The sequence below is a fragment of the Eschrichtius robustus genome, chromosome 3 (assembly GCF_028021215.1).
Source record: "Eschrichtius robustus isolate mEscRob2 chromosome 3, mEscRob2.pri, whole genome shotgun sequence".
NCBI classification, from domain to species: domain Eukaryota; kingdom Metazoa; phylum Chordata; class Mammalia; order Artiodactyla; family Eschrichtiidae; genus Eschrichtius; species Eschrichtius robustus.
Genome location: NC_090826.1, coordinates 177,285,054 through 177,357,142, shown reverse-complemented (window position 1 = coordinate 177,357,142; position 72,089 = coordinate 177,285,054). Strand labels below are relative to the sequence as shown.

Genomic DNA, 72,089 nt, shown 5'->3' with positions numbered 1-72,089 from the left:
ATTGCATTTTTAAGGCTGAGGGGCAGGCATGATTTGGCCCACAAACTGTATTTTGTCTACCTGGATTTAGAGTGTATCTCTTAAACTGAAACAACTTCTAATGATTCTAATGTGAGCGTGTTTATAAATGAATGAGTCCTAAAAATATTGCAAAAAAGTAAACTTGTAAATAAATTTTTTCTTATTTCATTGAAATTTTACTTGTGTTCTGTTGAAATTTAACTTATGTTTTGTCATTGGAAAAGTTGGAATAACATATATTGGGGGTCAGTCTATACACAGGAATGTAGTGGTTATTCAGCCACAGAAAATAATGGAAACTGCTTATTATTGGTGATGTGATTTTAATATACAGGGATTATTTGTGAATTACCTTGACCACTATTTTAAATGTATATGATTTTATTTTATTTACTTTTGCAGTGACTTCTTTTGTTCAGATTGTCACGTTTCCTTTGTAATAACTTGAGTCTCTATTACAACTTGTCACAATTAAACTTTGTTCCACCATATCTGTTTGCTCTAGTTATTTCATCTATTCAGATGCAAGCACCTAACTTTTTTTCTGAGTATATTAAGGCCAATTACACATGTTATCACATCATGTGGCTCATAACTCACTTAGTGTCTCTAAGTGATAAGGATTTAAAATAGTTAATATAATTATCACATCCAAAAAAAAAAAGCAGAAACTGACAAAAAAACCCCACAATATCTTCAAATATCCTGCATGTTTCAATTTGTCTTGATTTTCTCAAAAATATATTTTTGCCTTTGGTTTCTTCAATTCAGTATACCAATGAGATCCACACATTATATGCTGTATAATTTTGAGCAGAGTTGATTTCCTGTCTTCTAAGATCGCTACCGCTGCCCCACTTGGACTCAGCTGTACGGAATATCTTCTTAAATGAGAGGATGGAGTAAGAATGTGGTAAGACTGCTTGGCCTCAACCTTCAGGAGTTCTCACTCAATCATAGGCAAGAGAATAAGAACACATGCACTTATCACATAGCAAAGCAGGAACTGCGAATGTTAGAAAAAGATGGTGATCAGAAAAAATACCTCCACTTCCGGTTCACTGAAACAAGTCCCATCTTCTTTATCTGGTAAGTTTTATTATAAAAATGTGGAATGTGAAATTTCCACACGTAGAGAAACATTGAATCAACTACTAAGAGAATTTTTCAGCACTTTTTGCAATACACGAGGTGTGGAAGCAAGTTAAATTTTCAGGGAACAATATGAATCTTTATAATAGCTTTGAGAGTTGAACTAGGTATACTTCAGGGGGTTGTGATAGTCCAGGTGGCTAAATTGGAATTTCTTTGGTAAATATTTATTGTCATGAGCCAGGTACCAGCAATGGGGAAATTGATGAACAATTATATATATCTATATATCTATACCTAAATTATATGTATATATACCTAAAATTATATATATACACCTAAAAGCTAAAGGTGTCAGATTTCAGAAAGCAATAAAAGACATAATAAATATGTCTTTAAATAAATGGAAAACCAGGTAGTGTTTTTCACTAGTTTGCAGGAGCAGATCTCTGATTTCAACCATGCTGGGCAAAACAGTTTAAAAATCAGTGATACTGCATTTACTTCTGGGGAAGATGGAGCAACGTAGACCAGATGTACTCTACTGTCAGAAACAACAACAACAAAAAGACAAAATATATCAAACAATGAATTGAACAATGCTTTTGAGACATCAAAGGGCAGGGAAGGATGTGATGTGATCTCAGAGACATGGGAAGTGCATGAGGTGAGCCTTCCCTTTGCACTGCTTTTTTTTTTTTTTTTTTTTTTTTTTTGGCTGCATTGGATCTTCGTTGCTGCGTGCAGGCTTTCTCTAGTTGCGGTGCGTGGGCATCTCATTGCAGTGCCTTCTCTTGCTGTGGAGCACCAGCTCTAGGCGATCGGGCTTCAGTAGTTGCAGCACGTGGGCTCAGTAGTTGTGGCGTACGGGCTTAGTTGCTCCGCGGCATGTGAGATCTTCCCGGACCAGGGATCTAACCCGTGTCCCCTGCTTTGACAGGCGGTTCTTAACCACAGTGCCACCAAGGAAGTCCCAGGCTCACTGCTTTGAGAGAAGCTCCAGGACTCCCAGTTGGGAGAGGGGAGCCAAAGGACTCTCTGAGTTGAGGAGATTAAACTGAGAAACCAAGAAATTAAACTGAGAAACCGCCAGAGCTTACAGGACAGCGTGCTGGGGAGAGGCTGCACAGAGACAGAGCTCCAGAGAACAGCAGAGGGTCCCCCTCAGGTATGCAGTTAAGTGCTGATCACTGCATATTATAAAGCTTGGCACAAGCTGTCTTTTTCCTTTTGCCATCAGGGTGTCAGGAAAATAATAACTGATAACTCCCTATAATTTGTTTTGTTTTTCTTTGGATTTTAAGGACATTAAACAGTTTTTTTTTAATGCTTATTAGCCATACACACACATTTTTCTTACTTAGTTGGACGTGATATATGTATGAATACATATTTATGTTTATATATGTGTGTACCTCGCCACTTATATATGTTGGACTTTTCCCCACTGGCTTTCTCTTTTCCTCATTTTTTTTGTATCTTTGGATAAGCAGATGTTGTTAATTTTAATGTATCCAATCAATAAATTTTTAAAATAATAACTCTTGTAACCTGAATTTCCAAACAATGAAATCATGGAGGAATTCTCTACACTTTCTTCTGGAAACTTTATTATTTTACCTAAATTTAAATCTACAATTCGACTGAAATTTACTTTTGCATATGGTGTGAGGTCAGGTTGAGTGTTAATTTTTCCACAAACATATCCATCTGACACATTTATTTAAAAGTCATTATTTTCTCATCTCTTCAGTGACACTTTTGTCATAACTCTAGTGTCCAGGTAGGTATAGGTCTGTTTCTGGAATTTATTGTGCTGTTGGCCAGTTTCATGAATTATTTGATTCCAAGTTGAGCTTCAGTTCTTTCTAGGGCATATCCACTTACAGTTTATTTTATTTATTTTTTGGCTGGGGGGGACCCTCTTCAGATCTTTAGATTCTCAAATAAAATTGAGCACAGTTCACCAGATTTTCATATTTAAAGATGGATTATTATTGTGTGGGCACTATTTTTACATACACACCTTTCCAAACATCAGCACCCCATAGATTATATTCAGCCCCCAAATCTTGGTAAACTATTATTACTGATGACCTTTTGGATCAGAATGTGTCATTTTTCCTTTGACCAAAAGTGAATAAATCAAAATGGGTTGGGGCAATGAAAAATATACACTCATACCTAAAATGAAAGATTAACCAAAACTCCTACTAAGACATCCCATCAGATGACAAGAGACATGATCAATGCATGGTTCTTACAGATTCAAAAGCAGTTCACACACAGATAAAAAGTAATATTTCCAGCAACAAATAGAAGCCATCTTGCTAATGACCTTAATACATTCCCGAATAAGCCTGATTTCAGTTCATGAAAGACAAGCTGTGAATGCTGAAGGCTTCATTAACGTTTTGTCAATTTCTTAGGCTTCAAGCAACTTCACTTTAGCTGTTATGTGTCTAAAAAGCAGAGGTAACTGATTTTATACTAAGTTAAAGTTTGGTACATTTCAAAACCCCTCTCATTTCTACATATGTGATTGATATAAGGGTTTATATACTGAAAATGACATTTAATCTAATTTCTTGAGCTTCTGTGAAACTGTCTTAATCATTTTAAAAAATATACCTTTCAGGATGATGGTACTTTCGAAAGTTGGATAAATTTGACTTTGGCTTAGAGTAATGATTATTCATGTCCTTTTGTCATTGAATAATTGTACTTTGCTAAAATACTTGCACACATTAAACATATACAATTAGAGGTCAGTTATATGAAATCAGTAGGGAAATTATTGTTTTGATTTCTATTACCAAGGTAATAACTTTAACCCAGTGGAACACCTGAGTGCCTATTATATACAAGGTCCTATGTAAGTACCTGGAAATATTGTTTACTGATCACTTATGATGGTAACCGTAGAACACCCATTAGATCACCAAATCCATGGTTTTCAACATTTTTCATCTTTCAGTTGCTCTTTTCTTTTACTGGGTGGCTGAGGAGGCTTCACATCCAGTTATATCCTCTCTCAGGCAAGGCAACGTTGCCACATATGTCAATGGAGCAGAGCCCCCCAGCCTATACAGGACTATCACAGGAGCAACAAATCAATTGTTTGGGGGCAAAAGTGATAACAGAGGCTAGACAAATATTGACCTAAGTTATACAGTAACAAATCATTTGACTAAATTCTTGTGGCATTTCACGTTATCACACATGACTTTAAAGGAAGACATTGGATAATAGGACTTTAATAGTATACATTTAACAGTATCTTTGGAAGAAATAAAAAGGAATAGAGTCCAGAAAATTGAAGTGTTGAAGAAAACTTTCACAGAACTAAGATAGTTTTAAGTGTGACTGAGAAAACTTTAAGCAATAGAATCCCAATTAAATGTAACTACTGTTTATATTGCATTAGATAATATCAAAATAAGGCTGGCACTAAGTAAATTATTTCATTTCAATAAAATGACTCAGGGCAAAGATCAGATGAGTGGTATGTCTTTAAGTACAAAGAGAAAGGTGTAAGGGTGATAAAGCAAATAATTATTGCTGATATGAAAATTATTTCATTAAGTAAACTATGGGGAGGACTACTGGAATATAGAACAGACTAGAAGCCAATAGAATAGAAACAGACTACTACATTATCAAGAACATTGTCCTAATAAAAAATTTAATAAACAAACAAAAAACTTTGAGCCTGGACAAAATGTCCTGTGATCAAGACTTGACATTACCCTTGTTACCGTAATACAAACCCCTGACAGCTAAAATTAAAGAGACTGGCAACGCCAATGTTGTTGAGGAAGTGATGTCACCATAAATCTCATATAGGATTGGCTGGAATGTAAATTGCTACAACCACTTTGAAAAAAAGTACAATTAACTTCCTATCTAAGAAAATCAAAAAATAAAACAGAAAAAAATACCTATTTCATGATTAGAAATTGTATTCCTAGATATTTATCCAAGGGGAATGAAAACATATTCACAGAAGACTTGTATAAGAATATGCATAGCAGTTAATTCATAATCACCAAAAATGGAAAAGAAGGAAAATCAGGCAGAAGTCCATTAACAGAAGAATGGAAAAACAAATTACATATATTCAGATAATGGAGTGTTACTCAGCAACAAAAGGAAACACACTACTGATGCATGCAATGGCTTGAATGAAGCTTAAAAGCATTATGCTGAGTTTAGAAAGTTGTAGAAAAAGACTGCTGGATGATTACTTATGGTAATTTATGTAAAATTCTAGAACACATAAAATTTGTCTATGGTGGAGAAAATCTGAACATTAGTTGCCTCTGAAGTATGGGGCAGGGATTGACTAAGAAAAAAACAGAAGGAAACCTTCTCGAGTGACGGTAATATTCTATAATTTGACAGGAGTTTGAGTTATACAGATAAACGCACCGGTCAAAACTCGGCAAATGAACAATTAATGTTTTGCATTTTATTGTACGTAAAATTTATGATAAAAAATATGAACAATTTTTGAGCTCAAGTTAATGATGCACATGCTAAGGTATTTAGGGGGAAATATGTTGATACTCATAATTTACTTTTATATGCATTAAAATATGATTAATTAATGGATGTAGGATGGATGATAGTTGGTGAGTATATGATAATACATGAACAGTGAAATGTTAATAATAGAATATAGATAGTGGATATGCAGAAGTTCACTGGAAAATTATTTCAAATTTACTCTCAGTAAGAAATTTTTCACAATAAAATGTTTAAAAATATCCTCTTTGAGCTCTCAAACTTCTATGAGTAGAATAGGGATGAGAAATCTACACAGCCCCTAAAATAGGGTCAAGTCTCTTCCTATATGGCTAAGAATTATTAGAAGAAGAAAGTTCACAGACAATGGAGTTTACCTTTTCCTTATCGCATACTTGTGTATTGACTATTATTGATTATGAGAAGGATGGGTAACTTCTTTTTGTAAGTTCATGGATCTCTGGATCGAAAGACGTCACATACAAATCTAATGTAAAAACCGGTGCTTATCACGTAGACATCCTAGATTTTGAGCTCATTAAGATGAATATATTCTAATTTTGTATTAAATTCCATAAGGAGAGCTGAATATATTCTGGGTTGAAAGAAGAGTTCATCAAATATTTGTTACCAATAAGGTAGATTGTGGAAGACATCACAAGTAGTCACCAACACCAACGTCTGCTTCTCTACAGGACATACGAAGTACAGGATATTAATTGTGCTTTGCTGCCCCTTCAGTAGGTTCTAAATGTGAGCAGAACTGTAAATGTGTGCTACCTTAGGACTGTGGCACTCAAAAGTTCTATGTGGGATTCTCTGGTCTCTCTTTTATTCTACTTAATTATGAAAAAATAGGTATAAAGAAATAAATTCTCATATTGGGATTCTTTATCACATTGATTTTTGCATTCATGTATTAGAACTATAGTAATGCTTTTACAGTAAATTTTGAAAAATCTTGCCTCTAAATTTACTCATAATATCTAGTTCTGACCATTATGTGAAGAGATATGGTATACTGTCACATATTGTTTAATTGACAAATTTTCAAAAGGCAATTTAGCAATAGATACAGACATTTAGATAAGGCATACCAAGTAGTGCAGAAATTTCATAACTAGGTATCTATTATGAAAAATACCTCGAATAATTTTTCAAAACTAATAGAATTAGGATGATCATTTCATTATTATTTATGGCCAAAAAATGGGAACATCTAAATTTCCATTCTTGGCTGTGCATCTGAAGAACTTTAAAAATATAACGATCCTTGGGTATGCCTTCCCTCTACCATAAATGATGATTTAATTGGTCTTTACTGGACACTGGGTACTGAGATTTTAAAATGTTCCCAGAGTGACTTTACTTTGCAGCTAAGGTTGAGAACCCCTGACATAAAGGTCCATCATCAAATCAAGAAACAGCTATACTATTAGAAGATCATGAGCCTTTTAAATGTAATATGATGTATATTTGTATGTGATTTATTGCTAGACCATATTGGTAAATAAAAGGAGCTTGTGTTTCTTTCAGAACACTGTGTGTATGTATATATGGATATGTTGTATCTACATTGACATCTACACACATGTGCCAGGGAAGTCCCAGATGCTGAGTCAGCAGTGCAGAAGCCATCAGAGGGGCTAAGGGTGGAGCCAAAACAAAAGAGGATTGTAAAGTGTGCCAACAAAGCAGTTGCAGAAGTAAGATCTTCCTCTCTTATCCCACTAAGGTGCAGCTTGAAGTTTATATCCAACTGAAGTTAATTGGGGACCTTCATGACTAAAAAGCAAAAATCAAAACAAAAACAGATGATGCTTATGTAATGACATTGAGTATACTGCTGTGCTAGAACAAGTAATGCTAGCTTAGCTATCTGTACTCCACAAAACGCTTCCTCTTTTTAGAATCAGGTTCCTCTAACCTAATGACAAGGCCCTACCTTCTTAGGCTAATAGGAAGCCACAGCTGACAAGTCCCAACTTTGCACACCCGGGCTGCCAGCAACTTCCAAATTTAAAAGAGAGAAAAAGTGGGAAACAATTCAACATATTCAACAGTAGAGGGTATCCACAGTAAGTACTTCATCCTATATGTAGGCAGAGAATTAAAAATTTTGAGACAAAGAATATAAACATGCTCCATATGTTAACCTATGGGAAATATATCAAAGATATATTTATAACGTCCAAATAAACATATGTAACAATGTCCTAATTAAAGGGTTTATTTGTGTAAACAGCCTAATATTTATCAATAGAGGGTTGGTTAACTGTGGTGTGTTCAATTGATGGAATATTTTGCTATTGTTAAAATAGTAGGATTTATGATTATGAAATATGAATATACACATGAATGTGAAACATGAGTGAAAAGTTATAATAATTTCATTATAACAATGTTAAACTATAAAGGACTCTAAGTCATTTTATTGAAATATCACCTGGGAAAACATATTACTCTTAAAAGTTATAAGAAGCTATTCATAAGGTAAAATAATTAAACACTAATTTATTGAAATATTAATTTTGTCTCCATGTTTATTTGAAATATATTATATTCCATTTTCTTTTTAAAATAATATTTTGAAATATAATTTATCATAAAATTCATCCATATAATAAAATTTACCTGTTACGTACACAATTCAACAAGTTTTAGTAAGTTCACCAATTTGTGCAATCATCCCCATAATACGGTTTTAGAGAATTTCATCACACTAACATAATCCCTCATGGCCATCTGATGTTAATTCCCATCCCCACCCCAGCCTCAGACAACCACTAATCTAGTTTCTGTCTCCAAAGGTTTGCCATTTGGGGGCATTTCATGTGAATGGAATCATATAGTATGCGGTCTTTTATTTTTTGCCTTTGAAATGATACCCTGCTTGAAACACATGCACACATACACACACATTTGAATTCTTAAATCATTTCACTTAAATCTCAAAAGCTTCTACTTATCCATAAAGGCATAAAAACTGTGCTGAGTCATAGTGAATGTTCATGTAAGCCTGGGAAGATAAATTTCAAATCATATTTTCAATATTTCAAATTAAATTTGCAGTACTGCTATTTTTTTCAAACAAAATGAAGAGACAACTCTGTTCTTGCCAATTTGCAATTCTTCCTACTTCAATGGTGTGAGCATGCCTGCATGTATGTATGTATGTGTGTGTATATATGTGTGTTGTGGTCATGAATTTAATAGTATGTTCTTCAGCTCTCCTGAAAATTTAATTTATAGATAAAAACCAAAACCCAATTTTATTAGTTCATTTTAATAGTATGTTTATAAAAAGTAATTGTCACATTCAATATAGTATAGTATGGTATGGTATGGAATAGTATGTACGGTATGATATGGTATAGTATAGTATGGTATAGTATAGTATAGTGTAGTGTAGTGTAGTGTAGTGTAGTGTAGTGTAGTGTAGTATAGTATAGTAGCATAGGTGTCTCCTAAAACCAAAGCAATATGCTACATGATGTATTCTTTTCAGTGGAGTCTTCAGGTTGGTCATCTAGTACAGAATTCAGTATTTATTTAAGACAAATAACAGGGTCAATACAAGACCTTGCTACAGTCCAGCCTACTCCAATCACGTGGATGGGCAAAATTCAGTCATGGAATGTGGAACTCTGAAGGGTTTCTCCCTGGTAAAGCTAATACTACATATCTGGATACACTTGACTCACAACAGAGGAAACATAATACAAATGTGTCACAGAGATACTCCATTGCAGTGTCATTTTATAATAATATTCTGCATCCTGTTATGTAGTTTCAAAATTAATATTCTCAAGTTATTTAGAAATCCAATACTCAATAAAAAGTGCGGGACTTCGCTGGTGGTGCATTGGTTAAGAATCCGCCTGCCAATGCAGGTGACATGGGTTCAAGCCCTGGTCCAGGAAGATATCACATGTCGTGGAGCAACTGAGCCCACGTGCCACCACTACTGAAGCCCGCATGCCTAGAGCCCATGCTCTGCAACAAGAGAATCCACTGCAATGAGAAGCCCGTGCACAGCAACAAAGAGTAGCCCCTGCTCGCTGCAACTAGAGAAAGCCCACGCGCAGCAACGAAGACCCAATGCAGCCAAAAATAAATTAATTAATTTTAAAAGACGTTGTGTGATTCACTCTTAGTCTATAATCAATAGGTCCGTAAGTCCTTAGCAAGATTTCTACCATTCATGTCATGGCAAAAAATAAAACTCTTTATTTGAGATAGTGAGTATTTATCCTTCAAGTCTCAGGTCAAGTGCAAAGTCGGCTGGTATCTACCTGGCATCCCCTGGGCAGAATTAGTTGCTAATCTCTAATCAAGGATTATATATTATTTCATATGTGTTTGTCAGCCTGAGTATTAACGGTCAATATCTTCAGAATGAGGACATTGTTTCTTCATCTTTATAGTTCAATGATGACACAAGGCCTGGCACTTAGAAGTTACTCAAAAATGGACAGTTGATGCAGTTGATGCATAGGTGATAATCTGCCTCAGATTATCAGTAGCAGTAAAAGCATACACCTTTCTGAACAAAAAGCAGTATTTATGGTGCCAGTGAGAACGATGGTTACATAACCCCTCAAAGAGAGGGCAATATTAGTAAGATTTATTGTGGACATACTAGTGATAAACCTGTAAGAAATCTTTCCCAAAGCTTCTAACCACAGAGGCATTTGATTGTTTCTTACATTGGACATGTTCTTCTTTTGAAATAGGTACAACATTTGTTCCAGTTGAAGCTATTCCACTCTTGTTTCCACACACCCACTTTCTCCTTTTAACAAAGACTGAACAGAATGTATTTTCCCCAAGGACCAACTTCTGCCCTTTGAAGTGTTGTTTAACACGGATGCACTTACACTTACCTAGAGATTATTTCTAGACTTTTTTCTTTTGTGCCTTCTTCTCAGTACCTTTCTTTTCCACGAATTCACAGTGCATTTATATCATTCTATTCAATCCAATCACATTTTATACATCAAATGTCTTCATTACATTTTATTTCTAATTTCTAACTGATCCAAGTGTCACAATAGTTTTACAAAACTATGCTCATCAAATTGGACCATACTGGTGATTCAGCTGAATACACCTTCAGTGTAATAGCATGTATTCTTACACAATATAGTGTAATATAATAATTTTGCATATTACACAGTTGTACAATGTATAATTCTTGTTTTCCTCCTACCAACTTCTGTTTGAGTTGGCCACTATCTTTCATTACCACATAGTTCAGTTCGATCTCTGCACCTTCGTTTTCTCTTCATTTCTCTAAGAAGGTGTAAGTTAGGCTCCTTTCTACCAAAGAAACTTTCTTTCTTATTTTGCCAGGCTTGTAACTTAACTATTTTTTGCTGCCTTGGTTTCCTTTTAACTGTCCCCCTCCCTCTCCAGTCTCATTTCCTCCTGTCACTGATGGTTATGCAACTGATCTCCTCTCCTTCTGTTTGTTCACCCAAAGTTAATCTTATAAAATACTTAAACAAACATAACATTTTGAAAAAAAAATATTTCGTTACCAGAAATCTGCATTGCATCGATATATTCCTTTCCCTAGATTTCCTTATCGACCAGTTTTTTAATAATACATAAAAGAAATATTTTCTGGTACAACATGAAATATGTTTACTATAACATCTTCTTGAGCAAAGAATAATATTGAATATTTGGATTTATGTCGAAGAAAACAAAGGAGCTACAGAATCTTAGAAGTTGGACAAGGGTGGAACTGAAGAGTAGAAAGACAATAGATCTATCACGGACTGTAAAATGAAATGTTTTTGTAAGGGATAATCATCTTCATGGGATCATTTCTTTCAACGTCAAATGGGAATGATTTTGTGCACAGTACTGAATGTTTTTGATTGCTCTTGTTTGAGAAAAGAGAGGGGGGAATAAAAAACTTCCATTAAAAATCTTTGCAGCAAGATTATAAGAAAATAGGGGTTATTTTAACCCTGGAAGGAATCTCAGAGAACATCAAGCTCTAATTATTTAAAGTCGACTCACCAATATAGTAACATTATCTTTGTCAACTTGAATGTAAAGATATAAGAACTACTAAACTCATCAGATATCCAATATCTATTTTCAACAACGACTTCAAGAGAAATTTTCTAAAAATTGTGATTTTCGTTTTTATATCAATGTCAAAACATACATATCAAGAATTTCTCTCAAATTAATGTAATAATGCCTTCAAATTATTTATGTCACTAAGTTTATACTTTTTAGCCTTTGATGTAAGATACTCGACTCCTTCATCAAATGAATATTGAATATTTATTGAATTTCTACTGCTTGGAAGCAATTGGAAAAAATATTGTTATGATATATGTCCATAATTTAAAACTTTAAAACCAAGGGTTGTATGTAATGAAATACAGCAAACGCAGTCTTAATTTATTCAAATCTGCTTTGGGTTTATGTTATTGGGATGACATTAAATTTCATTAAGTGTTGTGATATGTTAAATACCGAGGTAGGTGTTTTCATAGTACCTCTTACATAATCTTCCCAATAATCTTATGAAGCAATATCATCAGACCCATTTAGACTAGAAAACAGAAGTTCTGTTTTTCGTATATATCCATATATAGTTAGTTAGATAAGTAAGAAGTGGATGATCTGAGTCAAAGCCAAGAGTCTTACTTCAAAGCCATGTTCTTTTCTTGCCCCATCACTAACCATTTTTATTCACCCTCATACATAAGGTATTATGCTTTAAAATATTTCCAGTTATCTTTCCAGCAAATAAGCAATTAATCAAAGCTGCAGTAACATTTCCCAGAGTGTGTACCTTTTGATTTTATGTAAGTTCTAAAATATTCTCTCCTTAAAATGAACTCTCCTGATGTTAATTTCCTCACATTTACTTAGAAAAAACAATACTGCCTCACCTAATTCACTGTGCTGTTCTCAGGATCAAATAAATGAATATATGTTGGAATGGCATTTAAGTATTCATTTCTCTTCCCTCACTTCTCTGAGCAAATTCAGAAAATAGACATAAAAGTTGAGCAGTAAGACACAGATATCTTTCTTTTATAACTGGATCGAAGACCAAAGCTTGGAACTGAAATCAACAAGTGTACCCATTCCCAAATTTGATGTTAGCGCCAACTAATGAACTGATTAGAGCTGGTAATGAACTAAAATGTATGCGCATAGAGCATTGCAGTCTGCCACACATTCTGCCAGACATAAAAAAGCAAGAGTTGGATGCGAAGAGATATGTTCTTTGGCCAGTAACCAGAAAGTACAGCATGGGCTCCAACCCAGTTTCCCAGTCACTTACAGAACAGAGGAGAAAAAACACGGACCCTTTCAGAACCAAATAACATGTTACAAGAAATCTAGGCCAGGCATTGTGGTAGAGATTACTAATTCTTGCTCAGTACCAATCCCCTTCTTCTTATACAATAATACATACATACATACGTACATAAGTAAGGCTGAGAAAATGACTGCTCTGGCAAAGCCTCTCTTTCAGCAATGGGGCGACGTGATTAGCTTTTGGGCAAAAGATCTGACTAATGTTGGGTTTTGTCTTTTTATTGAAAAGAATGAGCTTTTCTCTTCCCCCTCCCATCTGTTCACTCCAAACGTGGGCTGGAATGCAGAAGTAAGACACCTGTGATATAACGTAAAGCCTAAGGATGCAAAGGAAGAAATCTGGAAACCACAGGTTTTGAATATCGGCCCTGGATCATCTGTCCTATTTCTTATGCTCAGGGTGAAATAATTTGTCCTGTTAAAAGCAGCATATTGTGGAGGTTCTTGTTACAGCAGCCTAGCAAATAGCCTTACTAATATATATAAGAACAATGAATACTGCTCCAATATTTGAATAAGTCACATGTTCTCCCGTGAGCAGGAGACAATGAGATGGCACTTTTCCCAAAGGAAAAATGCTCTTTTATTTAGGATGGATTTTGCCTTTAAGTAACAGAAATTTTAACAATTTAACAGTGATTAAGAGGGCTAGTAAATCACATCAATGTTTCCCACCCAGTTTCTGAAGCAACGGATAGAAATAAGGACCCAGGCAGAAGGTTAACAAAATATTATCATAAGGCATGTTTTTCTTCTGTTCCTGAACATCAGAGTTAGATTGGTCCAGGGACAGGTGGCCTGTAAAACAACAGGTTTCCACAGAATAAAATCATGTCTCCCGTGGACAACTGTTTCCTAAGAAAATTATGATGGCGTGGTTGTGCACATGTCCAAATCATTATCCAAATACATCAAACATGTAATTATTTCTCCTTCCCTAGAAACCAGTGTGCTAAGAAATTGGTGGAGGCCACGAATATCATACTAGCAGATACACCTACATTTATCTAGTAACATCGGGTGTCAAGAATAATTTCCGTCTCTCCCTGTATTCCAAAACTCATTCTCTATTAACCTATCTCCATAAAACATTGAGCCTATAATCAAACAGAAATATTGTTGTTGTATACTGGGGTAGCTGATGAGTCTTCTTCAGACTCTTAGGAGGTCTTTCCGTCCATACAAACTGCTGCTATGTAGTACATTCCTCAAGGAGTATTGATGGACAAGATGGATTGTGTCTCTAAAAGACAGAAAAATACATCAAAACAGTATGCTTATTAAATCAATCCCAAGAACACTTTATACAAGTCTGAAACTTTTACTTCCAATTTTATTTCTTCTCTCAAATTATATCCACCTTTTCTTTTTCAAACATATTACATCAGTGTTTCAGCTAAGACATTAAAAGTCAGCATGAAAACAATCTGATTTTAAACAGTTAACTGTGGTGGTTTTGGACTGTGTCAACTCAGCTAACGTAGAATTCGGTTTCCCAGAACTCCTTCCCCTCTGTGATTCCAAATCAGAATTGGCCAAAAGAGAAATCTATATTTGGAGAGTGGAAGTAAAGCATCATCTATCTTCTCTTGAGGTCCTAGTGATTAGAAGCAGAGAGAGACAGATGCAGATGTAGCCAGTGGGTTGGTGCCTGCCCTCAATCTACCCCAAGGTCACAGAAAGATGCAGAAGCGCCATCAGGTTCATGGCAGTCCTCATTTCCCTGCCTTATATTTAACCCTTCGTCCTGATGACCAACAACCCCAGGCCCACCTACAGACACAGACAGCAGCCTTCCATAGACCTAATCACCTACTTGCCTTCGTGATCCCACTCTGGCAGGTGGCTATGCCTAGCTTCCCAGATTTCTCTGTAAGCCTTTCTTGTCCACATGCTTTAGCATTTAAATAAAGGCTGCTTAGTGACTTTTCTCTGATAATCCAACTCGCCATTCCAGACCACACTTCCCCTTCTTCCTCCCTTAATTGTGTAAGTTCTGATTACTATAACAAATCAATTATTCCATAGTGCTCATAAGGTTCTCCTTCTCTGAACAAACACTGAGTGATCCGGCAACCTTAGACAAGTACCAAATTGATTATGAATTCCCTACCATTATTGAATTCTGAGGGAGAAATTCATTTGAGAGACTAAATCTCTTTGAAAGTTCAATTTCAAAGGCATAAACATCTGAAAGATTTAATATCTTAAATCAAATTCTATTGCCCTTGTAATTGGAGGTCAAGGAAATTAAAGCCCAATATTCAAACTCTCCAATTACTCATTCTTATTCTCAGCTAGGGAGTTTTTTGAATAACTGGGTAGAATCAGGTTTCTTTCAGCAAATGCAAACCTGGACCCTCTTCTTGGAATACTTATGGTATTTCTGGGGTCTCAGATATTCTATAGGTTAATGCCAAGCTTCCCATAAGTCTTACTAAAAAGGAGTACATATGAGAACACAGATCATGTTGAAGTAAATGAGTGTCATTGTCACTTGGTGAGAGCATGAGCATCTCTTAAAAAAAAACTCTGTATTTTGAAATAATTATATATTCATAGAAAATTATGAAATTAGCACAGAGGGTCTCATGTGCACTTCACCTGGTTTCCCCAAGTGGTTACATCGTAACTAACATAATAAACTAATAAAAATGGGAATGGGACTTAGCACATATTTATTTATACAGAGTTGTGTAATCACCAACACAATCAAGATACACAATATTGCATCACTGCAAAAACCACCCCCCCATGCTATCCCTTTATAGTTACATCCACACACACCCCACCCCTTACCATGCTTAAATCCTGGCAAACACTAATCATTTTTCCATCTCGATAATTTTAAAAATGTTATATCAATTGAATGATATGTGACATTTTGAAATTGTTTTTTTCACTCAGCATGATGTCTTTGAGATCCATGTAAGTTTTCTGCATATCAATAGTTTGCTCCTTTTTATTAATGAGTACTATTCCATGTATGCATATACTACTTTTTAAACTGGTTTATTTAGTCCATTTGCATTTAATGTAATATTTTTTAACATCTTTATTGGACTATAATTGCTTTAAAATGGTGTGTTAGTTTCTGCTGTGGAACAAACTGAATCAGCTATACATATACATACATCCCCATATCTCCTCCCTCTTGCGTCTCCCTCCCACCCTCCCTATCCCACCCCTCTAGGTGAACACAAAGCACCGAGATGATCTCCCTGTGCTATGCCGCTGCTTCCCACTAGCTATCTATTTTACATTTGGTAGTGTATATATGTCCATGCCACTCTCTCACTTCATCCCAGCTTACCCTTCCACCTCCCTGTGTCAACTTCATTCTCAATGTCTGTGTCTTTATGACTGTCCTGCCCCTAGGTTCTTCAGAACCCTTTTTTTTTTTTTTTTTTTTTAGATTCCATATATATGTGTTAGCATACAGCATTTGTTTTACTCTTTCTGACTTACTTCACTCTGTATGACAGTCTCTAGGTCCATCCACCTAACTACAAATAATTCAATTTTGTTTCTTTTTATGGCTGAGTAATATTCCATTGTATATATGTGCCACATCTTCTTTATCCATTCCTCTGTCGATGGACACTTAAGTTGCTTCCATGTCCTGCCTATTGTAAATAGTGTTGCAGTGAACATTGTGGCATATAACCCTTTACGAATTATGGTTTTCTCAGGTATATGCCTAGTAGTGGGATTGCTGGGTCGTATGGTAGTTCTATTTTTAGTTTTTTGAGGAATCTCCATACTGTTCTCCATAGAGGCTGTATCAATTTATATTCCCACCAACAGTGCAAGAGGGTTCCCTTTTCTCCACACCCTCTTCAGCATTTATTGTTTGTAGATTTTTTGATGATGCCATTCTGACATGTGTGAGGTGATACCTCATTGTAGTTTTGATTTGCATTTCTCTAATGATAACTGATGTTGAGCATCCTCTCATGTGTTTGTTGGCAATCTGTATATCTTCTCTGGAGAAATGTCTATTTAGGTCTTCTTCCTATTTTTGGATTGGGTTGTTTGTTTATTTGATATTGAGCTGCATGAGCTACTTGTATATTTTGGAGATTAATCCTTTGTCAATTGCTTCATTTGCAAATATTTTCTCCCATTCTGAGGGTTGTCTTTTCGTCTTGTTTATAGTTTCCTTTGCTGTGCAACAGCTTTTAAGTTTCATTAGGTCCCACCTGTTTATTTTTGTTTTTATTTCCATTTCTTTAGGAGGTGGGTAAAAAAGGATCTTGCTATGATTAATGTCATGGAGTGTTCTGCCTATGTTTTCCTCTGAGAGTTTTAAAGTGTCTGGCCTTACATTTAGGTCTTTACTCCATTTTGAGTTTATTTTTGTATATGGTGTTAGGGAGTGTTCTAATTTCATTCTTCTATGTGCAGCTGTCCAGTTTTCCCAGCACCACTTATTGAAGATGCTGTCTTTTCTCCATTGTATATTCTTGCCTTCTTTATCGAAGATAAGGTGACCATATGTGTGTGGCTTTATCTCTGGGCTTTCTATCCTGTTCCATTGATCTATATTTCTGTTTTTGTGCCAGTACCATACTGTCTTGATTACTTTAGCTTTGTAGTATAGTTTGAAGTCCGGGAGTCTGATTCCTCCAGCTCCATTTTTCTTTCTCAAGATTGCTTTGGCTATTCGGGGTCTTTTGTGTTTCCACACAAATTCTGATATTTTTTGTTCTAGTTCTGTGAAAAATGGCATTGGTAGTTTGATAGGGATTGCATTGAATCTGTAGATTGCTTTGGGTAGTATAGTCATTTTCACAATGTTGATTCTTCCAATCCAAGAACATGGTATATCTCTCCATTTGTTTGTATCATCTTTAATTTCTTTCATCAGTGTCTTATAGTTTTCTGCATACAGGTCTTTTGTCTCCTTAGGTAGGTTTATTCCTAGGTATTTTATTATTTTTGTTGCAAAGGTAAATGGGAGTGTTTCCTTAATTTCTCATTCAGATTTTTCATCATTAATGTACAGGAATGCAAGAGATTTCTGTGCATTAATTTTGTATCCTGTTACTTTACCAAATTCATTGATTAGCTCAAGTATTCTGGTAGCACCGTTAGGATTCTCTATGTATAGTATCATGTCATCTGTAAACAGTGACAGCTTTACTTCTTCTTTTCCATTTTGGATTCCATTTATTTCTTTTTCTTCTCTGACTGCTGTGGCTAAAGCTTCCAAAACTATGTTGAATAATAGTGGTGCGAGTGGGCAAACTTGTCTTCCTCCTGGCCTTAGTGGAAATGTTTTCAGTTTTTCACCTTTGAGAACGATGTTGGCTGTGGGTTTGTCATACATGGCCTTTATTATGTCGAGGTAAGTTCCCTCTATGCCTACTTTCTGGAGGGTTTTTATCATAAATGGGTGCTGAATTTTGTTGAAAGCTTTTTCTGCATCTATTGAGATGATCATATGGTTTTTATCATTCAATTTGTTAATATGGTATATCACATTGATTGATTTGCGTATACTGAAGAATCCTTGCATTCCTGGGATAAACCCCACTTGATCATGGTGTATGATCCTTTTAATGTGCTGTTGGATTCTGTTTGCTAGTACTTTGTAGAGGATTTTTGCACCTATGTTCATCAGTGATGTTGGCCTATAGTTTTTTTGTGGCATCTTTGTCTGGTTTTGGTATCAGGGTGATGGTGGTCTCATAGGATGAGTTTGGGAGTTTTCCTCCCTCTGCTATATTTTGGAAAAGTTTGAGAAGGATAGGTGTTAGCTCTTCTCTAAATGTTTGATAGAATTCACCTGTGAAGCCATCTGGTCCTGGCCTTTTTTTGTTGGAATATTTTTAATCACAGTTTCAATTTCGGTGCTTGTGATTGGTTTGTTTATATTTCCGATTTATTCCTGGGGCAGACTCAGAAGGTTGTGCTTTTCTAAGAATTTGTCCATTTCTTCCAGGTTGTCCATTTTATTGGCATATAGTTGCTTCTAGTATTCTCTCATGATCCTTTGTATTTCTGCCATGTCAGTTCTTACTTCTTTTTCATTTCTAATGCTATTGATTTGAGTCTTCTCCCTTTTTTTCTTGATGAGTCTGGCTAATGGTTTATCAATTTTGTTTATCTTCTCAAAGAACCAACTTTTAGTTTTATTGATCTTTGCTATGTTTCCTTCATTTCTTTTTCATTTATTTCTGATCTAATCTTTATGATTTCTTTCCTTCTGCTAATTTTGGGGATTTTTTGTTCTTCTTTCTCTAATTGCTTTACATGTAAGGTTAGGTTGTTTATTTGAGATGTTTCTTGCTTCCTGAAGTAGGACTGTATTGCTCTAAACTTCCCTCTTAGAACTGCTTTTACCGCATCCCATAGGTTTTGGGTCATTGTGATTTCATTGTCATTTGTTTCTAGGTATTTTTTGATTTCCTCTTTGATTTCTTCAGTGATCTCTTGGATATTTAGTTGTGTATTATTTAGCCTCCATGTGTTTGTGTTTTTTACAGATTTTTTCCTGTAACTGATATCTAGTCTCATAGCATTGTGGTCGGAAAAGATACTTGATATGATTTCAATGTTCTTAATTTTACCAAGGCTTGATTTGTGACCCAAGATATGATCTATCCTGGAAAATGTTCCATGAGCCCTTGAGAAGAAAGTGTATTCTGTTGTTTTTGGATGGAGTGTCCTATAAGTATCAATTAAGTCCATCTTCTTTAATGTGTCATTTAAAGCTTATGTTTCCTTATTTATTTTCATTTTGGGTGATCTGTCCATTGGTGAAAGTGGGGTGTTAAATTCCCCTACTATGATTGTGTTACTGTCGATTACCCCTTTTATGGCTGTTATCATTTGACTTACATGTTGAGGTGCTCCTATGTTGGGTGCATAAATATTTACAATTGTTATATCTTCTTCTTGGATTGAGCCCTTGATCATTATGTAGGGTACCTCTTTGTCTCTTGTAATAGTCTTTATTTTAAAGTCTATTTTGTCTGATATGAGAATTGCTACTTCAGCTTTGTTTTGATTTCCATTTGCACGGAATATCTTTTTCCATCCCCTTTTTCAGTCTGTATGTGTCCCTAGGTCTGAAGTGGGTCTCTTCTAGACAGCATATGTACGGGTCTTGTTTTTGTATCCATTCAGCCAGTCTATGTCTTTTGGTTGGAGCATTTAATCCATTTACATTTAAGGTAATTATCAATATGTATGTTCCTATTACCACTTTCCTAATTGTCTTGGGTTTGTGTTTGTAGGTCTTTTCCTTCTCTTTTGTTTCCTGCCTAGGGAAGTTCCTTTAGCATTTGTTGTAAAGCTGGCTTGGTAGTGCTGTATTATCTTAGCTTTTGCTTGTCTGTAAAGGTTTTAATTTCTCCATCAAATCTGAATGAGATCCTTGCTGGGTAGAGTAATCTTGGTTGTAGGTTTTTCCCTTTCATCACTTTAAATATGTCCTGCCACTCCCTTCTGGCTTGCAGAGTTTCTGCTGAAAGATCAGTTGTTAAGCTTATGGGAATTCCCTTGTATGTTATTTGTTCTTTTTCCCTTTCTGCTTTTAATATTTTTTTTTATTATTAAAATTTTCATAGTTTGATTAATATGTGTCTTGGTGTGTTTCTCCTTGGATTTATCCTGTATGGGACTCTCTGTTTTTCCTGAACTTGATTGACTCTTTCCTTTCCTATATTAGGGAAGTTTCAACTATAATCTCTTCAGATATTTTCTCAGTCCCTTTCTTTGTCTCTTCTTCTTCTGGGACTCCTATAATTCGAATTTTGGTGTGTTTAATGTTGCCCCAGAAGTCTCTGAGACTGTCCTCAATTCTTTTCATTCTTTTATCTTTATTCTGCTCTGTGGTAGTTATTTCCACTATTTTATCTTTCAGGTCACTTATCCATTCTTCTGCCTCAGTTATTTTACTATGATTCCTTCTAGAGAATTTTGGACAGTCAGAACCCTAGGACAAATGGCAAGCAAAGCTATGCAGACAAAATCACACAATGAAGCATACACATACACAGTCACAAAAAGAGAAAAAGAAAAAAATATATACATATTTAAAATTTAAAAAAGGAAGAGAGCAACAAAATCAATAAACAAATCTACCACTGATAATAAGCTCTAAATAAGAAACTAAGATAAACATAAAACCAGAAACAAATTATATGAAGAAGGCAAACCCCAAGTCTACAGTTGCTCCCAGCAGTCCACCACCTCAGTTTTGGGATGATTCATTGTCTATTCAGGTATTCCAGAGATACGGGGTACATCAAGTTGATTGTGGAGATTTAATCTGCTGTTCCTGAGGCTGCTGGGAGAGATTTCCCTTTCTCTTCTTTGTTCACACAGCTCCTGGGTTTCAGCTTTGGATTTGGCCCTGCTTCTGCATGTAGGTCGCCTGAGGGCATCTGTTCCCATGCTCAGACAGGACAGGGTTAAAGTAGCAGCTGATTAGGGGGCTCTGGCTCACTCAGGCCGGGAGGAGGGAGGGGTACAGAATACAGGGCAAGCCTACGGTGGCAGAGGCCAGTGTGACGTTGCAACAGCCTGAGGCGCACCGTGTGTTCTTCCAGGGAAGTTGTCCCTGGATCACGGGACTCTGGCAGTGGCGGGCCGCACAGGCTCCCAGGAGGGCAGGTGTGGAGAGTGACCTGTGCTTCCACCCAGGCTTCTTGGTGGCTGCAGCAGCAGCCTTAGTGTTTCATTCCTGTCTCTGGTGTCCATGCTGATAGCCGTGGCTCACGCCCATCTCTGGAGCTCGTTTAGGTGGTGTTCTGAATCCCCTCTCCTCGTGCACCAGGAAACAATGGTCTCTTGCCTCTTAGGCAGGTCCAGACTTTTTCCTGGACTTCCTCCAGCTAGCAGTGGTGCACTAGCCCCCTTCAGGCTGTGTTCATGCAGCCAACACCAGTCCTCTCCCTGGGATCTGACCTCCGAAGCCCGAGCCTCAGCTCCCAGACCCTGCCCGCCCCGGCGGGTGAGCAGACAAGCCTCTCAGTCTGTTAAGTGCTCACCGGCAGTGATCCTCTGTGCAGGAATCTCTCTGCTTTGCCCTCCGCACCCCTGTTGCTGTGCTCTCCTCCGTGGCTCTGAAGCTCCCCCCTGCCACCCCCATCTCCACCAGTGAAGGGGCTTCCTAGTGTGTGGAAATTTTTCCTCCTTCACAGCTCCCTCCCCAAGGTGCAGGTTCCCTCCTTATTCTTTTGTCTCTGTTTTTTCTTTTTTCTTTTGCCCTACCCAGGTATGTGGTGAGTTTCTTGCCTTTTGGGAAGGCTGAGGTCTTCTGCCAGCATTCAGTAAGTGTTCTGTAGGAGTTGTTCCACATGTAGATGTAGTTTTGATGTATTTATGGGGAGGAAATTGATCTCCATGTCTTACTCCTCCACCATCTTGAAGGTGCCCCCTAATGTAATTTTTAAATGTGTAAACTTATGTCTGATGTTTTCTTTTTTGTTTTCTGTTTGTTTTATTTTTCATTTTTTTCTATTTTCCCTTTCTAGCTTTCATATGAATAATTTGAACTTTAACAAAAATTGAAATTGATTTATCTATACTGTTTATGAATGTATTATTTGTAATGCTATTCTTTATTCTTTGCTTTAGGTTTTACTTTATAAATACATAACTTAGCAAAGTGTACTGATGTTGACATTTTACCAGTTTGAGGTAAATGTAAAAATCTTACCTCTCTATGTCCCTTGACCTTTCCCAACTTATAATGCAATTGTCATAAACATTTCCTCTACATATATTAAAGCTACATTAGATATTGTGACATAAATCTTCTACCATATACAATTTGCTATAGATGCTTGAAAAATATATCCTATATATAGAATGCATTCTAGACTATCTTGTTCTAAGTTCAAAGTGCTTATGTTTTTCTCACTGAATGTAGAATTACTACAGCTGCTTGTCTATGCTTTCAAAATGTTACATATTTACACATTTACTGAATGCTCTCAGAAATTTTTCATCTTAGAAACAATAGGCCCAAAAAAGTTTTATAAATAATTAATAAGATATTTAAGATGAGAATCTAAATATTTTATATCACGCATGTGATGAGTTAATTCCTCTTTATATTGTTCTTTTCCATGTTTGTAATCTGTAGAAATAAAAATTTAGGTCCAAAGGGCTACTGAAAAAGAAGACTATCATAGAATTCACATTTACTGCAAATATTCACAGGACCTTCAGTGAAGCATTTTGGTAATATTTAAACATATACTAGAAATGAGACATCAATAATCCCTAAATATTTAAGCACTCTCTTGAGAATCAATACAATTTTCAAATTAACTCCTTTCCTGGCTTAATTAATGCACAGTACATATAAATGTATGAAGTCTATGTGACATCAGATTTGCATAAAGTGAAATGCATATTTTCATTATTTATATCTTCCTTCTCCATACAGGAGAGACCTGAATATTGAAAAATATTATGTAAATGTTTAAGGCATGCTAAATGACTATGTTTACATGAAAGTCCTAATAAGGTCGTGGTAAATCAAATATTATTTCCTACAGCATTATTATGTCATAATAATATTTGCTAAGTTTAAAAAAATAAAATAATTTTTTAAAGAACAGTGATATAAGCAAAGAGAGGTTTTAGCTCTGACATATAAAGTGCTTGAAAGTCACCACTCCCATCTTCACAAGAAATCTTCTGAACAAATTGAAAGTCAATGACTTTTTTTAGATTCATCAGAGAATTGAGGTCACAGGGTAAACTGCAGAAACCCAAAGACATAAAGAAAATCTTGAAAAAAGCTAGAGAAAAAGGACCTTACCTATACAGAAGCAAGGAAAACAATTACACTGAATGCCTCCTGAGAAAACATGCAAACAGGAATAGAGTGAAATGAAATTGTTGATGCATTGAAAGAAAAGTATCACCACTGTAGAATTCTTTTTTTTTTTTTCTTTTTTTGGCTGTGCTGCCATGCAGCTTGTGGGATCTTAGTTCCCCAATCAGGGATCAAACCCAGGCTCTCAGCAGTGAAGGTGCAGAATCCTAACCACTGGACTGCCACAGAATTCCCACCAATGTAGAATTCTATATTAAGCAAAATTATCCTTCAAAAGCCAAGAAGAAATAAAACTTTTTCAGATAAAAAAGTAAACAAAATATTTAATTTTTCTTATTCTTATAATAATGACTTAATTGATAACTATTTGCTCAAAATAATAATAAGAAACAATGTATTGAGTGATAATGATATATGGATAAATGATATTAATGACAACAGTATCACAGAGTTTTGAGGGAGGAATTGGGAATACTCTACTATAAGGTGCCTGCAGTACCTGGGAAGTAGTACTGCAACCGTGAAAAATTAAATTAAAGACAGGAAATATGCTAAGAAAGGGCAGAAAATGGAGTGATGAGATGCTCAACTAAAACTGGAGATGGCAGAGAAAGAGAAGAAAATAATACAGATACAGTCTCTTTGAGGGATTAAAGACAAATATGAGACATAAACTCACTCTTAAAAAGTTGTCTTTCTTGGGATTTTAGTTGTTGAACAAATGATGATTTTAATTGTCAATAATTTTATTATCACATGAGGCAAAATATATAAAAATTCAGGAAGCAGAAAAAGACTTACTGCTAAATGATTGTCACAGATAATGAGTGATGCATTTCTCAATAACTTGTACTGATCTGGAAAGCTTTAATAAAAGTCATGATTTTTAGATGCAAGTATAAAAATGAACTTGGATAGATTTTTTAAAGAAAGAAAAAATCCTCTGCAAAGTGTAAAAGAGAAAAAAAGCAGTAGAATTTTAAGGAGGTGTTCATTACAAAGTGAGTGAGAAACCATTTTGCTAAGATTACATCAAATTGTGATGGGTCTTGTAAACTCTGCCTAGCTATGCTAAGGGATTTCAGCTTCTTTGGGTAGTAAATTGTGAAATATTGATTTTGCAGGAGGGAAAATGTTAACAGCACTTCAGCGTACACGTAAAAATCAATATTTTACAATAATGACAGTAATGCTCACATATACTGGAAAGAGGAAAAAATGTAAACTGTGGGAAAATTTCAGTTCGAAGTCCCAGAGATAATAAGTGAAAAGCTTTCTAGAAGAGATGCGGGTGAAAACAGTTCACACGGAGATGAATCTGAGTGAATAGGGAATGAGGCAGAATCTTTTTCTTTCTAAAACTGTGAATGGGAGCTTAAATGTTTGAATACATGGGTTGAGTGTCAGTTTCCGAGAGACACAGGCAGGAACAATAGGAGATAAAAAAAAGAAACAAATATTAAGAATGGGTTGAAGGTGTAATGATAAAAGAAAAATTGACAATGGTTTTTAGTAGACTAAGAAAACTTAGGGGCATATCCAGAAGTAAACTATAACATTAGAAGAGGAAAGAAATAACCAGGATTTTGCTTCTAAAATGATTAGAATGATTTCATATCATGAGGAGCAGGGGGAGCTGCTTCAAGGCTTTGCTGCTGCTCACAATTCAATGATCATAATTATTTATAAAATGATATGGTCCTACCTAAGTAGCATTAAAATTAGTAAGTATGTTTAAATGTTCACAGAAAACATTATATTCTATTGTACTTACTGCTATGGTGTTGGGCTTTACTATGATCAGTCTTCTTTATTCGAGTATGGAGTATATGTGCCTGTTGAGAAAAAGTAAATTACACAAGAATTAAGGTATTATAAGGGGGTCATTCAGAGTTGTCAAGTCAGCGTGAATAAAGAATACAAATATTTACTAAGAAATTACTATTATGGGGTTCAGTTTCACAGTAATCTCATAAAGTCAACAAGAGAGAAATGTGTATGCTGGATATCCAATTTTATAATTTTCAAATAAGTATGGGTTGGATATATTTATAGCATACAAAAATAATTCTATAGAATAACACAGGGTTAAAGATTTACCAGCATTTTGGGATATGCATTGTCCAATTAATGTATATTGTATAAATTTTACAATTTAATATTTCACTGTGCAAAAGATTGGCTTAAATGGGAATGTTTACTATATCGAATTGAGCCAGATAACTTAATGATATTTTTGTAGTCCTCAAAATCAATGAGATTCTTAAGACATAATAGAGATAAATGCAATTAAACAAAATGCTTTAAGGCTGCTATTCTTAAATTTGTAACTTCTATAGCTACAAAAATTCTCTTCATTTAAAAGGCTTTCAAATAAATGTTATTTAGAGTATAACACATTTTTTTTCTAAATTCTATACCAAGCAATAAAGTAAAAGTACTAAATATGAGAATTACATGAGACTATATTAAACTAAATATATAATGTCCCAGAAAGTAATAACTTACGACTTATTCAAAATAATAAAAATGGCCGGCTTGAAAGCAAAGCTTCTGACTTTAACTACACTGCTCTTTCCATTATGACATTCCATCATGAGAATTAGCCTTGGAAAGAAAGACCAAATATTTCATCTTGAGATAAAAAAGAGAAGAATAAGGGTGAAGATACAGAAAAATGCTGACATTGGGAATAAGCAATTTCAGCTAACTTAGTTTTGTAGGCCCAAATTGTTTCAGTAAAATAGAAGTTAAGATCACCTGAAAACAGGGCTTGTAAAAAGTGAAATTTCTGCGACAACTGCTATAAATTTAATTGGGAGAGAATTGGAGGTGAAGGATAGGTATGTCGCACTGAATCCTTTGTAACTAACCTAGATTCAAACAGAAAACAAATGGTGATTCTAAATTCTACTTTTGTCTGCAAATTTGACTCCATGTGAATAAAAGGATTCCAGGGTTACAATGCATGATCAAGTGGAACTACAAAGAAATCAGTGGATTAAATGTAGGTTGAGGCTATGTGATTTGGTCTATTAAAGTGTAATAGAGTTGCTATAAAAATAAAAGAGGATATGAGAAAAGATAAGCATTGGTAGCCAGAATTAAAAATTAGAAACCTAAGATGTGGTATATGTGTGTGTGTGTGTGTGTGTGTGTGTACATATTTCAGTTATAAGGAGGAAGAACATCCTCCTGTTTGCAACAACATAGATGGACCTTGAGAAAATTTTGCTAAGTGAGATAAATCAGACAAAGACAAGTCCTTATGATATCACTATATGTGGAATCTAAAAAAACCAAACTCATAAAAACAGAGAGTAAAATGGTGGTGGTAGTGGGGTGGACGGATAGGACAGATGCCATTTAAGGGTACAAACTTGCAATGAGTAGTAAATAAGCCCTAGAGTTCTAATGCACACTCTAGTGAATACAGACAATAATACTGTATTATAATCATCTAACTTGCTAAGAGACTAGAACGTAATTATTCCAAGCACTGCAAAGAAATGATAATTATATAATGTATCTAATAGAGATGCTAATTATTGCTACAAAGCAATCATATGACAATGTATAAATATATCAAATTAACATGTTGGAACCTTATATTTACACAATGTTATGTGTCAAATATATTTCAATAAAAAAGAAAGTTATACCCAGTGTGTAACGCATGTATGTGGAAAATATTTAAGAACATTTGTAATAAAGATGTTTTCTAAGAAAGCTAGAAAAAAATAAAGGAACGGAAATTAGAAAGCTGATTTTAGGTTTAAAGTATTGAAAGTAAATAATTTCAAGTTGATAACAGTATATGATAGAATCATCTTAAAGGACGGTAAACCCAGGATATAGAATAAGATGATTGGTGTTGATAAGGCAAGAAACAGTGGGGAAAAAGAGTGAACATATTTTGAATGTTTACATTGAAGTCATCAGTATTAATAACAGGTATTTTACAAGGAACACAGTAAACTAGATTCTGGAGTCCTCAAGAAAGTTAGAAATCCCACATATTTTTTTATGTTTGGGAGAGGCAACCTGGGCAAATATGATCGCTTCCAAGGGAGGAAGGAAGAGTATCAATAGTAGCTGAATAATTACTTGGAATCAACAATGAACAGCAGAGAGAAGGCAATTACTGTTCCTAAACCCTCAGGTATGGAGGAGAAAAAGAAACAGCAGGCTCCACTGGAGAGAGTTCAAGCCAAATTTCATAAGGTATAAGAATAGAAATAACATTTCAGAAAAAGAAATCCACATCAGGATGCTCGTTGGAGATAGAACATAATTTCTACAGAATAGAAGGAAAGCAAGGAGCAATGAGGTAAACAAAAAGAAAAAAGCCCCAGGAGGAGTGGGCTCAAGTAAGTACATCTCAAATTTAAGTAACTCAAAGGAAAAACCTTGTCTAGGCTCATAAAAACGAGTGGCAAAACACAAACAAGAAATTATCCTTGCATCCATTTGTAAAACCTGACATGGTCCCTGTCAACTGCACACTCCATAAATGCTTGTTGAGTAGGTTGAACCTGGAATTTGGGTGCAACCATGGGAAAAAGATGATGATTCTTTTGAAACTCTTTTTTATTTAGGTTAATGACTGCTCATATTTTTTTTTAAATGGGGACCTAGAGAAAGTAGATGACTCCAAGTTCCACTTAAGATAATAAATGGAAGGAGCTTCAAGATGGTGGAAGAGTAAGACGTGGAGATCACCTTCCTCCCCACAAATATATCAGAAATACATCTACATGTGGAGCAACTCCTACAGAACACCTACTGAACGCTGGCAGAAGACCTCAGACCTCCCCAAAGGAAAGAAACTCCCCAAGTACCTGGGAAGGGTAAAAGAAAAAAGAAAAAACAGAGACAAAAGAATAGGGACGGGACCTGCGCCAGTGGGAGGGAGCTGTGAAGGAGGAAAGGTGTCCACACACTAGGAAGTCCCTTCACTGGTGGAGACGGGGATGGCGGGGGGAAGCTTCAGAGCCACGGAGGAGAGCGCAGCCACAGGGGTGCGGAAGGCAAAGCGGAGAGATTCCCGCACAGAGAAGCGGTGCCAACAGGCACTCACCAGCCCGAGAGGCTTGTCTGCTCACCCGCCGGGGCGGGCGGGGCTGGGAGCTGAGGCTCGGGCTTCGGTCAGATCGCAGGGAGAGGACTGGGGTTGGCGGCGTGAACACAGCCTGAAGGGGGCTAGTGCGCTACAGCTAGCCAGGAGGGAGTCCGGGAAAGAGTCTGGACCCGCCTAACAAGCAAGAAACTTTTTCTTGCCTCTCTGTTTCCTGGTGCGCGAGGAGAGGGGATTCAGAGCGCCGCATAAACGAGCTCCAGAGATGGGCGTGAGCCGCGGCTATCAGCGCGGACCCCAGAGACGGGCATGAGATGCTAAGGCTGCTGATGTCGCCACCAAGAAGCCTGTGTGCGAGCACAGGTCACTATCCACACCACCCCTCCCGGGAGCCGGTGCAGCCCGCCACGGCCAGGCTCCCGTGATCTGGGGACAACTTCCCCGGGAGAACGCATGGCGCGTCTCAGGCTGCTGCAACGTCACGACGCCTCTACGGCTGCAGGCTCGCCCCGCCTCCTCCGTACCCCTCCCTCCCCCCAGCCTGAGTGAGCCAGAGCCCCCGAAGCAGCTGCTCCTTTAACCCCGTCCTGTCTGAACGAAGAACAGACGCCCTCAGGCGACCTACACGCAGAGGCGGGTCCAAATCCAAAGCTGACCCCCGGGAGCTGTGCGAACAAAGAAGAGAAAGGGAAATCTCTCCCAGCAGCCTCAGGAGCAGCGGATTAAATCTCCACCATCAACTTGATGTGCCTGCATCTGTGGAATTCCTGAATAGACAACGAATCATCCCAAATTGAGAAGGTGGACTTTGGGAGCAATGATATATATATATATTTCCCTTTTTCTCTTTTTGTGAGTGTGTATGTGTATGCTTCTGTGTGTGATTTTGTCTGTATAGCTTTGCTTTTACTATTTGTCCTAGGGTTCTGTCTGTCCGTTTTTTGTTTTTTGTTTTTGTTTTTTTTAATATAGTTTTTAGCACTGGTTATCATTAGTGGATTTAATTTTTGGTTTGGTTGCTCTCTTCTTTCTTTCCTTCTTCTTTTTATTAATTTTTAATTTTTTAATACTTATTTTTTATTTTAATAACTATTTTATTTTATTTTATTTTACCATTTTCAGTTTTTCTTTCTTTTTTCTCCCTTTTATTTTGATTCGAGCAGATGACAGGCTCTTGGTGCTCCAGCCAGGCATCAGGGCTGTGCCTCTGAGGTGGGAGAGCCAAGTTCAGGACATTGGTCCACCAGAGACCGCCCAGCTTCATGTAATATCAAACGGCGAATATCTCCCAGAGATCTCCATCTCAACGCCAAGACCCAACTCCACTCAATGACCAGCAAGCTACAGTGCTGGACATGCTATGCCAAACAACTAGCAAGACAGGAACAAAACCCCACCCATTAGCAGAGACTAAAATCATAATAAGGTCACAGACACCCCAAAACACACCACCAGACGTGGACCTGCTCACCAGAAAGACAAGATCTAGCCTCATGCATCAGAACACAGGCACTAGTCCCCTCCACCAGGAAGCCTACACAACCCACTGAACCAACCTTACCCACTGGGGGCAGACACCAAAAACAACGGGAACTACGAACCAGCAGCCTGCAAAAAGGAGACCCAAAACACAGTAAGTTAAGCAAAATGAGAAGACAGGGAAATACACAGCAGATGAAGGAGCAAGGTAAAAACCCACCAGACTTAACAAATGAAGAGGAAATAGGCAGTCTAACTGAAAAAAAGAATTCAGAATAATGATAGTAAAGATGATCCAAAATCGTGGAAATAGAATAGAGAAAAGTCAAGAAACATTTAACAAAGACCTAGAAGAACTAAAGAGCAAACAAACAATGGTGAACAACACAATAAATGAAATTAAAAATTTTCTAGAAGAGATCAAGAGCAGAATAACAGAGGCAGAAGAACGGATAAGTGACATGGAAGATAAAATAGTGGAATTAACTACTGCAGAGCAGAATAAAGAAAAAAGAATGAAAAGAAATGAGGACAGTCACAGAGACCTCTGGGACAACATTAAACGCACCAACATTTGAATTATAGGGGGCCCAGAAGAAGAGAAAAAGAAAGGTACTGAGAAAATATCTGAAGAGATTATAGTTGAAAACTCTCCTAACATGGGAAAGGAAATAGTTAATCAAGTTCAGGAAAGGCAGAGAGTCCCATACAGGATAAATCCAAGGAGAAAAATGCCAAGACACATATTAATCAAACTATCAAAAATTAAATACAAAGAAAAATTATTAAAAGCAGAAAGGGAAAAACAACAAATAACATACAAGGGAATCCCCATAAGGTTAACAGCTGATCTTTCAGCAGGAACTCTGCAAGCCAAAAGGGATTGGCAGGACATATTTAAACTGATGAAAGGGAAAAACCTACAACCAACATTACTTTACCCAGCAAGGATCTGGTTCAGATTTGACGGAGAAATTAAAACCTTTACAGACAAGCAAAAGCTAAAAGAATTCAGCACCACCGAGTCAGCTTTACAACAAATGCTAAAAGAACTTCTCTAGGCAGGAACACAAGAGAAGGAGAAGACCTACAATAACAAACCCCAAACAATTAATAAAATGGTAATAGGAACCTACATATTGATAATTACCTTAAATGTAAATGGATTAAATGCTCCAACCAAAAGACATAGAGTGGCTGAATGGATACAAAAACAAGACCTGAATATATGCTGTCTAGAAGAGACCCACTTCAGACCTAGGGACACATACAGACTGAAAGTGAGGGGATGGAAAAAGATATTCCATGCAAATGGAAATCAAAAGAAAGCTAGAGTAGCAATTCTCATATCAGACAATATAGACTTCAAAAAAAAAAAGGCTACTACAAGAGACAAAGAAGGACACTACATAATGATCAAGGGATCAATCCAAGAAGAAGATATAACAATGGTAAATATTTATGCACCCAACATAGGAGCACCTCAATACATGAGGCAAATACTGACAGCCTTAAAAGGGGATATCGACAGTAACACAATCATAGTACGGGACTTTAACACCCCACTTTCACCAATGGACAGATCATCTAAAATGAAAATAAATAAGGAAACACAAGCTTTAAATGTTACATTAAACAAGATGAACTTAATTGATGTTTATAGGACATTCCATCCAAAAACAACAGAATAAATTTTCTTCTCAAGTGCTCATGGAACATTCTCCAGGATAGATCATATCTTGGGTCACAAATCAACCCTTGGTAAATTTACGAAAATTGAAATCGTATCAAGTATCTTTTCTGACCACAACGCTATAAGACTAGATATCAATTACAGGAAAAAATCTGGAAAAAATACAAACACATGGAGGTTAACAATACACTACTTAATAACCAAGAGATCACTAAAGATATCAAAGAGGAAATCAAAAAATACCTAGAAACCAATGACAATGAAAACACGATGACCCAAAACCTATGGGATGCAGCAAAAGCAGTTCTAAGAGGGAAGTTTATAGCAATGCAGTCCTACTTAAGAAACAAGAAACACCTCAAATAAACAACCTAACCTTACACCTAAAGCAATTACAGAAAGAAGAACAAAAAAACCCCAAAGTTAGCAGAAGGGAAGAAATCATAAAGATCAGAGCGGAAATAAATGAAAAAGAAATGAAGGAAACGATAGCAAAGATCAATAAAACTAAAAGCTGTTTCTTTGAGAAGATAAACAAAATTGATAAACCATTAGCCAGACTCAGCAAGAAAAAAAGGGAGAAGACACAGATCAATAGAATTAGAAATGAAAAAGGAGAAGTCACAACTGACACTGCAGAAATACAAAGGATCATGAGAGATTACTACAAGCCAATAAAATGGACAACCTGGAAAAAATGGACAAATTCTTAGAAATGCACAACCTTCCGAGACTGAACCAGGAAAAAATAGAAAATATGAACAGACCAGTCACAAGCACTGAAATTGAAACTGTGATTAAAAATCTTCCAACAAAAAAAAGCCCAGGACCAGATGGATTCACAGGCGATTTCTATCAAACATTTAGGGAAGAGCTAACACCTATCCTTCTCCAACTCTTCCAAAATATAGCAGAGGGAGGAACACTCCCAAACTCATTCTACGAGGCCACCATCACCTTGATACCAAAGCCAGACAGAGGTGTCACAAAGAAAGAAACCTACAGGCCAATATCACTGATGAACATAGATGCAAAAATCCTCAACAAAATACTAGCAAGGAGAATCCAACAGCACATTAAAAGGACTATACACCATGATCAAGTGGGGTTTATCCCAGGAATGCAAGGATTCTTCAATATACACAAATCAATCAATGTGATACACCATATTAACAAATTGAAGGAGAAAAGCCATATGATCATCTCAATAGATGCAGAGAAAGCTTTCGACAAAATTCAACACCCATTTATGATAAAAACCTTCCAGAAAGTAGGCATAGCGGGAACTTACCTCAACATAATAAAGGTCATATATGACAAACCCACAGCCAACATCATTCTTAATGGTGAAAACCTGAAACCATTGCCACTAAGATCAGGAACAAGACAAGTTTGCCCACTCTCACCACTATGATTCAACATAGTTTTGGAAGTGTTAGCCACAGCAATCAGAGAAGAAAAAGAAATAAAAGGAATCCAAATCGGAAAGGAAGAAGTAACGCTGTCACTGTTTGCAGATGACATGATACTATACATAGAGAATCCTAAAGATGCTACCAGAAAACCACTAGAGCTAATCAGTGAATTTGATAAAGTAGCAGGATAAAAAATTAATGCACAGAAATCTCTTGCATTCTTATACACTAATGAGGAAAAATCTGAAAGTGAAATTAAGAAAACACTCCCATTTACCATTGCAACAAAAAGAATAAAATACCTAGGAATAAGCCTACCTAAGGAGACAAAAGACCTGTATGCAGAAAACTATAAGACACTGATGAAACAAATTAAAGATGATACAAACAAATGGAGAGATATACCATGTTCTTGGATTGGAAGAATCAACAGTGTGAAAATGACTATACTACCCAAAGTTATCTACAGATTCAATGCAATCCCTATCAAACTATCACTGGCATTTTTCTCAGAACTAGAACAAAAAATTTCACAATTTTTATGGAAACAATAAAGACCCCGAATAGCCAAAGCAATCTTGAGAAAGAACAACAGAGTGGGAGGAATCAGGCTCTCTGACTTCAGACTATACTACCAAGCGACTGTAATCAAGACAGTATGGTACTGGCACAAAAACAGAGATATAGATCAATGGAACAGGATAGAAAGGCCAGAGATAAACCCATGCACGTATGGTCACCTTATCTTTGATAAAGGAGGCAAGAATATACAATGAAGAGAAGACAGCCTCTTCAATAAGTGGTGCTGGGAAAACTGGACAGCTACATGTAAAAGAATGAAATTAGAACACTTCCTAACACCATACACAAAAATAAACTCAAAATGTATTAAAGACCTAAACGTAAGGCCAGACACTATCAAACTCTTAGATGAAACATAGGCAGAACACTCCATGACATAAATCACAGCAAGATCCTTTTTGACCCACCTCCTAGAGTAATGGAAATAAAAACAAAAATAAACAAATGGAACCTCATGGAACTTAAAAGCTTTTGCACAGCAAAGGAAACCATAAAGAAAACGAAAAGACAACCCTCAGAGTGGTAGAAAATATTTGCAAATGAAGCAACTGACAAAGGATTAATCTCCAAAATTTACAAGCAGCTCATGCAGCTCAATATCAAAAAAACAAAAAAACACAATCCAAAAATGGGCAGAAGACATAGACATTTCTCCAAAGAAGATATACAGATTGCCAACAAACACATGAAAGAATGCTCAACATCATTAATCATTAGAGAAATGTAAATCAAAACTACAATGAGTTATCATCTCACACCAGTCATAATGGCCAACATCAAAAAATCTACAAACAATAAATGCTGGAGAGGGTGTGGAGAAAAGGGATCCCTTTTGGACTGTTGGTGGGAATGTAAATTGATACAGCCACTATGGGGAACAGTATGGAGGTTCCTTAAAAAACTAAAAATAGAACTACCATACGACCCAGCAAACCCACTACCTGGCATATACCCTGAGAAAAGCATAACTCAAAAAGAGTCATGCACCACAATGTTCATTTCAGCTCTATTTACAATAGCCAGGACACGGAAGCAACCTAAGTGTCCATCGACAGAGGAATAGATAAACAAGATGTGGCACATATATACAGTGGAATATTACTCAGCCATAAAAAGAAATGAAATTGAGTTATTTGTTGTGAGGTGGATGGACCTAGAGTCTGTCGTACAGAGTGAAGTAAGTCAGAAAGAGAAAAACAAATACCGTATGCTAACACGTATATATGGAATCTAAAAAAAAAAAAAAAAAAAAAAAAAAGGTCATGAAGAACCTAGGGGCAAGACGGGAATAAAGACACAGACCTACTAGAGAATGGACTTGAGGACACGGGGAGGGGGTAGGGTAAGCTGGGACGAAGGGAGAGAGTGGCATGGACATATATACACTACCAAATATAAAACAGATAGCTAGTGGGAATCAGCTGCATAGCACAGGGAGATCAGCTCAGTGCTTTGTGACCACCTAGAGGGGTGGGATAGGGAGGGTGAGAGGGAGGGAGATGCAAGCGGGAAGAGATATGAGGATATATGTATATGTATAACTGATTCACTTTGTTATAAAGCAGAAACTAACATACCATTTTAAAGCAATTATACTCCAATAAAGATGTTAAAAAAAATAATAAATGGAAAAGGTTTTAAACATTAATGAAATATGTTGCTTAAAATATTAATTGAAATCAAGAGAGTAAATATCATGTCACAGTTTTCACCATCAGACCCAATATGGAGTACTGAGTTCAGATCTGGGCAGCACATTTAAAATATGCTTTGTGTCCAGATTGATGAAGGATCTGAAAAACTTGATGTTAAAAAGAAGAAGAAAGATGAATGACAAGAACAAGAACAGAAGGAAAAGGAGAAAAGGGAGAAAGAAAAGAAGGAGCTACATTTGAAAAAACTGAGTCATTTACCCTAGAAAAATGAAAACTTTAGGAGAAAATATTGACTTCATTAACTAGGAGACTGAAATTTTTTAGGCTTTTTCTGTATCATTTCATGGGACGATCGAACAGATTGAAGATATAGTTGGAAATATAAAGGGATGTATTTTAGGTTAATTTATGGAAATATTTTCAAAACAATAAGGTGTGATAAGCAGACTACCTGAAACTTGATGAAAATAGCGTGTCCCGATAATGAAGAAAATGGAATTATCCTTATGTATGGTGGTATTTTAGAATTTAAATCACTAATAATCTCTATTCTTAATTTTTTAAAATGGCTTATTCTATACTTGTATAAACAGTGATATTTTGTGAAACAATTTTTTTTTTACTTTGTCTCACTCAACAGTTGAACCTGGATGCCTGCTTTTCATTCAAAGAGAACACCCAATGTTGAAATATTTACACATAGCCAATTTGTACCCTGAGTATTGGAAAAAATAAGCTCAAATAATTCTAAAATGCAATCAATTTATCCCTATAAATCCAAAATAAAAATTGTTTTCTTATCTAAACTGGTTTAAAACAGGGAATTACTACTTTTACTTGTCACTATTAAGTAGAGTGTGTTCATTTCCCAACATATTAAAATAATGTAGCAAAATATATAACTTTCTAAGTCCCTGAAGATCATTATCACCTCAAACTATTTAATTTTATAATGACTGTTTCCAATTCCTTTCCTGGCTTTAATCCATCTACCTTATAGTCATTCTCAAGGTCCCGTGGAAATTTTCCTCCTAGACAAACCTACCTCTGAATCTTTTCTGTAGCTTTATCATGGCGAACAATGTTAGATATTCTTGAAGAAAATAAAGAGGTTGCAAATAGTGACCATCCGTTCTTTTGGTAGAGTTTTGCTTTAGGACCTGACCCCCTTCTACTCTATTCAATTCTGATAGCATTCTCGATCAAATATCTTCCCACACTCTCCACAGGAACAAAGTAGGACCCATGAGTGAAAACTGAGGTCGCTCCGTTCATGTGGACACAGCAGATTAGGAATTGGATGATATATATGGGTGGGTATGGCTGGTATGGTGCGAAGAGAGTCTTTGTTCTTGGCACCACACTAGCCATACCGACCCCATATGCTGAAGCTCGAACTAGAAGCCGCCTGCAAGTCTGGAACATTTACTAGCGTGACTTTGATACCACGTGGAGAGAGCCTATTTGGGAATGAAACAAAAAGGGACAAAAGCAGGAACAGGGGAGCTAGAGAAATAAGATATAGTCCTGAGGACACCATTGATCTCCGAGATGCCAATGGGCATTATGTCAGGAGTGGCACTTGGACCAAACACTAGCGTGAGCCAAGAATGAAACTCTTTTAAGCCATTTGAGCTGAGTTATTGTGCCTTGTATAGGTAGTGCCTATACCTCTTTTCCCCTTAAACCTAGAATCCAGAGCAAGCCCTCTGCAATCTATTGGTTCTTTATTTCTCGTCCTCTAGGTCTCATTCTGATTGATCCTCACCTTCCCCTACCTTTCCTAGCCCAGCAGAACCCAAGATGCCTCCCATGTAAACTGTTTCCCCAAATCTTAAGGTCATGTCACTTTCTATTGACATATAATTTTACATGACAAGGCCTGAGATGAGAAGAGAAAAAAGAAAACCTGGTAAGAAAATTATATTTCCTTTTTTCTACAGTGTAGGGTAATATTTATTTTTTACTCTTTACACAGATGGTATTGATTACAAAACTAGATTTAAAACTTTCAGTATCCTTCCTCAATTTTGCATGCCGTCAGAGGATTTTTTTTTCTTGTATTACACTTTTTGTGTGGTCTTGACACTCTCCAGAAAACCTCCCTGGTGAACCCAAGTTAGGATATGGGTGACGAATATTAGACTCCCAGCACCTGACGATTCAGGTTTGTGGGCTTTTTTGTTTTGCTTTTTCCCATGCATTTCCAACCAAGTGAACTGATTATTTCTCAAAGGGAACATCAGCTTCCCACTAACTTTTGCATTTCCCACACATGCACTTCTTTCTGCAGTTTTGGGCTGGTTCCATGGTTTATTTTGTCACCATCCTTTATTTATCAACTTAACTACTCTCAGTGACTGGTGGTGTCTGCTTCATAACTGGGAAGAGTGAACAAGCAGTGGGAGAAAAGAATAAACAGCAAGCACCTCAAAGCCACCCCAACCAGCACTGAAGTGCTTCTTTTCCCTATGACTCATAAAGAAGTAGCTAATAGTGTGTCACACAGAGGTCACAGCATCCAGTGGAGACAGAATGTTCCGTCAAGATGAACTACTTTCATGATGGCAATAACATCTAATTTGAACTTGCCTGCTTTGTGTATTTTGGACTGTTTAGTACATAGATAAGTTAGCTAGTATAGTAGCGCTGTGGGTTCATAGTTGAATTGATGATTCTCATAATGGGTAACGTCTCACTTTTACCCCCGTAATGTCTACTTCTTGGCTATTATGTTTAGTAACTGATATCAAGCTATTTCATTTCATGTTGAGAGGCACGTTCATACCTGAGGAAAAAAGGGGGATGATAATGCTTTGTGTAGAAAAGCCAGGTATTTTTTTTTTCAAATATGCAATTTTAATGAAAACATTAATGAAACATTATGGGAAATGTGAACTTGGACTGGATATTGGATCATATTAAAGAATTAGTGTTATCCTGTTAGGGGTCATAATGTTATTACGGTTGTATTACTTAAAGAGTCCTTGGGACTTCCCTGGTTGTCCAGTGGTTAAGGCTCCGTGCTTCCAATGCAGGGGGCACGGGCTCAATCCCTGGTTGGGGAACTAAGATTCCACACGCTACATGGCCAAATAAATAAATAAATAAAAATAAAGAGGCCTTACCTTTTAGAGAACTTACCAAAAATTTATCAATAAAATGATATGACATCTGGGATTTGCTTCAACACAATCGGGGGGGGTAAGAGGAGCGAGCAGAATAGAGATAAAACAAGATAGTGAGTTGACTGTCAAGCTGAGTGATGGGTACAGAAGCACTGATTACACTACTCTCTCTATTTTCATATTTGTTTGAAATTTTCCATAATAAAAAGGGTTTTAAAGAGCTACTTCCCAGGACTTCCCTGGTGGTCCAGTGGTTAGGACTCTGAGCTTCCAATGCAAGGGGCGCGGGTTCAATCCCTGGTCAGGGAACTAAGATCCCACTTGATGTGCAGCGCAGCCAAAAGAATATTTAAAAAAAAAAAAAAAAAAAAGAGCTACTTCCCCTAAGACTAAATATAACACCTTACTTCTCTATGATAAAAAAGCAGTTTTTGCTTTAAATAGCAGTTTTTCTTTCCAGTACACCCAAGTGAGGACATCATTGCATATTACTCAAATTTACAACTGGTCTGAACCTAGTCATAGTAACAAGAAGTTACTGGGTGGCAGGATCAGAATCCAAAAATAATTTGACAGTTTGGAGGCTGAGCCAAATCTAATAAGAAAGATTTCACGGAGACTAATGTAAATCAAAAACTTACACGTATTCAAACAAAACAAGCTATACAGTGCGGCATGCAGAGATTCACAATAGATTGCATAAAATGGCACCAGCTCAGGATGACTCAGTAGCAGGAAAGGGCTGCCAGACTCACCTGCAAGGTTGAAGGATGCACAAAGAGTAGCCCCCATGCCCAGGTATTCTTTATTAAAGTCTCTAAAGATGACTTTTCTATTTGACAAATTAACTTGTTTTCATAAACAAGCATCCTCTGCCTCCTTTTTTTCCACCTACATTGGAAGTCATTATCTTTACTGGGTACATGATGACACATTTAAAATCTTTTCTTACAATTGCCAATTCATAAAATGATGGAATACTTATTTCTACCTATGAAAACTTCATTAATTACCCTAAATCCAATGTAAAAACACATCTTCTGGGAAGTACTATTTACTTCATATAGTTTAAATTAATTTTTTCTTCCATTTGGCTTCTGTAATTTATCATTAATTTAAATGCGATGCTAGTCATATATTTTGTACTTATTTGATCTAATATTAAACTACAGTCTCCTTGAAGGAAGGGATTCCTATGTATTCATTTTTTATGTTTGTTTGCATTTTAAGTACTAAGAATGGAACCTGGAAGGAAGTAAGCATTAATTAAATATTTATAACTTAAGTGTTGAGATACATTTTATTTTTGGAGCATCTGAACATTTTTGGATGAACTAGTACTATTTAGAAAACAGTTTTATACTTCCAAATTAGGGATTTTGTCTATATTGGCAGGAAGAATGATTTAGATAGACACACACACACACGAATATAAAAGTGAAGTTATAGGCTGTCATGCGCACCAACACACACAAAGTAAACTTGCAATTGTCCATGAATCTAAAGGAGCCATGTTTCTACCTCCTTTTATAAAACAGGTTTAAAGACAATGAAAAATTAAAAATAAAGAAAAGGTAATTCTAAATAAAAGAGAGAAAGAGGAATGAAATAAGTAGAATGTAAAATAAGGTAGGACCAGGAAACTTTAGAGTTTTTTTGTGGATGAGTTTTTATAGGATAGAGGGATAGTAACAAATGAAATTAAAATATACCAGTAAAATCAAAATTTCCTGATATCTCTATCAGTTTCTTCACATAAAATATAGCGATAACAATAACCCCTTAGGATTACTTTGGGGTGTATACATGTGTCCACAGACAATATTTATTAATATGTAGTGTTAAATAGTGACAGAAGTTATCAAATAATAACAACCCACAAAAAGACATAAAATAATTGAATTAACAAGCAGTTCCTGTTTAGCAGTGAAAGCTACACTCCCTTGATTATCTTATCTTTCCCAGTAACACATTCCTCCTGTCCTGATAGACACTGAACTTGAAGAAGACTGTAAAATATCTGTAGTTTTCTTGAAACAGTTTTGAACATCGTCATTGTGAAATAAAACATCCTAACGTAAACAAAAGTTGCCGAGGTTCCCTGAGGCATTCTGGCCTTTGTCCTTTGAATGACCCAGGTAATCTAGGGAGCTCTTAGGGAACAAAGTATGCTCCTGAATTACATTATAACTATATTTAAGTATCATGTTTATACTTGTAACATTGTAATTCTGGGCTCTTTCTAAAGGGTTTTTCCCTTTATTGCCTGTAGTTTTAAAATCACAATAATTATGCCCTTGATATTTGTAATGATGTCAAATCATATAGCTATGACTCTTTTTTTTAAAAATAGATCTTTATTGGAATATAATTGCTTCACAATACTGTGTTAATTTCTGTTGCACAACAAAGCGAATCAGCCATATTCATATATGTCCCCATATCCCCTCCCCCTAGAGCCTCCCTCCCATCCTCCCTATCCCACCCCTCTAGGTCATCGCAAAACACTGAACTGATATCCCTGTGCTACGCTGTTGCTTCCCACCAGCCAACTATTTTACATTCCGTAGTGTATATATGTTGATGCTACTCTCACTTTGCTCCAGCTTCGCCCTCCCACCCCATGTCCTCAAGTCCATTTTCTATGTCTGCCTCTTTATTCCTGCCTTGCAACTAGGTTCATCAGTACCTTTTTTTTTTTTTTTCAGATTCCATATATATGCGTTAGCTTATGGTATTTGTTTTTCTCCTTCTGACTTACTTCGCTCTGTATGATAGACTCTAGGTCCATCCACCTCACTGCAAATAACTCAATTTGTTTCTTTTTATGACTGAGTAATATTCTATTGTGTATATGTACCACATCTTCTTTATCCATTCCTCTGTCGATGGACACTTAGGTTGCTTCCATGTCCTGGCTATTGTAAACAGTACTGCAATGAACATTGTGGTACATGTCTCTTAACTTAAATACTGAGACACTTGAAATCAATATTCTCCTTTTTGTAAAAATCAATTTTAATTCTTAGTGGTTATGGATGCTGCTTAGGAACATAATATACATATATTATTTCCTGAGACTTACCTGGCCATGCATTCAACATGGCATTACATAAAATTTGATTTACATAGATACTTAAATTGATTTCCAAAACCTAATTAAGAATGATTTTGATGATGATCTTTTGAGAGGTCACTGCATTTAAAAATATTCCTTAGGGTATTACCAGACAGATATTTAAAGTTCAAGTACTCAGAAAAAATGTCATCAACGGCTTCAAGACATTAAGCTGGCCTATTTACTTTACCATAATAGCAGTGGGAGGAAAATCCAGTTATCGTCCGTTCCACTTTTCAAGTCTTGAATTTTCCTTTTAGCTCAGCATGCCAAAATGATCCTCCTTTTATTATGAAAGATTACAACAGGGTACTTCAAGAAATTAGCTTTTAACACTTACGTGGCCCAAGCTGCACCGATGCAAAGAATTTTATTATGATTGGGGAAGAACAATTTTGGCTCCCACAACCATTTATTCAATTGCTCACCACCAGATTATTATTGTGAAACTTAATTACTTGTTTCAGTGAAACACCAACAAAATACCTATATATTCTTATATAAAGCAAGTTATTTAAAAGTATGTTTTATTATAATTCATCACTTTCCTTTTCTTTTTCTTTTTTTTTTTTTTAATATTTTGGTGCATCCAAAGGAGGTACTTACAGGGGTAGGAGATAAGAAATAGTTAAGTGGCTGACTGCTGCATCTAGGATAATAATATATACTGCAGTGTTTTTATATACATATGTACATATATATACTCCAGTATATGTGTGATATGATGTAGTTCAGAGCCCTTTTATATCAGAGTCATTGATGCTTAAATGAAAATGGGTTGGAAAATCAGACTCATTATTACCCCCAAGGGTAAAGATCATCCTGCACTGGTTTGCCACCATTTGAAGTAACCAACCAGTTGGAACTGAACCACAGTGAAGATAAATACAAATTAGGACATAATTAACAGGAGCTAGAAGCTAGAGGGAAGAAGAACAAAACATATGCTTATAAACAGAGATGAAAAAATGGCAAGATAAAAAGAATTATAAAAACCCTCAAGGAGATACATGTAAAGTATCGAACTGACATAATGAAATTTAATATAAAAAAACTCTTCAGATTAACTGAGAGAATAGCCACTGTTAAGATGCTAAAGGCTTAGATAATAACAGAAGAACTATCTAAAAATACAGAGCCAAAAATGTAAAGAAAAAAATGATAATGAATAAAACAAAAAAACAAGAAAAGAACCTTGAGTGATACATACAGGAGTTCGAATATACAATATATAAAGTAATTTCAAAAAACAAAAAACAAAAAATCAGAACTTTATACATAATCTTCTAAGCCTAAAGAGAGAAAGAACAGTTTATTCACATGGGAAACAAGGTGATGACAGCACAGGCAAGATCATCTACAAGGAGAACAGTCCTGAAATTCAAGGATGCTAAGCTAAGCTCACATCCTACTGACAGGTTGTAAGAAAGATGATGATAAGATTCATGGATTCAGAGAATATATCACCCACATATATTATCTGAGGAGAAGTATCAGAAAAAAATCTAATCTAACAACCACTAGTCAGAACTGAAGATTTCAACATAGTTAAAGAAAGTAGAAAAAATGCTGCAAAAAATGAATTTTGAAATATATTTATAAGTACACACATTTCTACTCTAAAATACAGAATTCAATCAAAGAGGATAATCACAAACTCTGAGATGGGAATGTGTATCTTACATTTTAAATAAGAATATTTTTAATAAGAGCCATTTGCATGTAGAGTCTAAAATAGATCCAGAATTAAATATATTGCCCTCTCTCAGCAAAATTTAAGTATGGTACCGTCTGAGAGAGGAGTTTGAGAGTTCAAAAAAAAAGAAAAGTAGGAAAATAAAATATCCTTAAAGTTTCATTTTATTGGAGAGAGAAAATAGTACAGGAATTTAAAAATTTATCTATCCAGATGGGGGGAATTTTTATCACTCATTCATAAAATTGTAGAGAAATATGTTTAATTTTGAGACTCAGGAAAGGTAAAATTATAAATAAAGACCTGGAAAACAGTAATAGAATTAATGGATTAACAAGAGAAATAGAGGGATAAATGACATCATGATCAAAATAATATATGAGAAAAATAAAAATAAATGAATATATAAAAGGAAAACCATGAAGAAAAATAAATAACAAATAGAAAGTCAGATCATGAAAATATATTGAAGTGTTCATTTAAAATAAACAGAATAAAATCTCTTATTCACAACAATGTCCAATTACAACACAGACACTGCACATGTTAAACAAAATTGGGTATAGACATGTACTTTTAAAGAGTAAAAATTGAGAGGCAGAGAGAGAAGACAGGATGAAGGGGTACACGAAAAGATTATCAGGAAAACACAAATAAAGATAACAGTACTCTATTTTTTTATATTAATGTCAGAAAATATAAAAGAAACAAAGAAACATGCCCACCCACTTGTAAGCCTCCCAAGCTTCCTCCTCTAATCAATCACTTCGTATCTATCACTTTGCCTGTCCCTGAATCCTTTCAGCACTGAGACATAAAAAAACTGGAGCTCCTCAGAGCCCCCCACAAGACTCATCTCTGTGGTTTCAGAAGAAGTACTCTCTGGTGGCCAAGAGGTAGAACCAATTATAAAAACGTTATCTTATTTCATTAAAATGACTAGAGTGTGAACTCATCAAGAAAAATATGAAATGAAGGCAGAAGGCAAACAAGCAATGCAGCAACTTGGAACAACACTCTTAAGGGACTCGGGAATCCAAATACCAAATTAGGGACAGGAAATTGGGCGAATGTCACTAGAAAATTGTGGGGCTGGGCTAGAATTCTGTACATACTTACAGCCCTTGGGTCCCCCATACTTGTCTCAAGTCTCTAAGTGACAATGTTGTCATCTTGAAATTTTAATTCACTGACCTCGGCTCTGACATAATTGGTAAACCTATACTCTTCATTGGGTAAATGCATTTCCATAAATAAATACAGAAATGGTGAAAAAAAAAAACCCTTAATTTTGATAAATTTGTGCTAAATTAAGAGAAATATTTCTATGAGTTATATAAAATGCAAAAGTTAAACTCACATAATGATCTTATGGTTTTAAATGGGAAGCTGAAAGAGTTTGACTAAATGTATAAAATATTTTCATGTTAGAGACAATTTACTCCATCATGAATGTGAGATGTAGCATTTGAATTATATTGTGGTTAAATGCTCAGGAAGTTTTGGTTTTTCCAAGTTTGTAAATTTTGGCAATTAAGATGTTGAAGTATTTAAATATATTATGTTGACACAGTATTTATTTAAACTACACAAATACAAATATAATATCTATTTAAACTATACAAATATTGATATATACGGATGCACATATTAGTATGTAATATGTTTATATTTTATTTAAAGTATATATAAACATGAATATATAATACATAAAAATATATAACATACATATATACTCATATGAATAAATGTATATATTCCCTATTAATCAATATTATATGTAATACATTATATGCAATTTGAAAGTGAATTTTATATTCTCTTTATTCCTCTACTTTGTATTACAGAAATGCATTTTATTTACCCATAATTAATTGCCTGCCTTATATCTATAAATAAATTGTTAGATGGTAAGTAAATCTAATAATTAGGTTGCAAATGGAACAGAGTTTAAGAGCATTTACTCCATTAAATTAATAAAATATTATGCAAATTAAATGGAAAGTTTTTTAAGATATAATTTTGTATATATGTATAAAAACATCTAAGTTAAGTGTAAGAAAATTTTTATTTGCAATATTAAAGACTGAATAAAAACTTTAAATCTTAAGAACTATCCATAGTCATTTCTCCTAGACATTAAAAGTTGTAAAAGCAACACATATTGGCATTTGTTTCATAATTAGTCACTGCTAGCATAGAAAAATGCAACACAGAAAGATAAAGTTACTTTCTTATAAAAGATGGCCATTAGTGCATTTGTGTTTCTCTGTGTGAGTGTGAATGTGTATGTGTGAGTATAAAAAGAATGAAATTAGATTAAGCTTCTTACATACTCATGACTGGAAAAAAATTTAAGATTTTGCCCAAAGTGGAATAATACAAATATTGCCCTTTTGCTAGACAAAACAGTAATCCTTTACAATTTCCTGTCTTCATTATTACATAAAACATATTTAATATGAAAGTGTTTACTGTATATTAAAAGATGATAGGAAAAGAACAGTGTAAGCTAATGTAGTGTAGGTAAATTAATAAATGAAAAAGGCAGAAATTAATAAAATGAAAGATACACAAAGAACAGAGAACTGGAGAGAGAAAGATAAAGGCAGACTATTTTGAAAATACACACAGACGCTAATCTCTTATGAGAGTTTTAAAACAAAACATGAAAATGAAGAAAATTAAGAATGCAAAAGACACAGCCATAGACAGATAAAGATGAAAATAATTTTATGATAATTCTACATGTAATAAATTTGGAATGTTAGAGGGACTGTATGATTTCCCATAAAAATTATAGTTTAAAAATATGACCAGAAGACAAATTCTATTTGAATAGACCAATTTCCTTAGAAAAGACTGGAGACATTTTTAAAACGTTAACAGAATAGATGATTCCACAGCCTAATTCTATCTAACATCTAAGAATATATAAAACTATTCTAGATAGAACTATGAACATTTCACAGCTTACTTGTGATGCTAGCTATCTTATATACCCAAACTTGATGAATACAATTAAAGAAAAATGACTATAGACCAATCTCCCTCATATGAGCAAAAATTATACAATACATAAATGTAGCAAAAGATACATTATCAAAACCAAAATCATAATAGGAATTGTCATGGGGAGCTTTTTAATTGTGTTGGACTTGAATTAACAGTATTATACTCTCTCAAGGATATACTCCCTCATACAGAATATAGCAAATGCCTCGCGTTGGCAGATTATATGGAAGAGAAGATTCAAATGCCACCGACACAAGATGAGCGCTAGAGAACAGAAGGGCAACTTTTTCCCTGACTCCTACATTCTACCTGAGAGTGTGTGAGTGTTGTGTGTGTGTGTGTGTGAGTGTGAGCACTTCCAGTGAATTTGCAGGAAATAAATGGACTTCACCAAAATGTCCTTCTGGAATTGGGACCTTACTGTTGTCATCTGTTTGTTAACTTTATTCTCTCCGTATTGATCAGTTAGGATATAAAAGAATTGTATCATCTAGTGGGTTTAACAAAAAACAAATTAAAATGGCATAGATATCAAACTTTCACTTTTCAGTTGGCAAAGTTCCAAGTTTTAAAGTTCTGAATTTCATTGTAAATAGTATACTAGACGGCAAACTAAAATTTTAGTGTAGTTAAATGTCAAAAGACTATACGAGCCTTCTGAATTACTGAAAAACAGCGGCCTACATTGTTTGAGAAGTTACTTTGACGGCTTCTAAGAACCGCGCAGAGGATGCCAGGATGGATCACACAAATTCCTCACCAAAATGAAGGTTTACTCCCTACCTTCTCCTCGGCAGAAAGTCCTCATTTTTCAACACTTCAAAGGATTTGCCTCAACTGAAGAGGCCTGCATTGTCCAGTACAGTCGTCCCTCCGTATCCGCAGGGGATTGGTTGCAGAACTCCCACCCCAGCCCATACCAGAATCCACAGATACCCAAGCCCAAAGACTCTCACGTCCTTCGTGTAAAATGCCGTATTACTACCGGTCCTTCGTATCCACCGATTCCACATCCGCAGATTCAAACAACCTCGGATCCAGAGGTGGGCGGAATCTGCGGATGCAGAACCTGCAGATAGGGAAGACAACTGTAACGCCCGTTTCCAGCGATGAATCAATGTGGGGTCAAAAACGCCCAGCCTCTGTGCCCAACCTTAGGACAATTTTAGAGTGTCCTCCAAATTTTGGAACTTCCTTAGGCCTCTATTAAGTCTGTAATGCAGCTCAACTTCTGCCTGAGCTTTTTTCCCTTCCTCCGGCAGGTGTTAATTTTAACACACTCGCTAATAAATTTCCTGCATGCTTATCTCAATCTCAGCGTTGGCTGTCCTAGGAACCAAATCTGCAGGCAGTTAGTTCCAGGAGTGGCTTGACTAAACAGACTCTGGAATGGGATTTTGCTGCTGGCAGTCTACACTGCCATCACAGCCTCAGAAATCTTTAAATAGGGGTGGTGGTGTGTTCTTCATTGTGACTGCATCTCACCAACACCTCTTCTTCCACCCAACCATGATGCTCTCTCCTTTCCCTTCAATACGTTGTGACCACAAAAGCATTCCTGAATGTGAAATCCTATCTCAGGTAACCAACCTATGATGGTGCCTTTTCACTGTAAAAATGTAAATGGATTTCAAATGTAGTGAAGAGGATATTTTACATCACTCTTTTGGGGGGAAATATGTTCTGCTTCATAACTGGCCGTCATGTACACAGATGGAGATAACAGAAACCAGTTAATCTCAACCAAACGTATTTTATGGATTACTTATATACACTCAGTGCAGAAATACAGTTAGAGACTGAGAGTCAGATAAGTGTCATTAACCAATACAATATGTTCCAAAGTACTATACTGGCCCATAGAATAACAGTTTTTCTACCATGTATTTCTTTTCTTTTTTCTAATTTTATTTATTTATGGCTGCGTTGGGTCTTTGTTGCTGCGCGCGGGCTTTCTCTAATTGCGGCGAGCGGGAGCTGCTCTTCATTGCAGTGCGCAGGCTTCCCATTGCGGTGGCTTCTCTTGTTGTGGAGCATGGGCTCTAGGTGCGTGGGCTTCAGTAGTTGTGGCATGTGGGCTCAGTAGGCTTGTGGGCTCTAGAGCGCAGGCTCAGTAGTTGTGGCACACGGGCTTACTTGCTCCACGGCATGTGGGATCTTCCGGAACCAGGGATCAAACCTGTGTCCCCTGCATTGGCAGGAGGATTCTTAACCACTGCGCCACCAGGGAAGTCCCTACCATGTATTTCTTGTTCATGGGCTATTTCCAATTGTGGGAAATTTTGGTCATTATGATATAATACACATGAAAAAGGTGTGTGGTCTTGTTTTTATTGCTCATTTTTGTTAGAGATACAGCATACATATTAATAATTGAATCGATGTAAGTGCTAAAAAGGCTTAAGGTTTTTCTTATTTTTTTGACAACGGATGATTTTAGATGGCTATTCAGCATGTAAAACATTCTCTGAACCAGACAACAGTTGATTGAGTTGTTGTTCAGTGTCTCTGTAATAGTCTAAAAGGACAATCTATGGTTTCTGGGTTCCCAAAATTACTTGGTTTCCTGGCAGGGTGTTGAAACGCTTAACTAGTTTATATTATCTTTGAAAATAAACTAGTTAAAGGAGTATCAACCTTGTGCTTTCATAAATACAATACGGAGTCCTGTCTGAAAAGGAATATGAAATAGAATGTGAGTGAGGAGAAATAAATTACATTTCTTGAAAGATTATTTTATTTTGCATATTTAATTTCATAAATTCATGTAATTCATGTATTAAATTAATAAATTAAAACAATGAATTTTATATTTTTGGACCCACTTTATAAATGAAGAAACAGAGACGCAGAATGATGGCCAACAGCTTCACAAAGGTGTACCAGAATCACGTTGAGTTTTTACTAAAGCAAACAGTGCCTGGCCTCACAAATCCTTCCAATCATATCAAGAGCTATAATCTAATTGACAATCCCACTCAACCAGGTATTCAGTAGCATTTTTCATCAAACACAGCTGGTTAATAGTTCACAGAAAGTGTCTTTGTCTTAACTCAGATATCTCACATATTTTCTTGGGAAAGTTTGCCCACGTGAAACCTGTAAGCAAAAGTGTCCAATAAGGCTCTGAAAACAAAACAACAAACCTGGATGGTCTAAATTTTTGTCAAAGTAATATATAAAAACATTTCAGGGCTTCCCTGGTGGCGCAGTGGTTGAGGGTCTGCCTGCCGATGCAGGGGACACGGGTTCGAGCCCTGGTCTGGGAGGATCCCACATGCCGCAGAGCAACTAGGCCCGTGAGCCACAACTACTGAGCCTGCGCGTCTGGAGCCTGTGCTCTGCAACAAGAGAGGCCGCGATAGTGAGGGGCCCGCGCACCGCGATGAGGAGTGGCCCCCGCTTGCCGCAACTAGAGAAAGCCCTTGCACAGAAACGAAGACCCAACACAGCCAAAAAATAAATAAATAAATAAATAAATAATAAAAATAAAGGAATTCCTTTAAAAAAAAAAATTTCAGCACCTGTTTCTCAACATTGTCTAGATGTAGACATTAGAGATGACAACATTTAGAGCATCAGGATCATGTTAAAATTTTCTCTTACAGAGCTTAAGAAGATACATCAGTGAAGTAGCATGAAAAATCACTTTATATTAATGCTTCCAAGAAAATCCGGAAACCAGCTATTAGTCTGAGTTGGCAGGCATTTCTCTTACTCAAGCACGATTTTCTTTCTCTTTTTTTTAAACTAGAACATTCAGGAGCCTAGTTTTAGCTTCATTGTGCTTTAGTTAATAGCTAGCAAAGGTATTTGCTTTTAAATACATGCTCAAGACGTTTTTACTAGATTCTGACTTGACTGAAGAAAGTATAGCTTAAGAAGAAAAGTATGTGTAGGAATATATTAAAATAAAACCCTGCTCCTCCTTGCTCTGTGACCTTGGTGTAATAACCTCATCAGTAAAACAATGCAATGTTTTCAGGGATATTTTGCAGATTAGAAAAACTATTGTCAAAGCATGTTTCAAAACTTAGAGGAGGAACCATATGGATTGAGGCTATTAGTTTTTCTTGTTACTGTTATGGAACTATTTTCAGTTTGAATACATTTATCAATGCTTTTTTGGTAGGACATAATGTATTACACCAAAACAAGAAATACATAAAAATGTAATGAGATGAAAAATAACTTGAGGATGAGCATTTCTAATAAAGCTGCTTTTAAGTATGATGCAGCTTTTTGAAGTATATTTAATTTCAGCTGAGGTCAGTCAATCTATGCTCCTCCTAAGATTAACATGAAGTGCATCCTTGAGCATTTTTAATCATTGGAACTTAAGTGACTTTAGAGCAAAAACAAAGTTTAGATAGAAATTTTGCTACACATCAGCATTTTCTTTGAAGTTCAGAAATGCTGAGTACAAATGCCACTTATGAACTGTGTTTATACTTTAAGAAGAAAAATATAAAACAGTTTTAAGAAAATACTTGTTTCATATAATCAGAGATAAATAAATTTGTAAATACTTTAAAATAGTTAATTTGCCAATTCTTACATGAAATACATAATTTCAAAATACATCTTATGAAACTATACAGTTAAACTGCCAAGAAACAAATAATATTAAGCCGTTGTGTTTGGGAAGTGAGGCTACTGATACATTATGTACTGTTGTCAATACAGAGATAGGAATTGACAAAAACAGTCAAACAACAAACACGTTGCATATGTGAGTAAATAAATGAAATTGTTAAGTTATAAACATTGAAATTTTAGGACCCTTTTGCTCTTAAGTCTAAATGAAAATTGTACCTACCACACCTTGAAGGAGACTCACAGATCTCAGAACAGCCAGAGGCCCCTTTGGGTAGAGATAGAAAAATCTCAGTCTAGTAATGGAAATATGTATAAGGAACTGAAAAAATTACTGAGCTCCAGAAAAGTACTAATAACTCAGTTGTTTTGCAAAAGGTTGGAAAGTGGTTTGGTTAGTGTAAATAAACATATAATGAATTTTTATTAAGGCCAGCAAGCACAAGTAGTGTATTTGTATTAAATAGTTTTATAGGCCAAAATAAAAGTCATCTGAGCACTGTGTCATGCTTAGGCAGGCTTGTATTGGAATATCTTTACTTAAGTCAAAGATGTATGTTCTTCTCTCTGGCAGAAAATATATCATAGAAAAGACAGACTAAAATCACCCTTAAGTAGGTTTTACATTATTGCAGATGCTGAAATTTAAAGCATATAATGTCTAAACCATAATTTAAGAAATTTACATAATATGTTTTAAAGATTTGATTGCACTAAACTCTACTGTCTGGAAATATGCAACGTTTAGGATTGGGATGTGAGTGGGGTGAATGCCCACAGCTTGGACATGTATGGAATAAACAGTTTGGCCTTTAATTCAGTGACAGGAATTAAAGGTAAAAAAACATATATACAACTAAGATAAAAATATCCATACAAATCATCTCAAGTCATTCACAAGATGTAGCTTTATCAAGAGAAAGGAACTGGATACCACATTTTGGCAACATTTTTCTAAACTGGCATATTATATGAATATTGAATTTGACACTTTCATAAAAGCTTGCATTTTTATTTATACCGTGTCACTAATTGCTTTTTTAATACTATGCCTCCATAATAATTTCTTTATCCTGACAGTTCTTATAGACTAAGTTTGAAAACATTTCAAAAGATTGTTTTCCTTCTAATAAGCAAAGAATTACAGCTGGACTTCCAAACTGCAAAGTCTTGCACTTCAAAGAAATCTTATCCACTGGAATATACAAGAAAAATGCTAAAGACTTTTTAAAAATTCAGTATATTAGATTGATCTGTACATGTAAAATTGATTCCAGGTGTTCTCATATTGTTTTCTTTCTTAATATGAAGATAAATAATTAGGAAATTGAGAAATCATCTAGAGAAATATTCCACAATAGCTCTCAATATTTTAAGATAGTTAATTTTACCTTTTCTCATTGATTTAAATAACATATTTTAACTTCAACATTAGCTGTGAATATTTTAGCATTTCTTTCAGCTGCTATATTTACTAGAGAGTTGCTATATTGTGCCTTTATGATTTTCTGATTGAAACTCATTGGCCTTTGCTACATCCTTTGGAGAATTTCTGAGAAGCATTATCCATGCATGTTTATCCCTTAGTATTTGAACTAGAGGAAACATACTTTCGTGTGTGTGTGTGTGTGTGTGTGTGTGCACGTGTGCATGTTTTACAGGGTTATATAACAATGCTAATGCTATGATCCTATGTTTTCTCTTGAAATTTATGGTCCAGGTAAACACAACTGTTTGCAACTTCTGATACACAAGGCAGTTATACACCCAAGTTCTTTTAAGCATACTGCCTGAAACAAGGTTAGTATTTTTGCAAAGTATATTTTATTACAGTAAATATCTACTAAGTCTACCTGTGAATTTAGTATTCCTTTCCTTGAGATAGGCTCCTTCTTTGTCTTTATAACTTAAATATTGACCTAGTACATTTCTTTTAGCCTTTCATGAGCTTTTAAAAACCTGACCCACTCATGACTTTAAATGTTCTACATGTACCTGAAAATTGTGTAGCATGGTTCATGTGAGGACATAAACCTCAGGAAGCTATGGGAAAGGAAGGGAGCAAAGGCAGGAATAATATCTCTGGGCTTGCGGAATTCAGAGTTATGGTGTTTGGAGAAGCTCATTTGATCCAAGAAGTATGATCATGATTCTGCAGATTTTACGGCACCAGTAATGATCTGCAAAAATGAAATTAGATTAAGCTATTTTTTTTCAAAACACATAATATATCACTATGATTTTTCTTCCATTTCGCCTCATACATTTTAGGTCATCTGATGGCTGCCCATCCCCTAATGAGAAGTGTCTGATAGAAGTGATTCTCTCCATCTATTTCCTTAGAGCACTTGCACTGTGTCATTTAGGTAGAAAGACTCTATGTGTTGGTATCAGAGAGTTTGATTTAAATTCTAACTTTAACTGATGTAAGCTGATATTGAGACTTTATAAATTGTTTCCTTATTTGTAAAAGTATGCTAGTTTAATAATTCAATTAAAATAATTAAATGAGATTTAGCATGGTACAATGGGAAGAACATAGGTTTGGGTTGTTACATGATAAAGATATTTGCCTGACTCTGATACTTATTAGCTATGTGATATTTGACAAGGAACTTGTCCTCTTGAAGCCAAAAAAAAAAAAAAAAATACAACAATAGTAACATCCATGGCTGAGGAGATGCTTTTGGATTATGTCTTTAAAGTGCCATGCACACAATGAGGCTCCACAATGGTTGTTGTTACTGTTATTGTTCTTTTTTGTTATTGTTTTTGTTATTAATATTTTAAATTAAAAACTACTTGAAAATAAGGAGCCTACTGTTTGCTAATATTCTGTGTCCTTGTTTTGTTTCCTTGTTTTCCTACTTACAAATGTCTGCTTTATTAATCTCACACTTTATGAGAATTTGAAATGTTAACACATGGAAAAGAGCTGGAAAATGGCAGGTATTCTTATTATAATAAACACCCAATATCTGCTAAACATATTAGTATGAAAAGAAATAACATAGGTAGCAGAAAAAAAGTCCTATTGAGAGCTTCAAAAGACAAACAGACTAAAATATTCAAATTAACCCTATAGTTCTTTAAGATCAAAATCAATAAAAAAGAAAAAACCCACAGGCATATTTTGTATATTCTTACCACTTCAATAGATTGCCAAATATTTTCATCTCAAAAATTAACTAAAATTTGATGTGTAGAAATGACAATATAGAGAATCATTGTTTCTTGACCTACATAGGTTTAAAATTTAAGGACACCTTTATGTATAATGAACACATTTTCAGTTAAAATATACAGATTAATGTGTAAATTTAAAGCAATGTGAATTTTTATGCTTGGGTGTCAATTAAAGATAATAGGTCTATATTATGGAAATTTTGATACAGCGCCATTACAATAAACTAGTTCATAAATAGCCGATGCTTCAAAAGTCTATAAGTGAGGATTAAACGGGGCAAATCCATTTTTAGTTTCATCTTCTTACTTGTTCGGTGTACCTCACACAATTTTACAAATGAGCTTCATAAAGGTTCCTTAGAGATACATCTCTGATTCTTAAATCTTTATGTTAGTGTACCATCACCTGACTACACAGCCTTTACATATCAAAAAGAAGAATTTTTCTACAAGAGTACTGTTTTCATTCATACTGCAATTATCTGCATGTCTACTTTCAACATTTTAGACAATTTCTGATAGTTACTAAAGTTATCTACTCAAAATAAAATAAAACATATTACTATGACAATTACACCATTTTTACTTCAGTCATTTGCTGATATTAGGTGACTACTTTCCTCATGAATTCTTGTACATTCTGGTTTTTTCCCATCAATAACTTTAGTTTTTAAAATGTGGTTTACATTAAATACATGGGCTACTGAAAGACTGCTGTAAAGAGCTATAAAATTATAAATAAATGTAATTTGTGTTTGCTGATATCTTTTGAAAACATTTTTTCCACCTTTGCTGAGATATAATTGACATATAACATTGTGTAAGTTTAAGGTATACATTGTAATTGGTTATATGTCTATATTGCAAAATGATTGCAACATCATTACCAAAATAAGTCTAGTTAACACATTCACCACCATACTGTATATTTGCAAGTTGCTGAAAGAGTAGATTTTTGAAACTTCTCACTACACACACACACACACACACTGTACATTCTGTTTTAATTTTATTTTTTTTTTAGAGAAGCGGGTCAAAGATAGAACCTTGAGAGCATCCGTATTTAACAGAGGACTGCAGAAAACTCATCTAAGAAGAAAGACTGAGAAAGCATAATCTTTATTTATTGTTTTGACCCCATAGCACAGCCTGCGGGATCCCAGTTCCCCAACCAGGAATCAAACCCGGGCCTTGGCAGTGAAAGTGCCAAGTCCCAACAACCAGACCACCAGGGAATTCCCTGTTTTATCTGTTAACATTAACACATATTTGTGACCCATGTTACTAAAGAGTCTGTGACCCAGACCTCTATATCCATTTCCCAAATGTATCTCATATAATATTTTTCTGAAACTTGCTTGTCGAAAGGGAAAATGGAAGGTAAATTTAAGGGTTGTGAGCAGAACTGGGCAAGGGCCAGTACTGTACTCATCCTCCTCACAGACTCCAAGAGTAGGGAAGGAAGTCTCTTCATCGCTGCCTAGCAAAGAGCTTGGCCTGTGTGACCAAGTGCAAGCTACTAAACTTCTATCCCTCAACTCCCCACTTGTAAAATAGGTACACTAATAGTGTCTGTCTCGAGGTTGCTCTGAAGACTAATTTAGTGGCTAAAGGCACTATTTCAAGTTAAAATCCCATTCATCTATTTTTAAATATTGTTATAGTTAGAACATCTTATTCTCTGAATAAGTTTATGGGTCTTAAGAGGATACCAGGCATAGACATGGGGAAACACACACACAAACACACACACACACACACACACACACACTCCTAGGTTAGTACAAAGCACTGATAAAATACAAAAGAATAAAATAAACAAATATGCCTAGAAAACTGCCAAAGTGGTTCATATGGTGTGTACCTGGATAAAGGCCTCTTTTCTAAAGGAACAGTGATATCAAGGAACTAATATTTAGGCCAAGGAACAAAGCAGGGCCCCTTAAAGTTCTGTATAACAGATATATGTATGTTACTTTTTCTGTACTTGACAGAAAAAAGACAGGCTTGTGTTAACATGGAGAGAACGTGTACTATTTACATATTCCCTGATGGATGCATTTTTGTTTAAAAAACTCTGCTTCATTGTTCTCTTGATGAAAATTTCCATAAGTGAAATGTAAAGAAAGTTATTTGTTTGTATCCCCTAAATAAGGTTAAAGAAAATAATTGGATGTTACCATGGACTCATAATTTCTGCTCCAGGAAAAGGAATAAAAGAGATCAAAATAACACCACTTTTATAAAAAATATACCCTATTATTCACCACCTTTACCAAGAAAGCTGCACCAGGAGTCCTGGGCATTTTGGACTCTGAAAAATTTCCCACGTTTTGACCGCAGACCAAAGTAGCGGAGGCGGTATCTGAACAACTCCTCGAATAATATTTAGGAGAGAATAAAGGTTCACTGGTTGCTTTTATAGGGTATCTTAATTTTTCCACCAAATTTTGATCCAAGATATCAAATTACAGTCAATATAACCCAGCGAAGTATAGCAACCACAGATTAGACGGACTGAAACATTTGCGTTCTTACCCACTCTTTTCTGGTAAAGAAATGAACATCTATATACATTTTTCTAAAGAGCCATTGAGTGTTCAAGAAGCTTTCTCAGCCCAGAGCAAATAGGACAAACACCAGGAGACTTTCCCAACTCCACAAATTGTGTTATCTGAATCAGAGCTTTGAACCATCTAGATATCTTATTTTACCTTTAAAATCATATATTAGAGTGTTATTTTTTCTCACCACGAGGTCTGAAAACGTCTATGAAACCGTATCCAACTGTTTTCGTCATAGCAACTTTAAAACAGTATCATAATCTTCTTCTACAATTCCTGTAATAAACTATGTGCCTTGGCAAATCAAGACAACTAGCTCATCTCTACAAATATGCATAATTACACAGCCTCTTTAAAATAACTTAGAATTTTGCTCTTTTTTTCCCTTTCTTCAGATTAGCTTTATTTTTTTAATTAATTTTTATTGGAGTATAGTTGTTTTACAATGTTGTGTTAGTTACAACGAAATCTTTTTATTTTCTTGTCCCATTGCATTAACCAGAACCTCTAGATTAATGTTAAATAATGATAATGATTGTTGGCATCCCTGCCTTATTCTTGAATTAATTACTGTTGAAGCGACCCATCTTTTTCATGTTAAAAAAGACATCCTCTATAATTAGTTCACTAAATTTGTGAGTATTTAATAAAATCAGAATAGAGATTGGTTGAATTAAAAAAAAATAAAGTAACAGAATTTTGACTGTAAATCCATGGGTAGTACCTTACATTACATAATAAATAATTAAATTAAAACTTTTGGCTACAGACATAATATAAATTGTTTTGGCATTATTTTTAGAAATAAGATTTTTAGAAAATAAAATTAGGGCATTGTTAAATGTACAGTACTGAATTTAGGATAATCCTCCCCAAATCGGATAGGTGGACATATCAATTAGTATACTCTGGAAACATGTTACTGCCATGAAACACAGGCATTTTTACTGAATTAACTCTTGTTCCTGGACTACAATTCTTGATATGTCCTATTACTAGCCAATGATTTGATATGGTTTCAGTTGAGCTGAAATCACTTTTGTAAATTAATATCAATTTAAAGTCTGCCTGGGAGAATGGCCATCATCAAAAAATCTACAAACAATAAATGCTGGAAAGGGTGTGGAGAAAAGGGAACCCTCCTGCACTGTTGGTGGGAATTGTAAATTGATAGAACCACTATGAAGAACAGTAAGGAGGTTCCTTAAAAAAGTAAAAATAGAGCTACCATATGACCCAGCAATCCCACTACTGGGCATATACCCTGAGAAAACCATAATTCAAAAAGATACATGTTCCAAAATGTTCATTGCAACACTATTACAATAGCCAGGATGTGGAAGCAAACTAAATGTCCATCGACAGATGAATAGATAAAGAAGATGTGGCACATATACACAATGGAATATTACTCAGCCATAAAAAGGAACAAAATTAAGTTATTTGTAATGAGGTGGATGGACCTAGAGTCTGTCATACAGAGTGAAGTAAGTCAGAAAGAGAAAAACAAATACCGTATGCTAACACATATATATGGAATCTAAAAAAAAAAAAAAAAAATTTGTTCTGAAGAACCTAAGGGAAGGACAGGAATAAAGACACAGACATAGAGAATGGACTTGAGGACACGGGGAGGGGGAAGGGTAAGTTGGGACGAATTGAGAGAGTGGCATGCACATATATACACTACCAAATGTAAAATAGATAGCTAGTGGGAAGCAGCCACATAACACAGGGAGATCAGCTTGATGCTTTGTGATGACCTAGAGGAGTGGGATAGGGAGGGTGGAAGGGTGGCTCAAGAGGGAGGGGATATGGGGATATAGGTATACGTATAGCTGATTCACTTTGCTGTATAGCAGAAATTAACACAACATTGTAAAGCAATTATACTCCAATAAAGATATTAAAAAAATAAATAAAAAGAGTCAGGGAGAATAAATACTACCCTGAGACTCATGTGATTGGAATGGTTTATGTTGCTAAGGAGTGGGGATGTCAGATGATTCTAGACAGAATAGATGGTTCCAACATCAGAGCTACCATGCTGCGCTAAGAAAAGTTTATAGCTGCAGGGTAGCCCATGATGAGGAGTTGGAGACGGCCTGTGAGAATCATTTCTGGGAAAGTGCAAATTATTCATATGCGTGTTTTGATGGGCAGAGAATAGTCAGATTAGTGGAGAAAAAGAAGTTTCTAGAGAGAAAGGAAAACATGACCAAAGTCATGTGAAAATGAAATGTCTCTACTAGAATATCCATGTGGTCTGCTCTGGCATGTTACAGCTTGGGGAGTGTGCAGCTTGGAACTTCATTGCAGCTGTTATTATAGTTGTGAACTGTATTTGAAAAACGGAACAGCCAAGGTTTTGACCAGTCCCAAAAAATATAAAGAAGAAATTAAAGTCACTTGTCATCCCACCAATCAGAGTTGCCTACACTTAGCATTTCAATAAATTTCCTTCCATTAATTTTCTAGGCATATGAGAAGATACCATTTTACACAATAAGGATCACTTCTCCAGAGGTATCCGTTAGCCCCTAGGAACTCTGGTTCTTTAATTTTACCAAAGATAGTGAATCCTAAAAAGCCATAGTCTTTTTGTAGTCTGCATATGTGCAAACTTCATGTAATGATAGACTTAAGAAAGCCAATTTCAGATTGCAGCTTATTTCAGCATATTTCTACCTAGAAGTTATCCTAAGGCAATTTCCTCAGATGTCCTCTCCTGCAAATGTATATCCTAAGTTGTGGCTCAAATATGTTTTCATCAAAGGGCAATTAGGGCTGCTTTGGAAATTGCTATGATAATTGTCAAAATATTTGACCACTTATAATCTCTTGATGAAATTACACTAATCACATCTTTCACTGCCTCTGCTCTGTCACTCTCTCACTCTCTTCTGCTCTGTCATCCTTGCAATTAGACCTTACTCTGTCTTCTTTCAGCCTGGACAAAAGTTAAAATGAAATTTCACAGGCAACATAGCATCCATCCTTTTTTTCTAATAAGTACAATTTAAAAGTGAAAAGTATGTAAGAGAATATGTGTTCTCAACTGGCAGCCATACGTTGTATGAAAGCGTCTCAGCTACTTTCAGCATCTCTAGTGAATTTAGGATTCAGGCGCAAAATAAACAAACAAAATCTGCTTTGGAATAGAAAGATTTTGGTGTAAATCAGGCTTTCACACATACCCTGTGATATTTGGCAATTTGTCTAACTTCATATACCCTCTGCTTCCACATCTGTAATATAGATTTAATAATTCACATAAGAAAATTGTTTTGAATACAAAAAGGAGTTGTTATACTTGAAGTGCATGGTACAGCCTAGGAACTTAAAAATACTGCTTCCTTTCTATTTTTGATCTTCAAAGCTCATGTTTTTGAATCCCCAGATTTCAACTGCAATGCCTGATACGTAGCTGATACACATTAAAAGCTTGTTGTACTAAGCTTTTATACTTTGTACTAAGCTTTTTATAAAAGCTTGTTGTACTAAGCTAAAATATCTTAGTGTAGATTCATTTTAAAATAATTTATTAATTATATATTAGAAAATTATTAACCTGTAGACTATTATCTTTGCCATAATCCTAATAGATATTTCCATAATAGTTGCTTTCCCAGTTTGTAAAAAACAGTACACATAATCTGCTAGCCTGGATGTCTACTTAAATAGAGTTAGCTCAATGTCAGCTCAGCAATAAGCCTTTCCAATACCCTCTTTCTAAGAATCTTCACCCCCATCATGTCATAACATACTATTTCTCTTTAACATGCTTACCAAATTATAAAATAATGTTTTACCTTCCATGGCTGAATCCACAAGTAGGCAGCTCTCCTCAAGAGAAAAACATTGTTATAATTGCAGTGTCTGGCACAGAGAAGGCTGTTAATTGTGTTTCCTTAATAGCTGAAAGAGAAAATAAGTAGAATTATGAAGAAAAAATTATAAGGAAAATAATTATAAAGAAAAAATAATTTTGAGAGATAAACAAGGTTTATAACAATCTTAAGATAACCACATGAATGCATTTGGTAACTTTACTTGATAAAGGAAGATACCAGATATGTTGTTTTAACAGGCAATATTAACAATTTGCAGCTATTTTACTTCAAAGAAATATCTTTAAAATATTCCATAAGTTAATGTGAGTTTACTGCTTTGGTGATTGAATATGATTAATACCATTCTTATCCTAAATGAGAAATGATTTTATGTAAACATCTTAGTGATTTATTTGTGATTATTTCACCAGATGAGAAAAAGTTAACATCTTTATCAGTCTAATCAAAGGAGTTTTGACAGGTCGTATTATGATATCCTTCCCTTCAGGGCTGGGAAGAGAAAGTAGTATTATGTGTTATATTAAATCCTGTGCATGCTTTGTTTTAAAATATACAATAGATCGAAAATAGTTTCCTACAGGCCAACGTGACTTGGCTAAAAGAATGCTTGTTTCCTCACAATTACCCCACTCTGCCTTCATAAGACTGATGTGGTAATTGAGGTAAGAGTCATTAAACTTCTAGTGTTATGATTAGGCATTTGAAGAAAAAAAAATATCAGTATGTTTGGTGTAAGCCGGTTTTAGATGTACCAACATTACTGAAGAGAGACATAGCAGCAGATGTTGTCCTAAAGGGCAGGGGAGGAAGAAGGAAGGATGTTTGAGACAAGCGTTCTTATCCTGGGTGTCCAGTAGAATAATTTGCAAGTTTTTAAATTATCAATATATCATCACCAGTGACATTGGTGATTTAATTGTTCTGGAACTGGTATGGACATCCATAATTTTTTAGAGCTTACCAAGCAATTTCAAGGGGCAGCTCAGCTTGAGAACCGCTGGTTTAGGAGAAGCAAGGTAGAACTCTCAGCCAGAGACTGATATAGTCCACTTCCTTTTTGGATGCTGTTTTGATTGACTCCTCCTGTGCCCCACAGAGCAAGAACCGAGCAAAAAGACAAAGGATTGGAGATTGGGGGCAGGGGTACAATGGAATAAGTAGGTGTGGTGTTTTTATTTCCTTTCTAGAAGCACAAATTTGGCGAGTTTCTCTCTCTCTATTTCTCTCTCTGTGTCTCTCTCTGTCTCTCTCCCTCCCTCTTTTCAGATGCTTTGCACAGGTGCATTGTATTGATAAAATAAATAAACTTTAAAATACATATTTTGTGTTTATCAAACAAATTAATAAATGGCCACACAACATTGTATCTATGAGAATATGCAATGGCAATTATTTGACTGCAATTAAAACTATTGTTTATTCTTAAGTATAAAGTACCCAAAATAGAGCACTATACATGTACGGTTGTATAGATGTATACAGTAGTATGGCACAGTAGTCTATTAATTCATAAATAAAAGACTGTGAACAATTTAAATTATATACACACATTTTTAAAAATTAGTTAATTAATTAATTAATTTTTTGGCTGTGATGGGTCTTCGTTGCTGCACGTGGGCTTTCTCTAGTTGTGGCGAGAGGGGGCTACTCTTTGTTGCGGTGTGCAGGCTTCTCATTGCAGTGGCTTCTCTTGTTACAGAGCACTGGCTTCTAGGTGTGTGGGCTTCAGTAGTTGTGGTGCACGGGCTTAGTTGCTCCACGGCATGTGGTATCTTCCCGGACCAGGGCTCCAACCCATGTCCCCTGCCTTGGCAGGCGGATTCTTAACCACTGCACCACCAGGGAAGTCCTGTACATACATATTTTAAAGTTCTGGTGTGAAGTTTTTCAGACAAAGCCAGCCATGTGCAAATTGTATTTTTAAACTTTTCACATGGCAAACAAATCACTGGATTAATTTCCCTTCTTAAATTAATGGGTTATCAGTCTGACACTTTTGTAATAACAAACAGTTATAGCCTAAAAGAACCTGACTTGTTAGGCCTTCATATATGTTATCAACATCTGTTAATTACCAGCAGACTATTTCCATACCTACTGTTATTATAACAGTAAATCATGTTACAGTCTGTTCTAGCTTTATAAGATTATCAGTTCCTAATTATCATTTGAACAGCTTAGGAGGAAAGTGATAAAGTAAAGGAAAATAAGAAACAATCACTGAAGAATTTGAAGATGCAGGGAAATTTATTGTACAGTAGAATGTATGCAGGGAGAGATATGAAAACTCAGGGTTTCATCAGAAGAAAGTAAATGTAAAGAAATAGATAATTGGACCTGAAGTATATTTAAATGATATGATGAATATTAGAAAGATTTAGGACACAGAATTAAGCAAGCTTTCTGTATAACTGGATTTGGGGACTGGAGAGAAAGATTTTTTTTCAAGTTTCTAATTGGCAAAATTCTATGAATAATAATGTGCCTGCATCTTCTGTAATATTTATTCCATTTTATGTTATTAGGTAGAACATGTTGAATTATTTGTCATTAACCTATATAATATCTCATGAATAAAAAACTAAGACCTAGATAAGGTGAGTCATAAGCACAACTAGTTTCATCTTCAACAAATCAACAACTATGGCAAAATCATTGAAATAGAAACATGGAAAGAGCACCTTAGAACAGAAATACTTTTAGTACAATTTAGTTAGGGCTACAATACTTTTATTGTAATATACAGGGTTAGTATATTACACTATAGTTTAAAATGATTTTTTAAAGCTTTAGTTGCGGTATGAAGTCAAGAGAATGAAAAGTAAGGTTTGAGGGAACTGAACACTAGGCATTTTCCCCAAAATACAGAGCTTTTTGGTGAAGATTCAGAGGAATTGGATAACTTAAAAGAATACTGAAAAACATGATGAAAGAAAACTTTTCAATCACAAAGTTTCAGTTGGATTCAAAAAAAGTACATTTGAGATTTTCTTGGCTCAAACTTTGATAAGCAGTACGTGTTTCTGTGGAAACCTATTTATAGCAGAGCCATGTATTTGAGAATATGGGAACAAGATGTTTTTATTAAATCTATTCTCCTTCCTTAATATCTCTATAATAAAAAGAGCTATTGGTGATCTACATAAAAAAGCTACATTTCATTTTGTGATTATGTTTGAGCAGTTCACTTATATAAATGCACATGAAATAAATATGTACACATAAGAAATATTAACCCATGCTACAAAGAGTTTAAAATTTAATCATGTTTACTTCCCAACATGCTTGTAAATCAAAGATAGTTGGTGTTATTTTTTACTTGCTAACTTTTGTTTATGTGCTTATATTTTTTATTCAGGTAAATATATGTACAGTGAAAGAAACAGATCGTATGTGTAAAATTTGACATTTTAACAAATTTCAAGAAGTCTGCAACCAAAAATACAATCAAGATATAGAACATGTTCTACCCCTTGGAAAATTTCTTCAAGTTAGTCTCTATTATCCAGAGGCAAATGCTGTTATTATTTCTATCAGATCTTGCTTACACTTCAACTTCCATAAATAGAATTATGCAGCATATATTCTTGACATGTCAGTCTATTTACTCTCACATAATGATTTTGAGAATAATCAATGTTGTGAGAATCACTAGATTTATTCCATTGTATAATATACAACAATATGTTTACCCCCTCACCGGTTGAGAATTTATTTTCTAATTTGCTAAGTTTTTTTATTATTATGAATAGGTGTTGAATTTTTTCAAGTGATTTTACTGCATCTACTGAGTTAAAAAATCTCTGTCTAATAAAGGGAATTTCATTGATTGACTTAATTTTGAATATTGAATAAATTCTGCATTCCAGATATAAATCATACATGGTCATGTTGTATTATACTTTGTATATTGTGCCAAATTCTCCTAAATATATATAAAGAAATTCTACATAAACTCTTGAATTCAAAGAGGATGGAGTATTTCCTGCCTCATTTGACAAGGAGAGCATTATCCTGATATTAAAACCAGAGTCTTTAAAATAAAACTATAGACTAATACCTTCATGAACATAGATGCAAATGTGCTTAATTTGATTTTATAACATTTCAAATCCAGCAATATGCAAGATGGATAATATATCATTACCAAGTGGTGTTTTCCCAGGAATGCAAGGTTGGTTTATCATATGAGAAAAAAACTAAACAAAAACCCAACTATTTAAGTTTATCGTTGGCTGAATAATTTCCCATCAAAATGTCAGTGTCTGAATTCCTGGAACCTGTGAATATGTTAACATACATGGTCAAAGGGACTTCGCAGGTGTTACTAAGCATCATGAGATGGGAAGATTATGGTGAATTATCCAGGGGGCCCCTAAATTTAATTACAAGTGTCCTTATAAGAGAGACGTAGAGAGAGATTTAACTCGGAAGAGGAGTGCCAGAGTCATGCAGTATAAGAAGGACTCAGCAGCCTTTTCCAGGTCTTGAAAATGGAGGAAGTGGCAGTGAGCCAAGGTAATGAAGGCAGTCTTTAGAAGCTGGAAAAGACAAAGAAACAAACTCACCCATAGAGACTCCAGAGGAACAAAGTCCTACCAACACTTTGATTTTAGGAAAATGAGATCCATTTCAGATTTCTAACTTCCAGGACTATAAGAAGATTAATTTGTGTTTTTTCTTAAACACAAAATTGTTTTTTTAACGCTAAGTTTGGGGTCATATGTTACAGCAATAATAGGAAAGAAACCACATTAACAGGCTAAATTCAGAAAAGAACAAAGAAATAAAGTATGATTAATAGAAAATACAAATAAGATAGTTAATCTTATATAATAGTATAATGATGATCAAGGTAAAGGTAAAAGGGTAAAACTTTCTGATCAAAAATTGAAGTTTTTCAATTTTGGCAAAACAAAAAATAGATCCTCTAAAATGCTGTATGCATATATAATGGGATAAAATTCAAATCAAAAATTTTTTTAAATGGTAAAAGGAGACACTAGATAAACATAAAATATTTAGTGTAACTATTTGTCACTTGATATTGTTACTTAATATTTCTACTGTTTTTGTTTCGGTTTTACAAATAAAATGTGTTACTTTGCTCAAATGTTATCTTTCCAAGAAAAAATATATTTTTAACAAACCGGGAGATTTGATTTCTTTGGGGACCTCTTTAGCAAACATGGTGCTGAAGAAAAAATTGCACACACACCTGTAGGTTTGTCGCCAAGGTCTTACCTTAGAAATCTTTCTGTGTGTGTGTGTGTGTGTTCATTCTCCTATATTTGTATTGCTCTTTCTAAGAGAAATAATAAGATAAGCAAAAGAAAACAGAAAAACAAAGAACCAGTAATGATCCCATGAATTTAAAGTTAATTTGATGACTAATTAATGAGATCAGTCAGGCTGCTTGAATGATCTTGCATATTAATATTACACTCATAATGCATATCAAGCATAAATTATTAGATGCAAAAGAAGTTGATTTTATCATGGTGATTTTCTATAACAATTTTTAAACAATCCTATTATTGATGAGTATTATAAAATATCTTAGCAGCTATGCTGCCAGTTTATTTTAAAGTAATAAAAATGTTTTGTTTTTATTCCAATTTTGACCTACTAAGTGACAAAGGGAAATTTGGTGTTTTCAAGATTTACATTTGTCACTACTTCTTGAAGTACTTGCTAAACTTACATCTTAATCATATAATTTTTGATTAAGTAATCTTGAATGGATCACTGAAATCCATAGGTTACCAATCTCTAGAGAATTTTATTGCAGTTGGTCCTTGGGATATACTTCAGGAAGAGAATATTTTTATTTCCTGATGTGTGCACTTCCTATTCATATCCAATTGATGAAATTCACACATTGAAAATACATTTTACCGATAATGGAACATTTAATGTATAGTGTGATTCAATACTTATCGTGCAATTTTTTAGGAAGTTGGAGTCTGAAACCAGAATCTTGTTTTTCAGTCCTACCCCTGACACTTCTAGCTGTGTAAATGTAGAAAGGGCCTTTACTTCTTGTGTCCCTATTTCTTCACCTATAAGATGTGATTTGAGAGCCTTCAGCTATATATCTGGAATGAGTGATACAAAAATAAAGAACCAGTTACCCGAAATAATTAAATTTATAGAACAGAATGGTGATTGCTAAGGGATGGGGGGAAGGGGAAATGGGGAGATGCTGTTCAACGGGTATAAAGTTACAATCATACAAGATGAATAAGCCCTAGAGACCTACTGTACAACACCATGCCTGTAATAAACAAGATGGTATTGTGCACCCAACATTTTGTTAAGAAGGTAGAGCTTATGTTATGTGGTCTTAAACAAAACAAACAAAACACAGAGGGATATAAGAAAATTTTTAGAGGTGATGAATATCTGCAGTACCTTGATTGTGGTGATGGTATCATGGGTATGTGCATATGTCCAAACTCATCAAACTGTATACATTAACTATGTGCAGTTTATTGAATATCAGTTATGCTTTAATAAAGCCGTAAAATATTTTAAAGAAAAACTAGTTATCCTTCATTTTCAATAACTGAAAGAGTGTTTAATTGCACCAATAGTGATGTCAGGTAGCAGCTATGTCCTATAGCAGTGGAGAGAGTGTTATCAGCAATCTGGTCCTCCTTAAAAGTGCTGTAATTTTTGAGTTTTGGAACTACAGATATCTGACTTATAAGATTGGCCTCATTAGTCTCGACAAATTCTGGACTCTCTCAATATCTTTCTAATAAATTGTATTACCTTGCTTCAGATATCTAAAGTCAGTTTCTAGTTTGTGTAACCAAGTATTCTGTCAGACATGAAATGCAATCTTTGGTCCTAGTTGGAAATTATATGTCCCATGTACCAGCCTTTATTGTAGATAATGATCCTTCTCTAGGGGAATGCATTGGGAAGTAGGTTCCAGTCCAATGATTCTTCTGGAAGAGCAGCTTCTGAGAACTGTATTTTAAAATATCTAGGAAGATATCAATTTTGCTTATCACTTCATGATTTTTATTTCTAGAGATTGTGGGGTATTGAAAGAGAGTTGGGAAGTAAAGCAGTACTAAGGAAGATCAAAAAGTTGTCTTTGCTACATCAAAGTTTATTTAACGTGGGGTCACTAGTAAAGCAGGAGATGAGTGCTTCATGGATTTCCTCAATTACTCTTAGAGTTTCAGTATGTATCAGTACTACAAAACAACTTCTGGGGCGGTTCTTTTTTTGACTTAGGAACACTTTTACCACAGATTTTGCTTCAAATATGTTCATACGTAGCTGTTTTCATTCTCCATTTTATGCTTCTTTCAAACCTTCAGTTTGTCTTTATTCTTACTTGAATAGGAAATTTGAGTTTTGACCCCAGTATGGCACAACTCCCTGAGCTGGGATTTGCTACTGCTCCTACAATGGCTCTTCAACTAACAACACAAGAGAAAGAAGTCCCATCTCTCAGGGCTACCCAAAGCTTCTAAGAAATTTCACACTAGCCAAGAGACAGGCATTGGGCTATATAAACAAACTTGTATATAAAATCCTACATCATAAGCAAAACACTGGAAACCACAGCCAAGAGATTATCACAATAAGAGTCTGTAAATATATTAAGCTTTAACATGCAAATCTATTACTCAACTCTGGTTCTGCTGATATCAAAATAATAAGAAACCACAATTATAATTTTTTTTAAAATCTGTTCATTTTCAGGGGAATTGAAATATTTTCCTTAGTTTTCAAAATCTCTGATTTCTTAGTGATTTCATTGTTTAAATATATTTTTCTGTTAAAGCTCATATGACAATGATTAAACAGTGTTTGCAAGAACCAAATTATTTTCCCCATGATATATTTTCAAAGGTGCTTAGGAAAAGGGCTTAATATTACCTGAAGAGTCACAAGTTTCGTACAAAAGAAATCTAGTAATACTTGAATATGAACATGTCCAATCCATTATATTTTATGCACATAAGGAAGAAAAAAAGACACTGGATTCCACATTCTTGAGAGGGAACAGAATGGAATGAAGAGAAAATAAATTGACATTTGTATTAATGTTTTCAGTATATGCCAGACATTGGACCAACACTTACAGAAATTATCTTACTCATTATGAGACAGGGGAAATTACTGGAGTTTACCACCAGGGAGCTACTATCTAACACAGACCTTAGAGAGAAACAGACAAGAAGAATGTGAATAGGAATTAATGAAGATCACCTTTACCTCATGCCCAGTTCCTCCAGCTTAGATCCTGTCATTGCTCTCAATGAATGAATGTTCTAAGCTACTACGAGTAAAAGTCTTATGTGATTTGAAAATAAATAATCAGACCAGATAATTCATCATTCAAGAGTAGTTTTAGAATTAAGAATTTGGGAGTCAAGAAATTTCCAAATTTGGGCTTCCCTGGTGGCGCAGTGGTTGAGAATCTGCCTGCTAATGCAGGGGACACGGGTTCGAGCCCTGGTCTGGGAAGATCCCGCATGCCACGGAGCAACTAGGCCCGTGAGCCACAACAGCTGAGCCTGCGCGTCTGGAGCCTGTGCTCCGCAACAAGAGAGGCCGCGATAGTGAGAGGCCCGCGCACCGCGATGAAGAGTGGCCCCCGCTCGCCGCAACTGGAGGAAGCCCTCGCACAGAAACGAAGACCCAACACAGCCAAAAATAAATAAATAAATAAATAATTATTTAAAAAAAAAAAAAAAAAAGAAATTTCCAAGTTTATTCACGTACAGTAGAAATATTTTTAGGGTTTTTTTCCCAGAAATGTAATGTCATAAAAAGGAGGAAAAAGTAAAAAGCAGAAATATGAGATGTGAATGCACCATTAGTTTTGTATTTTTCAGTAAATATCCCAATTCCGATGTTAGTCCAATGCATTCTTAATGTGGTTTCCCTCAGTTACATTACACTTTAATTCATTATGCTTTTTATTTCTCATTCAGGGATATTAACCATGCTATATTTGTGCTAGATCTCACATTTCAGGTTTCTCTTAACCGAGCAAAAGAAATGTGGCTTGTTGTATTTAATGACATCTGGGATTTGCATTTCAGAAAGTACAACCACATTGTTGCTAGGGGATGCCATAGATGTGTAGGACTGTGGATCCATTTGCATATTTTACTGCCTTTTGAAGAAAATGCCAGAATCATTAAGTCTGGAGAACATATAATATTTGCCCAACATAAATTTTGCTGTTATGTGAATTATTTTTAAGAGATAAGAAGTTTTACTGGTAAAACACAGGAGATACATAGGATAAGTAAATTCATGGGAAGCCAGCAAGCTGATCTCCAAGGACCATTTCTGATGGTAAAGTGCTTCCTCTCCATATCAAAATCAAATATCAAAGCCAGTCATTTTCTGAGTGGTTTACTTAGCAAATTTCTTAATCAATGAGATATGTGGATATGGAATGAAGATTTTAATTTTACTCTGTGTCGATTGAGTATCCTTATGCTTTCTGTTATTGTAATATTGTTTAAAATGAAGTCTAGGATGAAACTGATCCTCAATATATGCTCTGAAAAGAAAGAAAAAATTACATTGATCATTATATTCAAGCACACTGTGTATTTGTAGGGATAGACGTCAGGGTCATTGATGCTCCAGAAGACAGAAGATGCCCCTGTATCACTTTCCCACATTATGTATCATAATCCTGTATCTCTGCTGGGAGATTCATTCTCCATGTCTCTCTGGCACTTCTACAAGTCTAGACATTCAGTCTTAAAAGCTAGAAACACTGTCTCCACGTGGGGCAGTGAAGGTATTTGCATGTGGTGATATTTCAGGTCAAGTCTTCTTGCTTCTTCTAGAGGAGGTCTGCTTATATTCCAGGGGGAAAAATATGAAATGTTCCTTATGCTCAAAGTGTGGTCAGGTTTGTCAAGAGTCTCTGGTAAGATCGGGGGTCCCTAAGCTGAGTATTCCTCAACTGTGAGTGTACTAACTATGCATCCAGACATACTCTGCATTGTTCCCGCCAGACTTGGAGAACAAAGGAATCTAACATGAACATGAAGTTCATGTTCTCTTCTGTGCCACGAGCAATATTCTGTCTAACTCTATTTGAGCTCATTGTTTTCTTACCACTAATTTTTGTATATTAATATGTATGTGTATACACACATATATACATGTGTATGTAAATCTTATACATATTTCAGAATTTAAAATATCTTACTAAGGTTATCAAAGACCCCCAAATATCAACAATTTAAAACAATAGTTTAAATGAGCATAGATTATATCTCAAATTTTAATTGAACAAAAGAAGAATTATGCTTCACTGAAAGTATAATAACTCCAAATCCCATACACTTGAAATTATAAAAAGCAAGCATACCACAAAAACAACAAAATGTCTAAGCAACTATTAGAGAAAGAAAAGATTAGCAGTGGACCTTTTCCTTTTCCTTGGAGACTTACCAGGGAAAAATGTGGTCCATAAAACTCCCTTAAAAACATGTTATTGACAGATCTCACAATAAATACAGTAATGATATTTAAAAGTGAAAGATTCCTTATCTATGGAATGTTTTTATTTGAATATACCTATTCTCTCTAGAACTCTTATGGTAAGCAAATATGGGATTTATTGGTTTATCTGTTGACTCTTTGCAAAATATTATTAAATAATTCAATTACTAGAGTGTAAAATGGGAGAGGTTTCTTTATTTCCCTATTGTGCAAAATATCATTTGTCAACCTGGTATGTAAATGCTGGGCCACAGCATATACTAACATGGCAAGTGAGGCATGGGTAAGCTGAGTTGGCTGTTCTGACTTATTTCTATTTTTTCCTTTACTTTACAGATGCTTGTGTCCTCAAAATTATTAGTAACACATGATATTGGGTAAAATTTCTGTTTCTTATGAATCTGATTTATCTCAAATCAAAAACATATTATTTTTAAGTGCAGAATATCTAAAACTAATAATTTTGAGAAAATCATACAAAACAACTCATAACAAAAGAGTACATGTTAGGTGCAAGAGCTCTTTGGCCACAGTGCCTAAGTTTCAATTCAATTCTTCCACTCAAAGATGCTATGACCTTGAGAAATATGGAAAAAGCAAAACATTATAGTATACAGGGTCCATGTAGAAAACAGAAACCACACTAGGCATTTTAAGAGAGAGAACTGAATGTTAAGACTTGTTTACTGGGTTTTGGATAACTGAAAGAAATATTGAAAACTGAA

At 35.3% G+C, this 72,089-nt stretch overlaps 1 long non-coding RNA gene across 1 annotated transcript; it reads right to left on the bottom strand.

Annotated features, from left to right (window-relative positions):
- Positions 1–12,632: 12,632 nt before the first annotated feature.
- LOC137761635 (uncharacterized) lies at positions 12,633–47,611 on the bottom strand. Its single transcript, XR_011073439.1, has 3 exons — positions 47,445–47,611; positions 25,578–25,638; positions 12,633–14,242 (listed from the first exon to the last, which is right to left on the bottom strand). It is a non-coding gene; the product is annotated as an uncharacterized lncRNA (long non-coding RNA).
- Between the last annotated feature and the right edge of the window lie 24,478 nt (positions 47,612–72,089).